This window comes from Lactuca virosa, chromosome 1 (assembly GCF_052849685.1).
Source record: "Lactuca virosa cultivar CGN04683 chromosome 1, Lactuca_virosa_CGN04683_v6, whole genome shotgun sequence".
Lineage (NCBI taxonomy): Eukaryota > Viridiplantae > Streptophyta > Magnoliopsida > Asterales > Asteraceae > Lactuca > Lactuca virosa.
The window spans coordinates 10,725,538-10,797,626 of NC_136426.1; the positions used below are offsets into that span (position 1 = coordinate 10,725,538).

The following is a 72,089-nucleotide window of genomic DNA, read 5'->3' on the forward strand; positions in this document are numbered from 1 at the left end:
TAAGTGTTTGATGTAGATGTTTGTAAGTGTTTGATGTACATGTTTGTAAGTGTTTGATGTAAATGTTTGTATACTTCCTAGAAAATCCTATATTTTCTACTAAAATGGAAAGTAGTCTTCTACCAAGACTCGACGGTTCTGCATGTTTGTTCTTTTGTAAAAGTGAGTGTTTTCCCAAGTATATGACTATCATTACCAGAAAATAGTTTACATTACCTTTTATGTGAGAAGATCACTATATGAATGTAATGGGAAAATGAAGATGTACAGTAATATTGTATAAAGTAACTACTGAAGTACTAACTACCTTAAAACAACCTTGTTTAATTAAGGTAAAATGTGATGAGGTTATAACCATGCTTGATTGACTAGTATAAAACACGACGTTCCAAAGACATCGAAATGGTATGACATTTGTCACCTGTAGACTAGCAGGTCCCACTGTAGCTAGCAGCAAGTTGTATGATTTTCAATCTCGTATAGATCTATACAAAAACTCACGCTCTCCCTCCAGGAAACTCTGGTTACAAAACGTGACACAACAGTATATTGCCATGCCATGAAGTAGTGGCTCACATTAATGTTATCTTGTTCTTGTGTTAGTATGTATGTTCCTTCTTGTTCTAGTGTATAGTATGTTCCTTCTGTTCTTGTTATAGTATGTTCCTTCTTGTTCTAGTAATAGTATGTTTGAACTGACTCATGTATGAACTGACTCTTGTAAGTTTCATTGTTCTAGAAATAGTAAATAGTAATCCACTAAAATATACCTATTATAGTTTACTAGTATGATTGTTTGACTGTTACTGATGTATAGAAAGGACTAAATTACTTACCAAGCAACTAAGTTAAGTATAATCCTTAAAATGGGTTTAATATTCACATATCTATTTAATAAGTATAACTATGATTTGACCGACATTCGGACTAGTTATCCTACCCCGAGCCCACAACCAAACAAGGAACAGGAGTCAAGGTATCTAGCAATAGTCCTAAGTCTTTTAAAGCATACTTATACGTAAATAGATAGACGAATATGAATTGATATAAAAGAAGTTTATAAAAGCTTTAAAAGAGTTTTTCAACAAGTTTGAGTATAAGAAATCCTTTTGGGGCGTGTTTCATACACATTTTACTACAATTTGTATCGGAGCTTCCGAGTTTTTCGTATTAGCTTGTGGGGATCAATTTATCAAGTGATTGGTTATGCTTTGATGAAGTATGATAATCTGTTTTTGGATCGAAACATCGGGTTTCCCCTGTGGAAAGTAAATATGAGAGATGTTCTCATTCAGATGGATTTACATAAGGCACTTTAGAGTTGCGTGAAAATGCACGCTTCGTGAACCAAAGAAGAAAAGGAGATGAAAGATTTAAAATTCCTATCCAAGATTCGTTTGCACTTGTGAAATGATGTTTTGCAGGATGTTTTGAAAGAAACTTCAGCGGCTTCTTTATGACTAAAGTTAGAAAAATTATTGATGACGAAGAGCCTACCAAACAAGTTGCATTTAAATAGTGGCTTTTCAATCTTAAAATGATTGAAAGACGTTCTTTAAATGAATATATATCCACATTTAAAGAGTTAATTAATAACTTAGAGAATATGGATGTTCATTATGAAGATGAAGACTTGGCTTTATTCTTGTTGTCATCATTGTCCGACTCCTACAACCGTTTTTGTGAAATTATCATCTATAGGCGTGAGACTTTTGTCTTAAATGAAGTTTTTACATATTTGGATTCAAAAGAGAAGATGAAGCAGATTGTTGGTGGTGGTTCAAGTGATACGAAAGTCGAAGGTTTAAATGCCCAGGGAAGAACATCATACATAGGTAAAAATCCTCAATCTTCCAACATATAGAGATCCAAGTCTAAAGGAAATCAAAAGGTTGCAATTATTGTCATGAGAAGGGATATACGGTTGATGAATGCTTCAAGTTGAAGAATAAAGAGAAATTAGCAGCAAATGGTAAACAAACTAGAACTTCGAGTGAAGCCGATATAGCATAGGACGGTTGTATTGGAGAACTTTTCACATGTATCACAACACAAGTTGCTTTTACACATTTGAAAAGTTTAACCGGGCTATGTTCTAATGGGTAACAATTCTACATGTCCCGTTCTTGGACGTAACATCTGGATCCTTGAGGTATTATTTCTTATTAATTTATATATTACTTTTTGTTTGCTTTGGGAGGCCACAACATAGTGGAGGGACCACCACGACGTGCAGTGTATAGGTTGGACGTGGGTTTCATTTAAGCCGCCACGACGTGTCATTTTATGAACCACGACATGGCAGCAGCCTGGTGACTAAAACCATATTTTTTCGGGTACTAAGCCATATTTATAGGAAAAAGTGGGCTAAGGTTTTCTCATCCTCAACCTCCATTACCCTCAAACCTCAGAAACTATAACCCTGACCTCTCTTGGTGATTTTAGCTCATTTTGGTGCATCTGGTGGTAAGAAGAAGAAGAAGAAGAAGAAGAAGTTACTCTAGTGTGTTGATCCTTCAAGCAAGCCTCATTATCCTTCTCTTGTGTATTCTCTGGACCTTTGTAAGTGTCCAAGATCCTAGATTTTTGATGTGTTTCTTTTACATCTAGGATTCTTGTCCCTTTCTTTATGATTTTGGGTGATGGAAGGAAATGATTCCATAAAGTTGGCAACTTTATGGATCCTCATGATCCCTTTGAGGTTATTTGGTTCAGATATGAAGTTTCTAGGCACATTTTGAATATGCACAATTTTGAGCTTATTTTCTCAAGGTTATGACCTAAATTAGAAAGGACATGCATTGGACATACATGTCCATAAAGCTATGATTTTTATGGTCCATTAGGTGTAGGAAACCCTTCTGTAAACTTTGGGGAAATGGATTTTATGATTAAGTACTTAATAGTTGAGTCATACCTTATATTGACATTAAGACCTAGGTTTGGAGATCTTGATGTATAGGGCTGTCCAAAAGAATAAAGTTGGAAACTTTATCCATCAACACCTTAGGAAGAAGTAGATCAGAGCTTTGGAGCCCTTGGTGTGGTTGGAAGCATCTTAATGCATTAAGCTGCTGAAGATTCAGTTCCCACGACGTAGCACCTTGCCGCCAGGAGGTGGTGACTGGAGTGAGTCCCGGCTTTTTGTCATTTTCCTGCCACGACGTGGACAATGGGAAGCCATGAAGTGACAACTCGCTGAAGTGTTTTTGGCTGCTTGACTTTCGACCGTTGACTTTGACTTTTGACATGGGTTGACTTTTGGTTAAAATGCTAATTCTAGGGTATAGACTAAGGTTGGACCTTGTTTGATTGTTAGGAGTGTTGTAGCACCAATTTCATGGGAGTTAGCTATGGTTTATCCGACTTCGAGAGACAGGTGAGTCTTCTCACTATACTGTGTAGGATGCTAGCTGTCTTTGTGACTCTTGCATGTGTATGTTGGGCTGGGCCCATTTACTTGTATGATGGGTTAGGCCCATTAATATATGTTGGATTGGGCCCATTTGCATGCTGAGTTGGGGCCATTTATTGATGGGTTTTAGGTAAAACAAATAAACTAGAAAACAATTCCTAAGTTCACATGCAACCTACTTTGGATCTATGTTTTAACTATTAAACATATAACTTTGAATTGCAAAACAAGAACCCTAGAGGAGAGAGGCTATACTCGAAAATAACTAACTAGGGTTTAAGAGTTACATACCTTTCAATTGTTATAGCAAACAATTGACAATCCTCTTGATCTTGATCTTGATCTTCTTGGAAGCTTAGCACCACAAATGTAATGCCTCTAATGGAATCACACCCAAGAGCTAGCAAGAAGGAAACTTATAAGGAGAGAGAGGCTGGGGTATGCAAAATTCGGCCTAGGGTTTCTTCCAAGGTAGGAGTGGCCGAATTTAGGAGATGGGAGGCTCCTTATATAGCTGAGGGATCTAGGGTTTAGGGAAAACCCTAATACTCTTATGCTTGAGGCCTAAGCTAATCCAAAGGCCTTATCCAAAGCCCCTTGGACGAAATCCTTAGGGTTTCCCCTATAGATTTCGTCCACCTCCTTCCAAGGAGGTTCTGGAGCCTTCCACTAAACTATCTGATAATTGCAAACTAGTCCCTGCACTTTATAATTAATACTTTTAACCCCAAAATTAATTCTGATTAATTTCTGGCTAACTATTAATTAAACATAATGATTTCTAATTAATATATTAATCTTTTAACATATTAATAAATCATTTATATTAATTTATTAATCTTATAAATTAATATCTCTCCTTTCATAATTTCATTGTCCAGTTGCTAGGTTTGAGGGCAACCCAAAAGGACTGTGCTGCTATCAATTCAAGTACATACCAATTATAGTTATGGGCTTAGACACCTAATCCAACAGTCTCCCACTTGGATAAGTCTGTAACTATAACTGTTAGTATGTCTTCTAAATTTGACCAGCAAATTGTAGCTTCCAAAAGCTGCTGTTGAACTCTGACCCAGTCAGTTACGTGTCCTAAGATAAGTGATCATATAATCCTTCATTCTGCTAGATATCCCTAGACATAAGACATGGAATGTAATCAATCTCTTTGTCCAAAATCTATGTTTCCCGATTTCTGATTTGTGATGATGTAGGACTTCTAATTGAACACATCAATTTAGTCCTGGCTGGGCCCAACACATAAGTCAACACCAAATCATCGGGGGGCCCACAGATATCGCTTTTCCGGTTAGGGCAAAAGGAACGAATAAACGTTGACTCATATGCTTGTATCTTTTACTCATCAAATTATACATGACAATACGTTTTATAACACCAAGTTACTGATGCGTTTTCGTATCACCAATGTATAACCGACTTTGTAAATTACAACTCATATATCTTCGTTTCAAGATTATAAGATATTATTGTCTTAGTATTACTCGTGATGAATTCCATGAAGTGATACTCTGAGCGAGGGTTTATCCAATACTCAAATCTCAATTTCTGAGTACTCATGAACATTACAACAATTCTATTGCCATGTCTATCCTCAGACAATCTGTAATCCAATTCACGACAGTCTTAATTCACTACTTACTTCCAAAAGTACGAGCGACCGTGGAGTTTGAATAATCTTATTATTCGGGAAGTAAAACATGCAAAATATGAAACATAATAATAAACAATCGACAAAAGGCAATAACCAAACTTATAAATAATACTTTATTATTTAATCACCAAAAGTCAATTACTTTACTTTGTTACAAGTTTTAGAACAAAACTAATCTAACTACTAAAACTAATATCATCTTTCAGTCCTATGCTCCGAGCATGCTGAATATGCTTAGCCCTACTCAGACCCTTTGTGATGGGGTCTGCTGGGTTATCTTCAGATGACACCCTCTTTACTACAAGATGGCCTTCTTCTACTCTATGTCTGATAAAATGGTACTTTCTGTCGATATGTCTGGTTTTACCATGATCTCTCGGTTCCTTTGTTAAGGCAACCGCTCCCTCATTATCGCAGAACAGTTCCATAGGCTCCTGGATGGTTGGAACAACTCCGAGATCTCCGATGAAGTTCCTCAACCAAGATGCTTCTTTCGACGCTTCACTCGATGCTATGTACTCTAATTCACAAGTAGAATCAGCCACCGTATCTTGCTTGGAACTTTTCCAAGTAACCGCTCCTCCATTCAGTAAAAATACCCAGCCAGATTGAGAACAGAAGTTATCTCTATCCGTTTGAAAACTGGCATCACTGTAACCATCTACTCTCAAAGTATCATTGCCACCAAGCACAAGGACCCAGTCCTTTGTCCTTCGCAAATACTTGAGTATATTCTTAACCGCTATCCAATGAGCTCTACCCGGGTTTCCCTGATAGCGACTGACCATGCTCAAAGCAAATGCCACATCAGGGCGAGTACATGTCAAAGCGTACATGATCGATCCGACAGCGGAAGCATAAGGTACACGACTCGTGTCTGCTATTTCCTCATCTGTACTCGGGCATTGAGTCTTACTCAATTTGGTATTACTTTGGATAGGTAGCTCTCCCTTCTTGGAATTTTCCATACTAAACCTCTTTGGTACCTTATCCAAGTATGTGCTCTGACTAAGTCCAATTAGTCTCTTCTTTCTGTCTCTCAATATTCTAATCCCAAGAATATAGGCAGCTTCTCCAAGGTCTTTCATGGCAAAACACTTTCCAAGCCAAGACTTAACATCTTTCAAGGTTGGAACGTCGTTACCAATGAGTAATATGTCATCGACATATAACACCAGAAAAGTTACTATACTCCCACTATCCTTGATATACACACAAAACTCATCTTCATTTCTAGAGAAACCAAACTCTTTAACTTTCTCATGGAAGCAAAGATTCCAGCTGCGAGATGCTTGTTTTAATCAATAAATGGATTTCTCAAGCTTGCACACTCTATTGGGAAACTTTGCATCAACAAAACCCTCTGGCTGATTCATGTAAACATCCTCAGCCAACTTCCCGTTAAGGAAAGCAGTCTTGACATCCATCTGCCAGATTTCATAGTCATGAAAGGCAGCTATGGCGAGCAATATCCTAATAGATTTAATCTTAGCTACTGGCGAGAAGGTCTCATCATAGTCAACCCCTGGGGTTTGAGTGAAACATTTTGCAACCAGTCGAGCCTTGAATGTGTGCACATTTCCATCCATGTCTATCTTCTTCTTGAAGATCCATTTGCACCCAACTGTCCTACGACCTGGTGCACTATCAACCAAATTCCAAACTTGGTTGTCATACATGGACTTAATCTCGCTGTCCATTGCCTCTTTCCACTTGGAAGCCTCTGGGCCTGCCATTGCTTCCTTATAAGCGACTGGTTCATCTAAATTTACCAGTGTCCTATCACTGATGAATGTGTCACCGTCTGAAGTAATATGAAAACCATACAACTCAGGTGGCACACTCACCCTAGTGGATCTTCGAAGAGGTAATGAGTTATCAACTGGTTCAACAGGAACTGTTTCCTCTGGTTGAGTGCTAGTGTCATCTAAGGTTCCTTCATTGGCTAACTCTTGAATTTCTTCAAGGTCAATGGTGCTCCCACTGTCCTCTTTGAATATGAGCTCTCTTTCTAGAAAGACTCCTCTTCGTGCTACAAAGACCACGTTTTCACTAGGTCTGTAGAACAAATATCCAAAAGACTGTTTTGGGTAACCAATAAAAACACATTTCTCACTTCTAGCTGCTAGCTTATCGTGAGTCTCCCGTCTTACGAAAGCTTTACAACCCCAGACTTTAATATGTGCTAACGAGGGAACTTTCCCCGTCCACATTTCGTGAGGTGTTTTGGCAACCTTCTTTGTAGGGACAAGATTGAGGATGTGGGCGGCTGTCTCTAAGGCATACCCCCAGAAGTGAATAGGAAGCGAAGCACGACTCATCATAGAACGAACCATGTCTAACAAGGTTCGATTACGCCTCTCAGTTACACCATTTAATTGTGGTGTCCTAGGAGGAGTTAATTGTGAGACTATCCCACATTCTTTCAGATAGTCGTTGAACTCGATACTAAGATACTCCCCGCCTCTATCGGATCTAAGTTCCTTTATCTTCCTGCCCAATTGATTTTCGACCTCATGCTTAAACTCTTTGAACTTTTCAAAGGTTTCTGACTTATGTTTGATTAAGTAGATATAGCCATATCTGCTATAATCATCAGTGAAAGTCACATAGAATCGATTAGCATCCCTTGTAGTTGATCTGAAGGGCCCACACACATCTGTGTGTATGAGATCCAACATACCTTCACCTCTTTCACAAGACCCTGTGAATGGTGATTTTGTCATCTTTCCCAAAAGACAAGATTCACACATATCATTTGATTTTAGGTCAAATGATTCCAACACTCCATCCTTTTGGAGTTGGGCTATGCGTTTCTTTTTAATGTGTCCAAGACGACAATGCCACAAGCATGCCTTGTCTACACTATTAGACAAGTCAATATTAAATACACTATTTCCTAAGCTATCAACACAAGTCACTGTTTCATACACACCATCACAAGGCAAAGCTTCAAATACAAAAACACCATTCTTATAAACAGAAATTGAACCATTCAAATCATTAAAAGAATATTTAAAACCTTGTCTGAATAATGCATGAAATGAAATAATGTTTCTCGTCATCTCAGACGAATAGCAACAATTTAATAAATCTAATCTAACATCGTTACTAAGCAAAAGTTGATAAACTCCGATCTTGGTCACTGGTGAAGACTTCTTGTTTCCCATGATCAAGTTTATCCTTCCTCGCTCTATCTCCTCACTTTCTTTTAGCCCCTGTAAATCAGAACAGATGTGAAAATTAGAACAGATGTGAAAACCACATCCTGTATCAAGGACCCATGAACGAGAAGATAATGAGTTATTAGAAGAAATAGTGTAAATACCTGCTGAATATGGCTTCACTTTGCCATCTTTGATATCCTGCAGATATTTTGGGAAGCTTCTCTTCCAGTGCCCTTTGTCATTGCAATAAAAGCAATCTGCATCTTTTGGATCAGAAACATGGGGAATGGTAGCATTGGGCTTAGCCTTTGGGCCATTACTAGATGACCCAGCTTGAGCCTTGTTCTTCCAGTTTTGTTTAGGAGGACCTTTCCTCTTTTTCCCCTTTCCCTGTCTAATAGCCAAGACAGGGGAACTTGCAGGAGTGGAGGCTATACTTTTACCCTTCATCCCTGCTTCAGCTGTCTGCAACAAGTTGTGCAATTGGGCCAGTGTCTGCTCAGTGTTGTTCAAATGGTAAGTTAGAATAAACTGACCATAACAATCAGGTAATGAGTTCAAGACCATGTCAATGGCCAATTCCTCATCAAAGTGAATGTTGAGCTTGACCAAACGCTCTATGTAGCGTTGCATTCTTTGCACATGAGACACAACCGACTCCCCTTCTTTCATCTTGCAAGCCATGAGTGACTTGACTACTTCAAACTTTTCTTGACGAGCTCGCTTATGGTACTTTTCCATAAGGTCCTTGTTCATCTCAAAGGGCCAGTAGTCCTCATAGTACCTCTGTAGTTCTGGGGACATGGTTGCGACCATGATGCATGCCACTTTGGTAGCATCATCATAATGTTTCTTGTAGGCAGCATATTCTTCAGGAGTAGCTTTAGACTCATCAAGCTCTTTGAGCTCCTTTTCAAGGACATATTCTTTGTCCTCAAATCGAAGCGCCATCTTGATGTTACGTATCCAATAGTTATAGTTAGAGCCATCCATAACGACTTTGGAGCAAATGTTGAGCAAAGAGAAGTTGTGGTTGGAGGATGATGAAGCAGAAGTGTTTCCAGGAGTAGACATCTGAAAGGAAAGAAAGTTTTAGTTAGATTTCAAGATATCTCAATATAATAACCCAAAGATATAATATTAAGGTTAGGATCCAACTATGAAGATTCACAACTTAGAAATGGGATGCCAAGATCCAAGTGTAAATTTCATAAAGGTAGGTGAATGACGATTCACCAATTCCACCATTAGACGAAATAAACGAAGTGAAATTCCTAATTCTTTTGAGATACATTGAAACTATTCAATGGCATGTTTTAATCTCAGATTATGCTCTTCTATTTGTGACTGGGATGCCGAGGATCACAAACAAGATGTGAATAACCATGCAAATGTGCTTGGTAACCTCATTGTCTTTATCATTAACTATTGATGTACTGGTAAACCACACACGCTCCATCAAAATGACAATTATGAGATACCCATTACTACTCTTTATTAGTGCCTTTTAGTGTGCTGGTTAACCACACACGCTCCACTAACGACCAATAAAGCATAATGTGCAATTTCATGGATTAACATACTTTTCACATTTTTCCTAAAGTAACTAGAGTTGGGATTTTGTAAAATAATGTTCTAGTACTTTCTTTAATAACATTATACTTTTAATGAGATGTAGTTGTCCTATCAAACCCGTTCTGCTAACGACCCTCCACTAATCAAGGAAGCGGTGGGTGAGAGTGGACACCCATTCAACTACCATTTTATAGGCAGTTTCCTTATACCCCCCTTATAGACTAGCTTTGTGAATGAGGCATACTAGCGATTTGACTGACCATATTCTTATACATATATAATATTTAACTTTTAATTATAATATATATAAGATGTGTTTTAAACTTTTTAAAACTTTAGGGTTTATATATAAATTTCGAAAATTAAGACATTAATTTTAAATTTAAATAAACCAAATAACTAGATTTAATATTTATCTATTAATTAACTTTTAACTAATTTATTAAATCTTGTAAGGATTATCTAATTAAATTAAACAATTAATTTAATCCTAATCCATATCCCTTCTAGATTTCGAAAATATGGGGATAGGATAATTTCCTTATTTTTCTCAATTATCCAATAAGGCAAATATTATCCAAAACAAAGAAACCCTAAAAGGGACTAGCAAATTTCGAAATTCAAGGGAGGAGGCTAGGGTTTTCCAAAACCCTAACCCTAATTTCGATTAGGGTTCATGGAGGCTAGGGTTTTTCGAAAAACCCTTTGAACCAAAAACCCTAAAAACGAAAATTTTGGCCTTTAGGGTTTAATGGCTATAAACCCTAATTTGCAATTCAACTATTATAGCAATTCAATTTAAAACAAACAATGTCTCTGATACCACTGATGGGTTTTAGGTAAAACAAATAAACTAGAAAACAATTCCTAAGTTCACATGCAACCTACTTTGGATCTATGTTTTAACTATTAAACATATAACTTTGAATTGCAAAACAAGAACCCTAGAGGAGAGAGGCTATTCTCGAAAATAACTAACTAGGGTTTAAGAGTTACATACCTTTCAATTGTTATAGCAAACAATTGACAATCCTCTTGATCTTGATCTTCTTGGAAGCTTAGCACCACAAATGTAATGCCTCTAATGGAATCACACCCAAGAGCTAGCAAGAAGGAAACTTATAAGGAGAGAGAGGCTAGGGTATGAAAAATTCGGCCTAGGGTTTCTTCCAAGGTAGGAGTGGCCGAATTTAGGAGCTGGGAGGCTCCTTATATAGCTGAGGGATCTAGGGTTTAGGGAAAACCCTAATACTCCTTTGCTTGAGGCCTAAGCTAATCCAAAGGCCTTATCCAAAGCCCCTTGGACGAAATCCTTAGGGTTTCCCCTATAGATTTCGTCCACCTCCTTCCAAGGAGGTTCTGGAGCCTTCCACTCAACTATCTGATAATTGCAAACTAGTCCCTGCACTTTATAATTAATACTTTTAACCCCAAAATTAATTCTGATTAATTTCTGGCTAACTATTAATTAAACATAATGATTTCTAATTAATATATTAATCTTTTAACATATTAATAAATCATTTATATTAATTTATTAATCTTATAAATTAATATCTCTCCTTTCATAATTTCATTGTCCAGTTGCTAGGTTTGAGGGCAACCCAAAAGGACTGTGCTGCTATCAATTCAAGTACATACCAATTATAGTTATGGGCTTAGACACCTAATCCAACATTTATATGTATGTTGGGTTGTGCCCATTAATATGTATGTTGGGTTGGGCCTATTTGCATATTGGGTCAGGCCCTTTTGTATGTATGTTGGGTTGGGCCCATTTATATGTATGTGGTATTTTGGGGAACTCAATAAGTTTTGTGCTTACGATTTGTGGTTTAAACATGTTTCAGGTACTTCTAGTTCCAAACGGAAGGGACCGACTTGACTGCTCAGCATCCCCCTTTATGATTTTCCACATCGGTGAATGTTATCTCACTCTGATGGGTTGATGTATTTTTACTATGATTGGTTTTGAAACACATGATGTATGGGTTTGACGATTTTAAAAATGAAAATTTTTACCAGTATTTTTGGGATGTTACATTGGACATGGCTCAGTCAGAATCCGTTTGTTTGACGGATTAATCCGAACCATTGGGGATGTTATATATGTTCCCGAACTCAAAAGAAACTTGTTATCTCTCAACTCCATTGATAAAAAAGGATACGAGTTTGCTGGTAAATGTGGAGTTCTCAGGGTATTCAAAGATGTTTTCGACAAACTAAGAGCCAAGAGAAAAACCTCAGACCTTTAAACGATTTCGAGTGATGTTGTTTTTGTTTCAAAGTCACTTTCTGATCTAGATCAGTCTCATCTTTTGCACCTTTGTCTCGTCCGTATGAGTTTTCAAGGAATGTCTCAATTAAGTTGAAGAGGATTACTTGTTGAACAAAAGATTGTTAATTTAGAGTTCTGTGAAAACTATGTATATGGAAAGGAAAAATGAGTGAGATTTATGAGTGGTATTCATACAAAGAAAGGACCACTTGACTATGTTCACTTGACATTGAGATGGACATGTTGTCTTCATGCTCAAATTTGGTGGAGATGATTAAGTTTGTGTTTGGCGCGCCATAGCTAGCTGATAACCTAGCTTATTTTTCGATCTTTAAAAAATGTCATGTTTGGCGAACCGAAAAGTAGCTGATAAGCTAGCTTATAAGCTAACTTTCTAAAAAACTACTTAGAGTGGCTTTTCAGGAGCTTTTTTAACCGAAAAACCAAACCAAAATCAAATTAACTGAAATAGCCAAACCATTTTCACCTAACCATTACAAAAAAGGTGGTGCGGTTTCTATTTTTGATTAACCAAATACATATGGTTCGGTTATGGTTTTCATCCAAAACCGAACAACTAAAAACCAAACCGAACCAATTGTAACGCTAATGTTCCAGGTATTTTCATTTTTTGCATTGATTCCTTAAAAGATTGCAAAATTGGTCCCTCTGTTGGGTGTATGAGATGGGTACGCCGGGCATAGGTCCTTAAAGTTGGACGCGTATTCCCTCGCGTACGCTGGGTGTACTCATGCATAGGGAAAACTCTAATTTTTAGGGTTTGGACCCTATTTAAAGAACTTTATGGCCTTAAACCCTTTCTTACCTCCAACTTCCATCTCTCTTAGCCTCCATCTCAAACCCCTAATTCTTGTGTGTGAGTTTTGAAGCTTTAGAGTGACATTTTGGTGTTCTTGGTGGTTTAGAAAGACCTTTGGAGTTGTGGTGTTGCTCCTAAGCCTTTGGATCCATAATCTTCTCATCTTTGTGCATCTTCTGGAGGTATAAAGTTCAAATCTTGATGCTTGCCTTGCTAGATCTTGTTAAGTTGCAAGTTATGACCTTTTTGTACCAAAACCTTGGTTTCTTGAGTATTGTCTACTTCAGACCATTTGAGTTGTCCTTTCGAGCATTTTAGAGTATTTAGTGTCATAAAATGCAAGCCTGGTCCTTGCTATTCATCCATGCACGAGTTATGGAGTTTTAGATGGTTATATGAGTTGGGGTTTTGGTGGTGGGCTCCTTATAGCCATGCAAAAGCATAAAGGTTACAAATTTATGACTTCAAACGTTTATTAGGCTTAGATCTAAAGTTTAGACGTTATGTCTTAATGCATTAAGACCATAGTTTAGAGTTTGGACTTCAGGGCATAATTCTCTATACGGTGAGCATAGTGGGTTGAAGCCCCGTAACCCCTTCGAGATTGAGTTATATGTTGGGCGTAGCAGGGAGTATGATGGGCGTACTCTCAGAAAACCTTTTGGGCCATTTTTGGGCCTTAGGGGTTTTAGGGCCTTGGCTAGTTGGGTCATGAATGGGAAGGGAAAAATGGTCTTTATCCCTTAGATAGATAATGGATGAACTAGACCTTCGTTTATGGATTAAATCCTGATTATTAATTAGGGTTGTTATTGGGTTATGATTAATGTGAGGAGCTGTGTTAGCAGCAGCTCGAGTGTGCGGTTCAGTTATCTTCGGTTAGAGGTGACACTTCTTACCACACTAGTAGGTCGAAGGCACCAAGGTCGGCCCACTGATTCGTATGTGTAGAATATATGCAATTATGTGACTCTTACTGATGTGATCCTATGATATATGCATGGTGCCAATCTGGGCTTGCAGTTATTATGGACTCGGGGTTGATACGGACCCGAGGGTTGATACGGACCCGACACAACTATTTGTTGTTTCATGGGGTTGATATGGACCCAGGGGTTGTTACGGACCTGACGCAGCCGCGTCCTGTTATATTTATGTGTATGGAATATGTGGTATTTTGGGGAAGCTCACTAAGCTTTGTGCTTACAGATATGTTTTTGGTTTCAGGGACTTTCGGTACAAAATGGAAGGGCCCGACGTGATGGCACAACATTCTCCCCCTCATGATTTCCACATTTATGATCTCTTTTACTCTGATATTTTGTGATAGTTTATATTTTGGATGATTTCGAGACATGTGATGTTTGGGATTGATGAACTTAAAAATGAAATTTTTACTTATAAATTTTGGGTCATTACACCAATAGTATTAACAAATGTTTTCAATATATTATAATATAGAACATATGGTATATAATTGTATTTTGAATTAAAAATTTAAAAGATAATTATTTGGAATTAAATGTGATGCCTAATCTTTTATCATATTAATAAGGTTATAAATATCAGAGATAAACCTTAATTATAGATAAGATTTATCTCTTCTCATTTAAACGTGTATAGTTTGCTATTAATTTGTATTCCTCATGTATTATATATAGTAATGAAATACACATAATCATTTAAGTTGAATATTAATTTTGTATATGGTATAAGACTAGGTTTTCCCCTCTTATCTTCTCCTTATGGCTGGCGGCTCCTCATCCTCCGATTCTTCTCTTTCCCTAAACACAATCCTTCACATGATTTCTGTTAAACTCTCCCCTACTAATTATCTACTCTGGCGCAATCAATTGCTCACTCTACTCGCCTATCAAAAGTTATCGGGCCATATAGATGGCACAATCGCTGCACCCTCTAAAACTTTAGCCCCTGATGCTAATGGTGTCTCTGCTCCCAGTCCCGAATACTCTTCTTGGCATGAAGCAGATTAGAAGGCTTTTCTAATTATTCAAGCCTCTTTAACTGAAGTTGCTATGGATGAGACACTCGGCCTCACCACCGCTCAACAGGTATGGAATTCTCTTCAATGCGCCTATCAACAAGATTCCCACGAACGCATTCATGTCTTCAAAGACAATCTTCGTCTCCTTCAAAAGGATTCTACTACTGTTTATGAATTTGGTGCCAAATTTAAAAGTTTGTGTGATCAACTTTCAGCCATAGGTCATCTCGTGGATGAAACTGATAAGAACCACTAGTTTCTATGTGGTCTTGGTGCATCATTTGAAAATTTTTCCACTACTTATTGGGTACTCAAACCTCCTCCATCTTTTCGTGACTTAGTATCACAGGCAGAATCTCATGAATTGTTTCTAAATTCGATCCATGGTTCCATTGTTCCTGCTGTTGCCTTCACTGCAAATCGATCCAGTTCTGGTTCGACTTCCCGTGGTGGTTCCTCTACTGGTCGATCCTCAGGTCATGGTCGCAGTTCTTAAAATGGAGGCCGAGGTAGAGGTCGTTGTCCACCTCACTGCCAATTGTGTAGGACAAATGGACACTATGCCAGTTCATGTCCAGATTTACACTCTTTTACTCGCCAAGGTTCCCCTGCAAATGCAAACTTGCCCCAGGCATTTCAAGCTCAGTGTCATGTTACTAATGATTCTCCTGATTTGTATGTAGACTCAGGTGCAACCACCCACATGACATCATCTTCAGCTCATCTGGACTTAACTACACGTTATAATGGTCCTGATCATGTGATGTTTGGTAATGGTAATTCTTCTCATATCTCACATATTGGTACTAAGTCTCTCTCTAACGACATCAAATTATCAGATGTTCTTGTAGTTCCTAACATCACCAAAAATCTACTTTCAATTAGCAAATTGACAAGTGACTCTCCACTTGATGTTTTCTTTTCTAATCCGTTCTTTTCCATTTAGAATCGAGAAACAAAGGAAATCATAGCAAGGGGAAAATGTGAGAATGGCTTATACGTACTCAAGCAAGGCCATCAATTTTTTCTTTCAAGTTTGAAGTCATCTAAGTTGCAAGCATCTCATGAATTATGGCATAATAGACTAGGACATGTTTCATTTGACATTATTTCTTTTTTACATAAATTAGGTGTCTTATATGTTACTTCTTTATTACCGAAACCACGTGTGTCCATCGTGTCAATTATCTAAAAGCAAGTTATTACCTTTTCAACTTAATAATAAAAGGTCTTTGCAAGTTCTTGACTTGGTTCATTGTGATCTTTGGGCTCCAACACCCATAACTTCTACAGATGGATATAAATATTACTACATCTTTATTGATGATTTTTCAATATTCACATGGTTTTACCCGATGAAGCACAAATCTGATTTTATTACCATTCTCACTGCCTTTTTAGCATTTGTTCAGACTCAATTTTCTTGCAAGATGAAAGTTTTTCAAAGTGATGGTGGAGGTGAGTTTGTAAATCATCGTGTGAGCACTCTTTTCACCAACAATGGTACACATCATCGTCTCTCATGTGCTCACACACCACAACAGAATGGTCGAGCCAAACGAAAACATCGACATGTTACTGAGACTGGTCTTGCCATGATGTTTAAAGCACTCTTTTCACCAACAAAAAGATAAGTATTCGCCTCTGCCTCCATCTTGTGATCTTCCTCCACCTGCAGCTCAGCTATATGCTCAGTCAAATTCTTCTATTCATCCAATGGTTACCCGATCAAAAGACGGAATTTTCAAACCAAAGCATATTGTTGACCTTTCCTATCTTCACCAGTCTTCACTCCATCAAGCTCTTTTTGCCTCTAAAGAATCACATGGTTTCAAATCAGCTGCAAAGAATCCACGTTGGTTATCAGCTATGGAAGATGAAATGACTGCTTTACGGGCCAATAATACTTGGGACTTGGTGCCTCGTCCAACTACCTCCAATGTAGTTGGATCTACGTGGGTGTATCGAATTAAATATAACTCGGATGGCACGGTTCAACGCTTCAAAGCCCGATTAGTTGCACAAGGCTTCAGTCAAATTTCGGGCCTCGATTACACATACACCTTTAGTCCTGTCGTACAAGCAGCTATGGTTCAGATTGTTCTTGCTTTGGTCGTCATGCACAAATGGCCATTACATCAGTTGGATGTAAATAATGCCTTTCTAAATGGCAGTCTCACTGACACTTTTTTATGAATCAACCCCCATGGTTTATTGATTCTCGCTTTCCCAATCATGTTTTCCGACTAAAGAAAGCTCTTTATGGCTTCAAAAAGCACCTCGTTCATGGTTTCAACGCCTGGTTTCCTTTCTTGTTAGTCTTGGTTTTATTAACAGTAGGGCGGATACTTCTCTTTTTGTTTTCAAATGTGATGTACATATCTTGTACCTACTAGTATATGTGGATGGCATTATTTTGACAGGAAATCACTCTTCGTTGATTTGCAAATTCATCACTAAACTTCATTCAGAATTTGTTGTCAAAGATCTTGGGAACTTAAGTTATTTTTTGGGACTCGAGGTGTCATATACTGATGATGGTCTGTTTCTCACTCAAGAAAAATATGCACATGATCTCCTTATACGTGCAAGTCTTCTCGAGTCCAAACTCGTTTCTACTCCTCTCTCTACCTCAGAGTCTCTTATCTCTACTGGTTCTCTGTGCTCTGACTCTACTGCATATAGATCCTTAGTAGGTGCTTTGAAATATCTCACCATCACTCGTCCTGACTTGTCATATGCTGTCAACCAAGTCAGTCAATTCCTTCATGCTCCTACTGTTGATCATTTTCGAGCAGTTAAACGAATTCTCAGATATGTGAAGGGCACTTTATCTTATGGCTTACACTTTACTCGTCCCCAATCTTCTTCGCTCATTGGTTATTCTGATGCGGATTGGGCTCGTTGCTTGAGACCCGGCGGTCCACATATGGTTACTCGATTTTTCTTGGTGGAAATTTGGTCTCTTGGAGTGCTAAAAAGCAGCCTACTGTTTCACGGTCTAGCTGTGAATCTGAATATCGAGTCATGGCGAATACAGCTGCTGCGATTGTTTGGATCATGCATCTCTTACGAGAACTCTTTGCACTACCACCAGATCGTCCAACCTTTCTATGTGACAACAAGAGTGCATTATTCTTAAGTCAAAATCCTATTTCTCATAAAAGAGCAAAACATATCGACATCGACTACCATTTTGTTCGTGAGTTAGTCGCTTCAGGACGGTTATACACACGGTTTGTTCCTACTTCTCTACAGCTAGCTGACATTTTCACCAAAAGTCTTCCTAGACCTTTGTTTGAGCAGTTTCGTGCCAAGCTTCGTGTTGGTCCACCACCTCTGTGCTTGAAGGGGGTATTAGAGATAAACCTTAATTATAGATAAGATTTATCTCTTCTCATTTAAACGTGTATAGATTGTTATTAATTTGTATTCCTCATGTATTATATATAGTAATGAAATAGACATAATCATTTAAGTTGAATATTAATTTCGTATAATAAACACTGAATCATTCACCTTTTTATAACTATGTACTTTATGTTTTTTTAGTTTTTATAGCAAAGTATTTTTTATTTTTTATCACATTTTCAACCAATATGATTAAGCAATACTAACCATTAACCATAACCATTAACCAACAAAAATCATTAACCAAAGCCAATATTAACAAATACTCGATAACTATCAAAATGCATTAACCACTTATAATGGCTATGGTTCGGTTTTAGTTAAGAACCGAATCAAACCGCCTCATACATACCCCTATTTTCTTTTATGTCTTTTAGTTAGTTTATCAATTAGTTTTTACCAAACGTAATTTTTCGTCAACTAGCTTATAAACTAGCAGCTAGCTTTTCAGTTAATCTGCCACACATAGCCCAACTTGCTCAAAGTTGGAAAAAGATTAATGAAGTTGGTCTTTTTTCTTATGTACTCAACACTGTGGATGATTTGGAAGACAAGAAACGCACGTGTGTTCAAAAATGAAAGGCGAGTTGTTTTAAATGTGTCAAATGATATTAGCATTAGTACTTTTTCTTGTATTAACAGTAGATCCTAATTTTAAAAATTGATTGTAGATCCTAATTTTCAAAAATTGATTGGTTTGTCTGGAGTATGGCTCATGTATCAAATTTGTCTTTGTAATTCGACTTAAGCCTCTCGCTTAAGTATTTTGTTTTTTTAATGCTAATGTTTTGTTAGCCCTTCAAAAAAATGAAATCCTTTTTTCACATAAGGTAACCACTTTATTTAGAAAAGAATCTCAAAGTGGTCATTTAAGTAATACAGAGTACTAAACTCAATAATTTATCGTGTTCATTTTTCTAAAAGCACTCCTAATTCCTTTTGCTTATCCTCAATATTAAATAAACAAAAAAATTACACTCAATTTCATTTCTCTCCCTTCAATTCTTTCTACAAAACACACCCTTAAGATCTTGACTCAATATCTTATAAGACTTTGTTTAACATACTAGCTGAAAAACTACCTTTTAACCTACAAATTAACATATCAATAAACTATCTCAAATAACTTATTAGAAAACTACTTTAGAAGTTATTATAAACTATTTTTGTGGTCTCACCAAACACTTAATGTCCAATTAGCGATGAGTTTTGACCCTATGATCTTGTGTCTTATATTAAAATCGATTATTTGATTTTGGTATAAGGAATTGAGGGCTTGTTGCTTTATTTACTCTGGCTTATTGTGAAATTTGATTGTGAGTTTGTTGGTTCAAAGTCTTACAGACTCAATTGGCACCAGTGGTATCTTTTCATTTGGGTATAAAAAGCAGGGTATTGGTCCTTTTGGTTGTTAATTATTATCATTGTTGAGTCTAGACGTCCAGTCTTTTGTCGCTGGCTCAATACCTATGCTATAGTGGGTTCATATACTTAATTGATGTTCTTAGCTTATTGCTTGTGTTATCAAGATCTTCAAGTATGTTGCTTTTATATATTCTTATTATTTCTCCTCGTTATAACATGTTTTAGGATATTTTTTTTCATTGTTTCAACTCTTAAAATGGTAAAGTATAACTTGTTTGTACAACCAGATGTTAGCGGAAGAATCCCTATTTGATGTCCATGAATTTACAAATTGTAATCATCTGGCCAAGTTCAAATGAGTGTCAGTCATTTACAACACTCTTTGGAGTTCACAGAGCCATTGTTTTGACAAAGTGTTCAACAATTACAGGCCTATTTCATCTGTGTAACCCCATTTCATTAATATTGCATTCTTTACATTAGATATGTAATTGAGGCATAAAAAATTAAAAATCAAATTTGCTTGGACATGTATCATTTATGTAATCCTTTGTTCTTGTTTTGTTAACTTATTGCTATTATGTTTATTGATAAATTATAAAAAAAAATGTTGCTTAAAAAATAAACATAGTAAAAAATTCATTTCCATTTATTATTTACTATACAACTGAACAAAAGAATTGATCATCATGTATATTTTTCTGGTGAATGTGACGTTGTACCAAATGATGGAAACAATTCTTTTTTCCCAACTTAATTCTCCTTTTTTTGCTTTTTATTCTTTGTTACAATTCTATTTATTTGTACCAAACATGCCCTAAACTTAATATTGTGAGGTAGTGAGGTGTCATGCGTTATTCCTCTTTGTAGATCATATCTACACACACAAAAAAAGTGTATACAAAACCCATATCCTATTATATTAATATAATATCTCTTAACATACTTGACTTGATTGTAAAAGTATAGAAATCAAAAAGTGAGATTTCAAGATTAAAGATGTAAATCGTGCTCTTTGTGATATACAGATGTTGTGTTTACATTATTCTACTGGTCGATGTGCCATTTATTGTTTTTTGTACTAATACAAACATACAATGCAGATTATACAAACATACAATGCATATTATAGTTTTAAAAAAAAAATGAGACATAAGGAATATTTGCAATAGTCATAAAATTCGGAGTTTATGACCTTGGGCACAACTTTTGAGCCAAAATTGTAAAAGATAAAAGTAAAGTTAAAAGGTATAATCAAAACAAAACCAATGCATACTAAAGTCCAAATAGAAGAGTTATATATATATATATATATATATATATATATATATATATATATATATATATATATATATATATATATCCGGTAAGAAATTTTTTTATGGTAGGAAGATAATAAGTTTTTTTTTTCTACATATTTTTTTGATGAACAAAATAAATGAATCACTGGATGAATCAAAAATAACATGATTCACAAAAAAAATTCTCAAAAAAACATCTCGATGATTCATTTATACAATGATTTTGTTGTTATTCACTAAAATTGTCATAAAAGTGAATTTTTTTTAATTTACGTAAAATTGTTATAAAAGTGAATTTTGTTGTTATATATATATATATATATATATATATATATATATATATATATATATATATATATATATATATATATATATATATATATATATATATATATATATCAAAGTTTTTTTTTTTTTTTTATCATATGAGTGTTTTGTTTCTTTTAGTTAATAAATTTCAAATTAACTTGTTCACTTTGCAATAGTGGAGCGATAGTTGGTTTAGAAATCCACCTTAAGTCCTTAATGAAGCTATTAATGTGTGTATGTGTGATTAGGAGTGTTATATTCAACGTTTTTTTGTGATCGTATGAGTGTTTTGTTTCTTTTAGTTAATAAATTTCTTATTAACTTGTTGTTCACTTTGCAATAGTGGACATGTTCATAGTTGGTTTAGAAATCTACCTTAAGTCCTTAATGAAGCTATTAATGAGAGAGAGAGAGAGAGAGAGAGAGAGAGAGAGAGAGAGAGAGAGAGAGAGAGAGAGAGAGAGTGAGTAGTGTTTCAACAACTTAATTATCTTTAATTTTAGCATATTACATTGCTTTTGTAGGCATATGTGAATCTTAGATCACAAAATATCATGAAGATTCTTAATTCTTTATGGGGATTAGGCCTATAGAAGTATAGATTAGTCAGAGTGAAGTCTAAGGTTCAAATTAGCCTTTCGCTTTGAGGATTCATCGATTGGGGCCATACATTGTTGGTGATCGCTTAGAACAAAAGCTCATTCAATCTTATGGCAAGTTGGCATGTGAGATCAAATTAATATTATTGTATTGTTATTTTTATATTATCACATCGACATTATTTCAAGGAATGATGGATATTTGAAATTGAAAGCGGAAAAAAGGGAAGCATGATGTGGATGAGATCAAAAGGCAAAAACTTTAATAGAAATGACAAATTTAACTCCATTGCAATTATTATTATGATTATAGTGTTGATTTTAGTTGGTAAATACTTACGTTAAAATTGATTAAAAACAGTATCAAACCAAATAATACCGTTTCTACATGCTAGAGCCTAGAAGCATTCATGTATTTGCAGTAGAGTACACAAGACCTAGTTTAGCATAAGAAGGTTAAACTTAAAAAAGATGTAGTTACAATGAAACGTTCACCACATTTCACACAGAAGAGAATATACCTTTCTAACTATGGTCCCTATGGTATAGTGAAAATCACAATTTGAGTCCATGTTTTTTTAATCGGGCACTACCAATCCTCATGGTTTCATTTTCTTGTACTTTTGGTCACTCGGGCTAACTCTATTAACAAAATGCCATCAAAGATATTTGTAATTATAATTTAACTAATGTCCATCCCCCACAGGCTCACACACATCCCTTCCTTCCATTTTTTACATGATGTGTGATCATTGACCACTACGTAACCTACATCAATCACCACCTCCATCCGCAGCCACCATGGGTCAATGTATTGATGGAATTGTTTGAATTTGAGAAAAGTGTATGATTTGGATTTTAGCGGATGAATCCAAACAAGGACTAATATTATAAAAGTCCTAAATTTTTAACGTGTAATTGGAAAAAACCCTAATATTTTTATTATTATTGTTATAGCCACAACTTTCTCGCAGAATTATTGCTCTAGCCCACTTAACGAGTTTCATGGTTAACTTGCTTAACTTCTTTGCAAAATCAGTCCTAAAAAGTTCAAATTTGGTCCCTGAAGTTTGCAAAAAATTACATCACATGATTTTTTAACTTTATTTTTCATTTTTTGTAAACTTTATTTATTTTCGGGTTTTTTTATAAATATATATACATTTTTTATTTTCTTTTTTTATATATACTTTATTTCTTTTTATTTTTTTTAACTTTTCAACAATTTGATTTTTTTTACCTTTTGTTTTCTATTTTTTTAGTGTATATATAGAGTATATTAGAGTTTTTTTTGTTCATTTTTCTTTTCGTATTATATTTTTAATTTTTTTAATTTTTAATTTTTTGTTTTCCAATTATTTGTTTTTATTTTTATTTTTTTGTATTTTTAATTTTTTATTGACCTTTTTCAAAAAATTTAAAATGTATTAATATATTAGAGTATATTAAAATTTTGATAATTTATAGTTTTTGTAATTTTTTTATTTTTATTCAAGTAAATAAAATAGTTATGTTTATATTTGTAATTTCGGTCCAACTTATTTTTTTTTATTTTTTTTATTTAGAGCTATTATATTTATGTTACGAAAAAATAAAAATTAAAAAAAAATAGCTTGTTTATTGAGAATTAGTGTTTCAATGTGTTATATAACTTGCAAATTAAATCATATTTCTATATGTGATATCAATAGTTAAAATTCAAGATAATATTTTTAAATTTGATAATAGACTAAAAGAAAGAAAAAAATATATAATAATAGTCGGTCTCTATAAAAAAAACTTGTTATAGTAATTTAAATTGAATTAAAGTTTGTTTACTTAAATCAAAATAAATAAAAAAACATTAGAAAAACAATAAATAACTAAAATAGAAAACAAATAGAAAACAAAAGGTAAAAAGGTAAAAAAAACAAATTGTTGAAAAATAAAGTTAAAAAATGAAAATAAATAAAGTATATAAAAAAAAGAAAATAAAAAATGTATATATATTTATAAAAAAACCGAAATAAATAAAGTACACAAAAAACGAAAAATAAAGTTAAAAAACCATGTGGTGTAATTTTTTGCAAACCCCATGGACCAAATTTGAACTTTTTATGACTGATTTTGCAAAAAAATTAACCAAGTTAACCATGAAACTCGTTAAGTGGTCTAGAATAATAATTCTGCAAGAAGGTTGTGGCCATAGCAATAGTAAAAAAAATATTATGGCTTTTTCCAATTACACTTTAAAAATTTAGGGCTTTTATAATATTAGTCCATCCAAACAAATTCCATAAAGTTTTAACGCAGTAACAGGTAGCATTTATAGTGTGTTCTATTGTGTATGGATGGTATTTAAAGATCATTGTGAATTATATCAAATGGTGATATTGTTTTAGAAGAATCAACAAAAGGTAATCAAATATGTTTATTTATATAACTACGAATAAAAAAAGAATCTTTCACACCAGCTTTGGTAAGATGATATTGATTAATAAGACCCATATAATTATTCTCATTGAAATTCAACTTTCAACATCTATAAGGCCTGCCTTGGATAATAATATGGTTACTGAAAAGAGCTTCGCAAGACTTTTTTAAGTATGTTGTGAACTCATTTATGAGAAACATCTCTGTAGCATTGGGTAAGATGAATATATTCCAAATAAATGACTTGTGTTCGAGCCTCACATTTTGTATTTCTTTTTAATATTTTGATGAGGTATCCTTTTAGCTACGTGTCATTTCAACGTGGTTAATGTTAAAATGTGACAATTTTTTCTTTTAAATGTTGTTATTCGTTTACCTTAACCCTAAACTAAAGAACCTCAAATCGCCAGATGAATATTTCATAACACGTTTCAAATGTTGTAAATACATATAAAATAAAAACATGTTAAAATTGTTCATTAAAATGCCACCACCTACAAGAAAGGTACACATGGTTAACTAACAAATATATCTATAGAGGAAATGATTAAATTAATTAGTTACCTTCAGTAGTTTAATTCTTGAAACAACACTTACTTAACTCGCACGAGTTAGGGTCTTAGGAAAATAGGATCCATGCAATCTTTCTTTAATAGGCCCAATGCTTGATGCAAAAGTGATAAGTCCACTAATACAAAAATCCAACATTGATGGGCCAGTAGCTTTAATAAAATGCTTTTTATTTTTAATTAAAAGGCCACCTGTTTGGTAATGGAGTAATGAGAAATCGTTCGCTTTTTATTGCAAAAATTACTTTTTAGATGGTATTCGGTCTTCAATATAAAAAATCTTAGATTTGTTTTCTAAAACATAAAAATATCAAATATTGTACGAAATACTTCTTCATTTATTGCAAAATTGTTTATATTATTGTAAAATTCATAATTTTCCATTGATAATTTCTAATCTGAAGTTTAGTCCCCGTGGTTTAGAAACGTCATAGCTGGTCCCTGTGCTTTCAAAACTTTTGACGATTGGTCCTTATTGCTAATTCCGTTAAGTTATGTCCGTTAACAGAAGGGCATTTTCGTCATTTCACTACCACAGGGGCCATTTATGATGTTTTCTCTTATTTTATAAAAAAATAATAAAATAATAAAATAATATACAAACAAAGGGTCTCTCTCCTCTCTCTTCTCCTCCACCTCTTTGTTCGACTCATGTATTTATCTCACAAATATACCACAACTGATACAAACAATTTTAGTCAAAGCAACCATTTTGCCATAAACAATCGAGTAAGCACTTCTAGAGCCACACCCAATTCCCTACTTTGGATCAGAATCACACAATTCATCACCGACTCCGACCAATTTTGGAATCCATCACCTCTATGGTTCTGTTATCAGCAGCCGCCACCTCCGATCTCCGATCTTTTTTGCTGCCTCCAATCTCCAACCTCCAATATCTGATCTTCGTTGCTGCCTCCAACATCTGAGTTCTTATCTTCTTCTAAAGTCCTTATTTTTTAGTTCCTGAAAATCTGATTCAGGTACTCGAACCAGTTAAACCCCCAATTGTATTTGCTGAAAAAAAATTGAAAATCACTTGAGTTATTTCCATATTTCCCGAAACACTAACAAGCATTACGTGTGTTCATCTTCACCTGATTGTTCATCTTAATCTGGTGTATAACTTTGGGGTTGATTTTTGAATGTAGAGAACTTCATGACTGGGTACAAATCGTATTTGATAGAGAAGAACTTATTCTTGGGTGGAGAAAGTCCGATTGTAAGTTTTGATTTTTAAAAGTCAAATCAAGAATTGAAATCAATTTTTTATACTGGTTGTTGTTTCTTGTTCATGAAGGTTACGATATTGAGAATTAAACTGATTCAAGTTCAAAACCATTGAACCTTAACAATGTTCCGTCGGTGGTGGCGGCAGGGCTGGAAGGTCACCATGAGTGGAGTGTAAGCACAGGTTGGAGCTCTGGTGAACACTGTAAGCGATTTTGTTATTCGATTCAAACGTGGATTTTTTCCTTTCCCTGTTGGTTCTATTGGATCTTTTGTTGTAGATTCGTTTACTTTTTGTATTGAAAAATGTCAATATGAAATCATATAGCAACTTTGATGAATTTTTGAATAGAAATAATTGTAAATACGTTACAGATGAACGTTTTCATAAATATAGTCCAGTTGTTCCGATTAGGGTTCTTCAGTTGAAGCTTTCACTTAATTCTGTGATTCTATCTACACATTTTAACTGGTTCGAGCTTTAGTTTGTTAATGGCGTCAAGATCTCACAGTGGGCAATCTAGGGTTTCAGGAAACATTAAGTTTGGGGTATCAGATGTGGCGAATTGGAGGCATGGTAGGAAATTTTCATTCGATACATTAGTAAATTCATTCAAGGAACAAAAATCGGTTGATATTAAAAGAATAATGGGTTCAATTGATGATTCCTAAGAAATGAATTCCATGTTGGTGTGCGTTCATATGTTGAGAGAGAGAGAGAGAGAGAGACCCTTTGTATATTATTATTATTATTTATAAAATAAGAGAAAACATCATAAATGGTCTCTGTGGTAGTGAAATGACGAAAATGCCCTTATGTTAACGGACATAACTTAACGGAGTTAGCAATAAGGACCAATCGTCAAAAGTTTTGAAAGCACAGGGACCAGCTATGACGTTTCTAAACCACGGGGACTAAACTTCAGATTTGAGGAAACCACAGGGACCATTTATGATGTTTTTTCTAATTTCTTGCTGGTGGGAACAATTCAAAAAGTGAATTCGCAGCACAAAATGATTTTCCAATGCTATCAGATACGAAACAGGTATTCGTTGGTAATAATAGATCAAATGACCATTTTATTTATGCATTCCTTCATTTTAGTTGTGTTTTCATTTTCTCTAAAATTTACAGATTTTCGCTTAATAAAAAACTGTTAGATATATCAACAATACACATTTTTATTTAGTTATTTACAACAGCAACATGTTTGTAAATACCGACTTCATATTGATTTATGGTATGTCATCCATATTAAGTCGACATATCAACATATGAGTCTCAAACATGTATAATGCCAATTATGCCATATAACAACCAAAAAAACGATGCATGATTGTGGTTGTGGGTAGCTAAAGGTTTACACCTACAGAAAACTTCATTTTGGCATTTTATCAAACACTTATCTAGCATGCACGTTAAACTACCAAATGGAGACTATTCAAATCAATCAATTATATAAAGAAAACAAACCGAGGAAAGAAAGAAAATACATACCTTTGAATTCAGATTAGCTTGATTTTGACAATGAAGATTTGAACAATCACAATGTTTATGTTTAGCTCTGCTGCATATATAATTGTAGCAAACTGAGAATTAAATTACATTTCAACTCCAAACCACAATAACCTCTTTATGGATTCTAAACAATCTAATTCAGGATTCAATTAGAGACTATAAAAGTGCTTCAGCTCCAGCAACAATCTCCAGTATTTCATTGGTAATCTTAGTCTGCCTTTGACGATTATAAGCATTTGAAAGATCCTTCTGCAACTCAAGTGCATTATCAGTAGCATTACTCATTGCATTCATCCTGGAAGCAAGCTCACTTGCTAATGACTCCTGTAACGCCCTCAATATCTGATTGTTCAAATAAAGAGGCATCAATGCATCAAGAATCTGAACAGGGTCTTGTTCAAACTCCATATTCGGTAAAAACCCCTCCTTTTTCCTCATCAATTTATCCCTCTCCACTGCTAATTTCCCCTCTTTTGTAGTTAATCTAAACAACTCATCTTCACTTGCGTCAACACAGTTACCATTTCCATCTACAACTTCCCCTTTAGCAGACAAAGGAAGCAATGTTTGAATCACAGGATTAGATTTCACCAAAGAAACGAATTTTGTATACAGAAGTTCCACTTTATCAACCTCTTCACTTACAAACAAGGAAAACACATCATCTGCAATCACCTGAGAGTCTTTTACACTCGGAAAACCCTCTCCTTCAATGAACCTATCAACCGAAACACTAGGTCTTCTTAAGAAATACGAATTACCCTTCTTCCCAACACTAATAATAGTGTAATCAAGTCCGAGATTCTTCAATTCAGCAATTCGGGTTTCAGCTTTTCGAAGAATAATATTGTTAAAACCCCCACAGAGACCTCTTTCTCCTGTTATTACAACAAGGGCGACTTTTTTTACAGGTCTAATGTCTGTTAAAGGTATGTCAACATCTTCCAATTGGCACTGTTGGTTGATGCTATAGATAACATCGATAAGTGCTTCGGAGAATGGTCGGCCATTAACAACTGCTTCTTGGGCTCTTCGGACCTTTGCTGCTGCTACGAGTTTCATTGCTTCTGTTATTTTCTGTGCGTTTTTCACAGTGGCGATACGTTGACGGATGTCCCGAAGATTGCAGTTGATTGAAGGGAAATGTGATAATCTTGAAGGGTGAGAGATATTGGATTGAAATAGCTTCCAATGATGTTGAAGAAATACATGAGAGGAATTGTGAATCTGGTAATTGGAAGATATACATGACGATGAGGGCTTAAGTTGGGACATTGGTTTTGAATCTATCTTGCTAAGGTTTAAGAGGAATTGCGTTTGATAGGGTTAGGAGATACAGTGTTGTTTGGTAACCTTTTAAAAGAAACAACTTCAACAAATATACAAAATCAAGATAAAGCAAAAATCGTCTGATTGAAAAGCGAAAATTCGATTACCACATCTCGGAAGAATCCCTTCCCTATAATTCCTCCATGCCCATCTCTGAAGAATCCCATCTCCTTCGTGTGGTTCTTTTCCAGTTACCGGTTCCAGCAGCACCACACCGAAGCTGATACATCTAACCTCTCATTTACACTTATAGTTTACTCTGCTTTTAGATCTAACCTCTGAAGTCGAAGTGTGAAGATGGCAAGGGTGGCGGCTTTGGGGAGGACAGCGACGATGAAGACGGTGGCTTCCGGTAAGGACGACGGCGACAGTGCGAGGTGGCTGATGATGAGATGAAGGTTAACTGGGAGGAAGACGGAGGCGACAAGAAATAAGAAAAGATAAAGATGAGGGTAATAAGGGAATTCTTTCCATAATATGAGTTTCTTCCATCTTAATGGTTCTTGGCAATGTTTTAAAACCCGGGTAGACCCGGCCGGTTGAACCGGTTGGACCGTGACCCGGGATACAAGACGGGTCAATTGAGATCGGGTTTTTGTAAAAATACCGACCGGATCGAACCGGCCGGGTTTACCCTAAACTGCGGTTGAACCGGGTATTTTGAACCGGTAAAAACTGGATTGGCCCGTTTATTAGGGCTTGGATAATTAAGTGAGTATCGCTCCAGGCCGCAAAACAAACTCAGTTCTTCTCTTCTCTAGGAAACGAAAGCAACGACTAAAGAAAGAAAGCAACAGCGACTGCAAAGCAGCGACCTCAGCAGCGAGCCAGCTACTTCCGTTCTTCTCCAACGACTTCCGTTCTTCTCCAGGTGAGTTTTTTTCTAAAAAACAGCGACTTCCTTTTTTTTTCTTGCTACAGCGACTGATGTTCCTGTTGGCTGTTTATTCTCCACCGAAACCCCAATTCCCCCTCTATTACTAATTCACTTACAACTTGCGTCCAATCATCCAATTTTGATTAGCTGTTGTTATGAAATCAGTTTTCTTTTGACTGTGAAATCAGGTGATAGATTTGTTTTATTTTCTTCTCCAATTTTCTTTTCTTCTCCAATTGACTTTGAAATCAGGTTATTTTCTTCTATGGCTTCTGATTAGCTTTTCTTATGAAACATGTTTTCTTTTGCAACAGGTGATAGATTTGGTTAGTTTACAGTTCATTTATTGTTAATTATCATTGTTTCAAGGTTTTGATTGTGACAGATTTGGTTAGTTTACAGTTCATTTATTGTTAATTGATCATTGTTTCAAGGTTTTGATTGTGACAGATTTGGTTAGTTTACAGTTCATTTATTGTTAATTGATCATTGTTTCAAGGTTTTGATTGTGTAGATTATGTAATTAGGATCCAATTGACATATGTTTATTGATTAATACTCTATGTGGTTATTTGTTGTGTTTAGATTAAACTTTGTTGACATCAAATTATTAGTATTATATGTCTATGTAGTATGCAGGAAAACAAAAATATATGAAAATAGAAAAAGGCCATAAACCGGGTTGACCCAGCGGTTCAACCGGTTGACCCGTGAACTGGTCATCACACCGGGTCAAACCCGGGTTTTAAAACATTGGTTCTTGGTCGGTTTATGTTATATTTTTGGGAAATTGTCAAAAAAATCCTAATATTTTCGGAAAATTTTTATTTTAGTCCCAAAATAAAATATCTAAACAGAAATCCAATTATTTGATTTTATACTATAATATGTGATTATCCCTTTAGTTTTTTTTTTATGTGTATATAAAGAGGTTGGTCAATAACTAAATGGGCTATTCTTTAAGATATGTAAGTCATCCATGTTTTTATTTCATAATATAGTTAATTAGTATTTATGTTATTATAAAATTACCGATACCAATAAATTTATTTGAGCTCGAAAATTAGAATGATGTATATATATTACAAGGCATGGTTGTCATATATAAAGCCTTTATTTGTATTATTAATATTTATAGAATAGATTAATCCATTCATTAACATAGAAATGATAAGTCTAGTTTGCTACTTACCCATTCCTATTTAACTTTTTTTAATCAAGTGTCTCTACACGGGTCTCATACAACCTAGTGGTAAGAATATTAAGTTCTAAATGACAATAATAGAACTATAGAAGAACTAGTTCCGACCTTAATTCTTAATATTAGTTAAAAACATGAAAATTTTACATAATTAATAGTTTTACACAAACAAGTTATTAGTTTTTTAAGAAAAATGTGTGAAGGGTTGTTTGGTCTTCCTGATCCAACTTTTTTTTCTCTCTCTCTCTCTCTCTCCTCCTTCTTATATCCTCCCGTGTCTAATGTCTTCCAACAAATCTGTTGTATTCCAAAAACACGATGAGACTCGGCAATATACAGCTACTCTTATTATGTCTCACACTCACAGCAGTACTCCTACTCACCGAGTCAACTCAGCCACCGTTCGCCTGCGACTCATCCAAACCCGCCACCAAATCATTCCCATTCTGCAAAACCACACTACCCATCTCGGCCCGTGTCAAAGACCTCGTCTCCCGCCTCACCCTCGACGAGAAGATCTTGCAGCTCGTGAACACCGCGCCGGCGATCCCACGACTCGGTATACCTGCCTATGAGTGGTGGTCGGAGGCATTGCACGGCGTTTCAAACTCGGGATATGGCATTCGCTTCAATGGCACTATCAAGTCCGCCACCAGTTTCCCTCAAGTTATCCTCACCGCCGCTTCTTTTGATGCCAGATTGTGGTATCGAATCGGTCAGGTGAATAGGCTTAACTCAGTACCGATTTAATATTCATTTATGGACTCTGGTTACAACGCTTTGCTTTATTAATTATTATTATGCCTTTTCTTCTTTAAATACTTCCAAATAACTGAATAAAATCTTTTTGGCGCATAGCCATGATATGAAATAAACAATGATAAATTATGCTCACGGAATGTATTTTAGATCGTTCTTGTAGTATAAAACGTATCATATTAGTTGGTAATATACTAATATATGTTTTAAAGTAACATTTTACCATTGCATTTTGCTCTCAGTATATTTTAATGTATATATTTGTCTTTATTGTATTATTTTTTACCTTGAAATATATTTATCTTTCAATGATTGTTGATTAGGCAATTGGATTGGAGGCAAGGGCTGTTTATAATCAAGGCCAAGCCAATGGAATGACATTTTGGGCCCCAAACATTAACGTGTTTAGGGACCCAAGGTGGGGTAGAGGTCAAGAGACACCTGGCGAAGACCCATTGGTCAGTGGCAAATATGCAATTTCTTATGTTAGAGGGGTCCAAGGTGACAATTTTGAAGGTGGAGGTCTTAAAGATGGACATCTTCAAGCTTCTGCTTGTTGCAAACACTTCACTGCCTATGATTTGGATCATTGGAATGGTGTTAGCAGATTTGGTTATGATGCTAAGGTTAGTATATTTCCAATTTTCCACCTTATAATATAAAAATTAAAATACACTTTAAATGCAAAAAAATGTTATATTATAACTCGCAAAAACAAATCGTAGAATATTTTTATAACTATACAATGTATGTGGAAGTAAATATCATAACTAGCAAAAAACAAATCGTAGAATATTTTTAATTTTTTTAACATCATAAAAAATGTTACTCTCAAGAAATTATTCTTTTTTCTTGAGACTTGTGCTAGAAATTTATGTTTTTTGTATTATAAGTATTTGATGACTGATGCTTCTTTCCGGATTTTGTGTTTGCAACGTTTATGGGTTGGTTTTTTCTTTTTTCTTTTTTCTTTTGGAGTTTTTTATATTATATTATTAGAAAAAAGAACCACCTTTTGGACTATTCCATTTTTGGACTTTTCCCAAAAAAGAGGAGCACGACCCATGACTAGAATTACAATAATTTTAGATATAAATAGCATTATCTGAATCATTTACAAATATATATACATATCCAAATAGAAAAGCAAAGTAATAAAATATCATCAATGGAGTTTGATGTTTGTGATCGTTTATTTTTGGCAGTAGATATTAATACCCAATCACATAACAAATCCGAAATACGTGAAATAACTCTTCTTTTATGTTATTTTGATTTTATTATTATTTAAGGATATCTTATATTGTGAAAATGTAAAAAATAGGTGACAAAACAAGATCTTGCTGACACTTATCAACCACCATTTCAAAGTTGCATACAACGTGCTGGAGCTAGCGGAATCATGTGTGCTTATAACCGTGTCAATGGAGTCCCAAATTGTGCCGATGAAAATCTTTTATCCAACATTGCCCGGAAGCAATGGGGTTTTAAAGGGTAAAATATCCCAATCCCAAATACAAAAAAAAAAAAAAAAAAAAAAAAAAAAAAAAAAAGGACTAGATATTTCTTTGTTAGAGAGTTTTTGTAAATTAATGGTATTATTTACGATTTACAAGATTCTTTATTAAATAATATCTCTCTCAATATATTGAGTAAATTACAAGATTGGGGGCATATTGGTAATTCCACATCTTTTTGTTCAGGTACATCACTTCAGACTGTGATGCAGTATCCATCATATATGATGTTCATAAATATGCCAAAACACCAGAAGATGCAGTTGCTGATGTACTTAAAGCAGGTATCCCTTTTTCTTACTACTTTTACTTTCAATCCTTTAACTATTTATATTCAACAAAAGGTCCCCCCTTTGGAGTACTCTCTTCTTCATCCGTCCTTTTACACATATACAAGTGTCTAGCACTCTTGAGTCTTTTTTAGAGTTTTTTTTACAGTAGAATTTAACTGTGATCCCTTGTTAATATTATCAATTGATAATATTATTGGTTTACGTACACGAGATTCCGTTTTTTTGTTTGATTGAATACACTCTTTGTTAGGTCACGAAATGGGACCCATTAAATAAAGTATACTTAATGAATGGCCCTTCTAGCTTTTATGCTTCGATTTATGAGTTTTTGAACACCGACATTCATGAGTATTCATCAAGCTATTAGAGTATATGATCATAACAGTTTGTTTGTTGAAGGAGACAAATTATCAAATTTGTAGTTCAAAGGGAGAAAGTGTCACATAATAACAATATAAACCTTTTTCTTATGACTTTATTTTTTTTCTACGGAACATCCAGCCATCAGCCATTTTACTTATATATGATAATTTTATTTTAAATATCTCAAATTAATCATATTGTTTTTCAAAATATCTAAACTTAGATTACATATTTATCCTTGTAATATTGAAATATAATTTTATAATTTTCTATCATTATTCTACATGAAGCTCACAGGCATAGGGATAGGGTTGGTTAAGTAGTTAACACTAGTTCATGATCACCTAAAATCAAAATCTGATTCTTATATAGTCATATTTATATATATTGCCAACGAATTATAAAGTTATAATCTGATTCTTATATTTATATATATTGCAATCAATTATTGCTTTCTGAGTCTCGTGGAAATATATATATATATATATATATATATATATATATATATATATATATATATATATATATATATATATAGTAATTGTTATTTTTGTGGTATATGATTGGGAGTCATTGGACCAATTTGGTTGTTTGGTCCAACTATTGCGCATGGCTCAACTAAAGTCCATATAATAGACATTTGGTCCATACACGTGACTCTTAAAATAATTAGTCTGTTTTCTTTTTGACTTTTTGACTTTTTGAATTTACCACCCCACATATCTTATTAACACTGTCAATGTTTTCTTTTTTTTTTTTTTTTTTTTTAAATTTATATATCCATAGTAGGAATACATTCATATTTTTTTTATCTATAATCGTAACTTAATCATATTATTTTACCGATAACCTATACTAGCAAGTAGCAACACCTTTATACTTCTTTATACACAATAGGAACATACTCACAAGTTTTTACCGATAATAGCAATGTAAACAGTTCTTTAATTGATAATATCAATACATAACAAATATATTGGTAGCAAAATGTAAGTACTTTGTTATTATGAGTAAGTATGTTATTATGAGTAAAAATAAAAGTGTATTTCTATTATTGATAAAAGAATGTAAGAACGTTGCTAAGATTAGTATAAGATAAAATACATTGCTCAATCTTATATTAACGCATTCACTTGTCACACCTCTTATATTTCACTAAGTAGTAAGTAAATATAAACTACAATCACATGACTCAAAGTATGTTAAAATCGGCTAAGTAAAATTCTTGTTTTGTTGAAAATAATAACAGGAATGGATGTAGACTGTGGTTTCTACTTGAAGAACCACACCAAATCAGCAGTCCAAAAGAAGAAAGTCCTTGAATCGGACATAGACAGAGCCCTTACCAACCTCTTCACCATGAGAATGCGACTAGGCTTGTTCAATGGCAACCCAGCCACACTCCCATACGGCTCAATCGGTCCGAACCAAGTCTGCACCAAAGCGCACCAGGACCTAGCCCTAGACGCTGCAAGAAACGGGATTGTACTTCTAAAGAACTCCGCTAAACTCCTCCCATTGAAAAAGACCATTTCGTCCTTGGCCGTGATTGGTCCTAATGCCAATTCCGCATATACCCTCATCGGAAACTACGCGGGCCCACCTTGTAAATCCATCGAGCCTCTCAAAGCCCTTCAGAGCTATGTGAAAAACACGCAGTATCATAAAGGGTGTAACTTTGTTAATTGCACATCGGCTTCGATCAATGAGGCTGTTGAGGTGGCTAAAAAGGCGGATTATGTGGTTTTGTTTATGGGGTTGGATCAGGGGGAGGAAAGGGAGGATTTTGATCGGGTTGATTTGGTGCTTCCGGGGAAGCAACGGGATCTGATTAGTAGTGTGGCTAAAGCGGCTAAAAAACCGGTGATTTTGGTGATGATTTGTGGTGGTCCGGTGGATATTTCGTTTGCTAAACGTGATCCCAAGATTGGTGGAATCTTGTGGGCCGGTTATCCTGGTGAATCCGGTGGTATTGCACTTGCGGAAATCATCTTTGGTGATCATAATCCAGGTAGATTCGAGCAATTTATTCAAAATCGTAACTTATGATAGTTTTAATCTATAAACATTTTTATTCGTGTGCCCTGTTTTTGCAGGAGGGAAGCTACCAATGACATGGTACCCAAAAGAGTTCGTGAAGATACCAATGACAGACATGAGAATGAGACCACAACCATCCTCTGGTTATCCAGGGCGTACGTATAGATTCTACACAGGCCGAAAAGTTTTCCTGTTTGGTTATGGGCTCAGCTACTCAAAGTACACATACGAATTTGTATCTGTCACACAAAACAAACTCTCCTTAACCCAAATTTCAAGCACCGGTTCCACCCTTCAGAATTCTGATTCCGTTCATTACACACCAATCACCGACACCGAAACCGAATCATGTGAAAAGTCCAAGTTTTCAGCCACCATCGGAATCCAGAATCACGGGGAAATGGAAGGGAAACATGCGGTTTTGCTGTTTGTGAAGCAAGACGGAATTGGAAACGGAAAGGCGAGGAAGCAGTTGGCGGCATTCGAGAGTGTGAAAACGAAAGGGGGAGAAGGGGTTGAAGTTGAATTTGTGATCAATCCGTGTGAGCATTTTAGAACAGCTAATGAAGATGGGTTGATGGTGATTGAGGAGGGGTCTCGTTATCTTGCTGTTGGTGATCAGCAATATGAGATTAGTGTTTCAGCTTGATGTTTAATGGATCTTCAAATGGTCTGATTCAAGCTATTGTGCATTGCGGTTTTTATGTGGAGTTTTGTGGTTTGTTTTTAGAGCAATGTACTTTGTGGAGGGAAACACGAATACACGGTTGTTTATTTAACAATTCTATTTTAGTAATATTTAAACCTATGACGTTCTGTTATTGACACATTAAATCGAAGAGTTCTTATTATTAATGAAAATTAATGATGTGATCAAATGATTTTTTATTATTAGGCTATGTGGTATGGTCACAAGATGTTAACTAGAAAAGTGACGTCACCTATGCGCTACACCTTCATTACATGTTCACTAGTGCTTTGAAATGGTTATCATTCCATATTATTTATCCTTTTTTTTTTAAAAAAAAAATTTTGACGTTATATTAAATAAAAACACAATTATTAAACCTGCATAAATATTTTATATATAAAAAAACATTAACTTAAATAAAAATAATATTTTTAAAATTCAACATACATTTTACCAAAACCAATATCAACCCACAAAAAAATAGCCCACTAAGACTTCCTTAAATTTATCTAAGCCCAACCTGTCCTACTTTCATTCAAGTTGCAGCCATCCAAACATTGCAGCCTCCTCTTTTCTTCTTCTTTCTCGTTTGCACGCTGCAATTTCTATTTCCGGCGAGCACATAGAAGATTTTTGGCAGCTTCCTTCAAGAACAACGGCCATTTTTGTGACCGTTTGGAAGAAACAAATCTCATTGGTTGTGATAACCCGTAGAGTTGTCCACTCCACACCACGACTACAAGCCAATGGGACGGTGTTCACGTGCGGAAATGTCTGCCAGCTCAGCTCTTCACGCGTGAGCATCCCTCCATACCCAAAGGCCTTAATGAAACATTCACAAAGCAGTCAGGAACATGATAAACAACATCAACCAACCGAATTCTTGTAAGCTAAGGGGATGTTCGGTATAAGCCTTCTTGTCTTCGTCTAAGAGCCGTAGAGAAATTGTTTCTAAAGAAGGCATGCAACTAGAAAAAGGCCACAATACGTGAATTACAATACTAGACACTAAATTTTAATTCAAAATAAATTAATTAGTAGATAAGTACCCAGTTTCTATATATAGAAGTAACATCTACACATGAATAACATAGATAAGTACTATATATATGAAATAATAAGTAGACAAAACATAAAAATAATATAAATACACCCTGGGTTTTAAATGTCGGAAGTGGTGGCATGACGGTAATGTTAAGCATCAAGAGTTTTTACGAGTTATAGCAAGTCATGATGTTTTTTTAAACAAAATGTAACATGACAATTTTGTATATATTAAAAGAAATCAAAAAACAATCAATGATTTTATGTATGATAAAAGAATGTGCATTGAAAAAAAAAACTCACGTGATATGGGGCATCTAGACGAGCAATGAAATGGGTCATGCCTAACAACGCTGCAAGCATTTCGAGATGAAAAAATCATGTCTTCACGCAACACACGCTTTTTATACCCCTACGCTGAAGGACACCACATCCAAAGTTTTCAAACTCTCAAGATAAAAATTAATAGTATCAAGTAAATAGAGAATATTCACAAATAACTTTCAATATTAGAAATATTTGATTCTTAGACCATCCACATTTATACAATTATAATACATTTTTAAACATATCAAGTTAGCTCATATATTTACTGACTATACCGGTACAAAACCAACATATTTTGAAAAATAAACCCCTGTCAACACATCAACACATACCTTATATATATTTGTAATCACTAAAATCATATTTTAAAAAAAACAACTAATTCAAATGTTACTATTACGTGTTAATTTGTTATGCTATTAAATGTATAACTAATGAAATATATAAGGTAATCATAAAATGTTTTTAAGTTTTAACTTAAATACATAAAAATTCGTTAGTTGTGTAACCTACTCATATAACATTTTAGACAACATTTTATTTACTATTTTGATATTATCAAAAAAATTCGATATGTCGTTATCTTTCCCAATAATATATAGTTTAGTAATAAGATAATTGTTTGTATAGAATGTGAGACCTAGAAAGAGATAAAATTGCCTTCTTCTTGAAGGATTTGCAACATTTGAAAGATCAAGGCTCACGTGAGTGTTTTGCAATGTATATGATACACCGATATGAATGGTCTATATTTAGAGATTATTGAATGATATGTGATTTTTAAAAGTTTTATATTCAAATTTACTTTGTTTTAGTTTTTTCATCTACTAACTTACTCGTTTTTAAATGAAGTTTTGCTCGTTTCTAGGTCTGGCAATTGGGTTGGGTTCGGGTTGGCGGGTCACGGGTTCGCGGGTTAGAATACATTGACCCAACCCAACTCATATAATATATGGGTTGGCGGGTTGAAAACATCTACCCAACCCAACCCATATAACTCGTATAAGTATATGGGTTCGTGTGTTCGTGGGTCAAACCCAACCTGTATAAGCAATTTAATAAGCAACACATTTTAAAATGAAATTGAAAAATACAAATAAAATGAAGTTATAAAGTCTTAAACATTCAACATAAAGTCATAAACATAAAGTTATAAAATTGAAAATCAACACATCCATGCAAAGTGTAATTGTTCAAACATATCCAAAAATCAAATGCGATAGTTTGTTCATGCTACAATTTCCATTTCTTCCTCCAACATCGACTTCTTCAAGATAACCTTCAAATAGAAACAATATGCAAAAGTAAATTTATGATCTTTTAAAAGCTACATAAATAATTATAAATAAAAAAAATTAAAAAACTCACCAAATGACAGCCTAAAGTACGTTGGAATTTGTAGCCTCCGTATTGTCTTCGTTGATGTTCAAATTCATTACATTTTGGGTTAGGTTGTCAACAGCCACATTCAAATCATCTACACAAGGAATAGGAAAAAAAGAAAAATTAATACAAAAATTTAGTTAATATGAACAAATTATGAAATATTACCTTTTTCTCCAAACAACCAATCCCTAGTACAAACCAAAGCTTCAACCACATCAGGCTTCATGGAACTTCGATATTCATTTAGAATTCTTCATATTCAACGAAGGAGAATGGCAAGTCATGTCTAACAATAGCTTCAATCAACAATTCCCTAAGTCTTTCCTGACTAAACTTTGGAGTTCTCATATTCATTACACCTTTGCTAGCAGAAATCATATATTGACCAATTTCTCTAGTATTATTATTTTCACATTTGGTTCGATGGCGTATTAGATTACCGGTACCGCAAGCACTTCCTGCTTGATATTTTTTACCACATTTGTTGCAAACACAATATAGGATTTCATCTGGTGTTTTTCTAGGTAATTTAGTAAAACTTTTCCAAACATTAGAACTTGCTGTCCTCATTTTCCTTTTTTTTGTAGAAGTACTTTCAACTCCTTGAGAGTCATTTGGTGCTGCAACTTCTTTAACTGAATCATCACTTTCACTTTCTTCATTGTCACCCTCCACATTATTGTCAACAGTGATATCTTCATTATCCATAACTCACTAGAAAACCACAAAAGAAATCAATAATTATCTAACAGGTTAGAAGCAAAGCAAATAAAAAAACACAAAAACACAGTGGGTAACAGGTTAACAGGTTCTGCTCATGGTTATCAACAAGACAATAATCAAACAAAAAACAGAACTGAAGCAATTAGTCATAATAGATACATGATTTATGCTAGCAACAGGTCAAACAGTCAATCGTTCTTATTCATTGGAAGAAGACAATAATCAACAGGTCATAAGCTTCTAAACTAAGAAACTACAGTGATTTCATCTGGTGTTAACTGTTTATTCAACAAGACAACATCACAACAATCCCGATTATTGTCTCAATCAGTCAATCATTCTTATTCATTAGAAGAAGAGAAGAACACCAGGTTCTTAGGTTTGGACTTGCTGTGTTCGAGTCTTAGAGATTTAGGCTGTCACAATGTCACTTACTGGAGGAATCGAGGATGGAGGTGGGTTAGCGTCGGACCGCAGGAGCACCGGAGGACGAGAGTAGACGACGGCCCTGTCTGCGATTGTAGATGAGTCAATGCCAATCAAGTGATCGACGGAGACGGGACATGGGAGACACGAATTCGTGAGCGGTGCCGGTGAGTTTGGAATTTGCCAATTTGGAGTCTGATGTCTGATTAGGGGCTAGGGCACGCACACGCTAAGTCGACTAGAAGTCTTGAATATTCAAAAGTGATAAATAATTAAATATATTTTTTAAACCTAATATATATATAATCGGGTTGGCGGGTTGACCCGCGAACCCAAACAGGCAACCCAACCCAACCCATGAAATAAGCGGGTTGGCGGGTCAAAAATCTCAACTCAAACCCGTTTATTTTCGTGTTGGGTCAGTGTCGGGTTACGGGTTGGGTCGAGGATTGCCACCCCTACTCGTTTCAGCTTCAAACCTATACGACAAAGACTCTCATGCAAAAACTTTTGTTAAATGAGAAATCTCCGTTAAACTCATAATATTTTGGGTTAGTTTACGGTTTAATCATAATTTTTAGAGTAAATTACACGAATGGTCTCTATGGTTTAGGGTAATTTGCGCATTTGGTCCTTAACTTATTTTTTTAACTCGGAAGGTCTCTAATGTTTGTTTTTGTTACGCGTTTAGTCCCTGTCATACCTAAAAAGACTATTTTGCCCTTAATTTTTTAACTTATTTAAATAAACACACCCCAACCCCATCCTTCTCACCTTATCTTACCCATCCGAACATTTTTCTCTATTTAAATAATAGTCTTTTTAGGTAAGACAGGGACCAATCACGTAACAAAAACAAACAATAGGGACCAAGCGCATAATAAAAACAAACAGTAGGGACCTTCCAAGTTAAAAAAATAAGTTAGGGACCAAACGCGCAAATTATACCAAACCATAGGGACCATTCGTGTAATTTACTCTAAATTTATTTTTTGGATAGAAAAGTCTTGATTATTTTATATTTTGCTTAGATTTACGAAATAATCATTATTTTTTTTCAATAAAAAATGATAGATTATCGTATAAAATTAGATAATTAAGAATTTTCTGTTCGAAAAATAAATGTTTGTATTAAACCGTAAATAAATCCAAAATATTGAGACTTTATCAAAGATTTTCCAAACAAAATTGTTGAAACTTTAGGGAATGAAATGATAGGGTATGCAAAATATTTGGTTAAAATGGAATTGATGAAACCATTGGGGCTGAAGTGATAAGCTTACGAAAATGCTAAGCTTTAATGTAATCTTTTTGATTCTCTTTCTATTTTCATGGTATAAATAAAGCGTAGACTCACGGCACTCTTGGATTCGATTCCGCATTCTTCGAATTGTGATTTTGGTTGACGATCGATCTTTTCGTGAAGGCTTCGCTTCGATCTCGTGCAACTCCGACTTTTCTTGAAATATCTAGTAAGTATTTGATCAGATTGATTGATGATTCAATTTAGGGTTCATCAGATTCTTTTTTTTAGTTTAATGGTAATTGTTTGATTTCTTCTCAAATTAGTTTTGTACATTTGTTTATCAAGGTTTTAGTTTTGTTAAGAGATGGGGAAAAGCAGCCATGATGCAGACATAGGGGCGAATTGTAAAAAGTACGGTGTTCCTTTCTATGGTGCTTCCTTCGTCCCACGCAACGCGCTCAGATCCTCGGAAACAGAATCCAAGCGCGAAGACGAGATTGTTGGTGATGGATCTAACTATGTGGTTTTTGCCGGAGGCGGTGGCGAAGGTCGAAGTGGAATCCCTAATGCGCTCGTCATCTCCCTCTTTGATTCCTCTTCCAATTCCCTTTCGGACCAACCCGTGAGTCCTATTTTTTCTTATATATATTTTTTCATAGATACATTTTATGAGGATTGAGCAAACAAATCAAAAATTAACTAAATTGGATCAGTTGAAGTCATGCCTAATTGTTCATTAAGATATGATTAGTTAAGATCTGAGAGTAGTCTGTTTCACGTTGGTTCATCCGTAGAAAAATATATTGCTCTAAATGAACGCATAAGCTTCAATGTTTGAAGATGATTTTACTTTTCCTGTAACAAAGCGCATAAGTTTATGAACTAGACACTCCTTATTACAGGTGAACAAGTTTGGGCTTGATGATGAGCTTCCATATAGAATGGCTGTTCACCCAGGTGGTGAAGGTGTTATATGTTCATTACCAAAGAGTTGCAGGTAATTTTGAAAGCACTTCACATGATTCCTAATTGTTAGTCCACATATTTAATAAAATTGGAATCATGTTAGAGGTTAATAGCATATAGTTACACTATGTAGATGGTTTGAATGGGAAGCAACCAAGAAAGATGATGAGTTTACATTGAATCTAAAGCAGTCTGAGAAAGTCCTTTATGAATTGGAACATATTGGACAACAACTTGCAGTTACTTTTAGTCATGATGGTTCTTTACTTGCTGTAGGTGGTGAGGTAGGGCTCATCTTTCACATACCCTGAATTGTAGATTTTTGTTTTTTGAATATGAATCATCATATGGTTTTTAACTATCCAGTTATGGTGCAGTACAGGATGGTAAGCTGAGGGCATTCAAGTGGCCCAGCATGGAAGCAACTATTGATATCCCTGATGCTCATGGCTCTGTGAAAAATTTGGATTTCAGGTTCTATAGCTAGTTATAATTGCTTAATCATGCTGATGTCATGCTCTTATACTACAAATTTACCGATTTTGTTGGGTGTTAATCTGTCTTGCAGCCCTGATGGAAAGTTTTTGGTCTCTGTGGGAAGTGGTGGCCCTGGTAGAGTTTGGGACACCTCATCATCAACCAATAAAGCTTCTTTACCAAAAGAGAATGTATGAAATATCTCCTAACTATATTTTATGAGAAATGTAAGAAATTAGAAATGCTTACTTGTCACTAACTACATTTACTTGTCTTTTACAGGATGAAGTTTTTGGGTTTTGCAAGTTTTCACATGATAGCTTGAATAACGAAGTTCTGTATGTCACTGCAATGCGAGGTGTGTGTGTCTACTGTTTGTCATTCTCGAATTTATGCTATTTTTCTAATCTTTCTTTGTTGCTTTAATTATGTAAACATTGATGAATGTTTTTAATGAAATACTGAACTAATTTCTTTGGACATTTTTGATCTTGGGTAGATCGAGGAGGAAGTATTGTTAAGTGGAATACAACAACATGGAAGCGAATAAGCTCAAAGTATGTTGTGAGAGACCCGATTTCTGCCTTCAATGTGTCGGATGATGGGAGATTTCTTGCCATGTAAGACTTATTTTATCAGCATGTGTGTATAAATCTGCTTCTGCTTCTGCTTCTAAATAGAACATCTCAAATGATAAATATTGATGCATTCTTTGCAGAGGTACGATTCAAGGGGACATATTTATATTGAATGCTAGTAATTTGAGGGTGCAGAGTGTAGTGAAGAAAGCACATCTTGGCCTTGTTACAGCCCTAGCCTTCTCACAGGATTCAAGGTTCCCTTTCTTTCTTTCATTCAGATTTCAGACCTTTTCATACCCATTTTTTTTTCTTTTTAAAATAAAAAGACTTCTTGTTGTTTTTTTTGTAATATAGAGCCCTGGCGTCTGCATCTCTTGATTCAAGTGCAAGGGTCACACAAATCAAAGAAACAAAAAACAATGGTACATCTCTCCTCTCCCACATTTGATGTTTGATTCACACATAATGCGATGTACTTCCTAAAGTTGTTTTTTTTTTTTTTTTTTGCAGGATTTAACATATGGATCATACTGCTATTCATTTTACTTGCAGCAGCTTTATATTATGCAAAAACAGAAGGCTATCTTCTTCTCTAAACAAACAAAGATTCTCACTTGTATTGTAATCCCAACACCAGAACAAAAACTTGGCTCAACAATTCAAAAATGTTTTGTGGGTAACTGTACCCATGCAATGTATGTGACTTAAATTATATCAGGAAGAATTAATACCATTTTCATTCTACTTGCATATATTGTCATTGTGTATGTGTATAGTATACTTTTTCCATGCATGTGATTTCGAACATTTTCTTATCCTTACATGAATGTGAGAATCTGTAAGTGAGGTTTTTTTTTTTATGATCAAAATAATTTTACTTATTGTTAAGTTTGAAATGCTTAATATTTGGACCCAGAAAGCAAATATATCTAGATTTCATCAAGTCTGCAAGGGCGCCATAAATATATAAATCCTAGTTTGGGTTAATAGTTGCTAAATGTTTTGCAGTCGTATTATGGAATTTTTTTAAACATTTGTCTATGTAATAAATTGTGATAATATTAAAAACGGAGTATAATGTATGTTCCTCTCGTTTCATACAAGCTTTCACGTTTGGTTTTTTGATGCTAATAAGTCATTTGTTATCTTATGAATGCTTACATATAATAATATTACATGGACAATCACGAAAATAGTACTTTTTCATAGCACTTTCAAGAAATTGACCACATTTTGGGCTAAAACTCCCAATTTGGCTAAATCTCCCAATTTTGTAACCAATCGGTTGTGAAATACCTAACTCGTGAAGCTATTTTTTCTGACTTGAAGAGTTTACAGCTTGACTTGTGAGGTTTTTTGCACTCTAAGCCACCTTTTCAGGCAAATCTTACCATTATATTCGCGTTTAATGAGAAAACAGTTCTCTTAATCCTGGTTTTGAAATTTTCTTTTTGTGGTGATTTCTTTTTTCTCTTATTATATATTGAAGAGTTTTGTAGATTTAATCTCCATCTTCAATAGGTTTAAATCTGCAAACACATATTGTTTCATTCAAGATGAATTCATTCGAGAAGGAATTATGGTATTGGTTTCCCTTCGCGTTTAAACATTCCTAGGTTGGTTAATCTGATGGCAATCAAGATACGTTTAGCAGATAAACTTACTCGTTTGATCTTTTCAATATTTTGAAATGAAGAATATAATCGAGCCAGTTAACAACGATGATGTCAAATATTTTATAGATGTTCTTTCTTTATTACCAAATACGATAACTATATTACTTGTTGATAGTCGTGTCAATTGTGGAAATGATTTCCCTATAAATCAAATGGTATGTAGAAACCACTCGGGTAAAATAGATCAAGTGTTGGAAGCAATTAAGTAAGTAATTACTTCCATGCTTTTGATGATTCATGATGTTTGTACGAAACACCAATAACATGTGGTTTGAGTATGTTTCACCACAAAAGGATAAACATGTTGGTGAAATGGTGATGATGAGCTTGCATACAAGGTTGATGAATCATCAATTGGTTATTGAGATTTGTTGATGTTATTTTCTAATTCGAATCTAAATTCACAAGAGAAGTTGCTTGAAAACTGTAAGTGTATACCTATCATTGTCCTCGATACTGAGTATTTCAGTTGTGAGGATGAAGGAGGAGGTGACAGAAGAATAAGTTCTTTCTAGGATATGCATCCTTAATACCAACGCTATATCGTTTTCACATCCATACCATGGCACAAGTCGAAATTAAATGTAAAAAATCTACAAATATTCAGAAGCAAAAGGATTGAAACATGGGATTGAAATGTTTTGAAAATGATTTTGTGATTAAAACCAATATATATATATATATATATATATATATATATATATATATATATATATATATATATATATATATATATATACACACACACAAAAGACAGGTGTCGGACAATATGTTGTTGTGAATACTATAAACCGCATACCAAGACTGCTCTAGCACTTAAAATTAAACTTTTTTCGGGCTCAAAATTTTATGGACGAACATATTTTTCAACAACCTAGCTTCATTTCAATTAGCGCCGAGTTAACAAAAAATGCATGATCATATATCAAAGGAGATAATGCTTAATAACATAGTATATCAAGGAAAACGAATCGTCTAACAATGTCGATACCCGATTCAAAGTTGACATTTCACACTCTTCTACTCTTCTGGTTGGCAGGGAAAGTGTCACAGGCTAGACCAATAGACTTTTTGAGGAGGATCGTGGAGAATCATTATTTAAACTTCCAATGTTGTCACAATTTGAAAAAGACAAATTTGGACATTACGACCCACATTAAGCCGGATGAAGATAAGCAATCTGAATGATTCTTTGAGGTCATTGGTTGTGCGGTAAGATTAATTTTTCTTTGAAACATCGGAGTTGTTATTTTCACAACAAGTCTTGTGTAACATCCTCATTTTAAGACTAAATTAAGACTTTTATTAAAATAAATAAATAAATAAAATGGTGAAATAATAAGAAAATAATTTATTTATCAGCTTGAAAGGAGAAAATTCATAGGTTAATAAGATTAAATAATTTATTTAGTCAAATATATAAAACTATGGTTAATTTGGTAAATTAGGAAAATGCCTAGTATTTGATCAAGATTTAACAAATTAACATCTTGTAGACCAAAAGGTTAAAAACATTGTGAGATATAGGAGAGACGAGGTGCTTATGCTCATTAGTGGTCAAAGTATGAAAATATAAAGTTAAAGGAATTATTAAAAGCTAATAATCTTTCTTCATTCCCCATTTTAGTCCAAATCAAGAATTAGAAAGGGAAGAAGAAACCAAGGGTGATTTTGAACATTTGAGAATGTTTTTGGGTGGAGATTGAAGCATTGATGTTAGAGTTAAGCAAGGAGCATTGGAAATGTACAATGCATCTTCTTCATTCTCTAAATTTCGAGTTAGTGTTTGGAGTAATCTCCAAATCCAAAAATCAAACACACTATATGTATTTGATTGGAGTTGTAAGTTAGTCTTGATTAATAGATAACTAGAATTCCTAACTTGATTTTGAACATATAGGGATTTTGAAGCTTCAATATCATAACAACAGATTTTTTCCCAAAATTTGAGCTTGCACTCATGAAATTGATGTTTTCTCTAAAGTTACTTTGATGTTTCTAAACTCTCTTATGTATTTTTGTTGATGAAAAACAATTCCATTGGAATTATGATTGAATTCCATTCCAAGCAAAAAAATTAATGATTCCTAGATCTTTGATTTGAAACAATCATCTAGGAACAATTTCATTTGAAATATTTCTTGATCATCATCCTCTGTAATGAGTATATCATCAACATATACTTCAATTATGATGATTATGCCCTTTTACCTTTTTATGAACAATGAGTGATCATTAAGAGAATGAGGGTAACCCTTCAATTGTAGAGAATGTGAAAGTTTTGCATACAATTGCCTCAAGGCTTGTTTCAAGCCATATAAGGACTTTCAGAGTTTACAAACAAGTGAAGGAGAACCAACATCACAACCAGGGGGAAGTTTCATGTAAACCTCTTCATGGAGATCACCGTGAAGAAAAGCATTATTTACATCAAGTTGTTGAATTGGTCACCCCCCCCCTTTTATCTGCAACAACTACTATGCATTTGACAGTACCAAACTTGATAACTGGGGAAAATGTCTCATCATAATCAACACTGGCTTTTTGAGTAAACTCCTTTGCAACCAATCTTGCCTTGTATCTTTCAATACTTCTTTCAACTTTGTACTTTATTTTGTATACCCATCGACAAGATATAGGCTTTTTGCCTTTGGGTAATTTGACAATGTCCCATGTTCCATTAGCTGATAAAGCTTCCAACTCCTTTTGTATAGCTTCTTCCCCAAAAGGATTGTCTTTAGCTTCAAGAAAGAATACAGGCTCAACAACAATAACTTGAGCATTAAAAGCAATAGAAGTGAAATCTTGAGACTGAACAGAAGGAATGCACCAATCCGTGATAGTATGATTGCAAAAATGTAATTGGTCATGAGAATTTGCAACATTGCAAACATAATCATGTAAATGAGATGGTGGATGAGAAACTCTGGTACTTCTTCGTAATATATGTGCATCAGGAGAAGGACTTGGGGACAAAATCTCAGGTGAATCATGAATAGGGGTATTATTGTGTAACATCCCGAAATTCAGGTACAACTATTTAACCCTTCTCTTTTGTCAAGTTGTCAAGAGTAGCCCTTGAGTGGAAATTGTAGCAAATGAGTACGCTGGGCGTACTCAAGAGTACGCTGCGCGTACTCATGCGCTTATTTTGGACGCGGACTCGCCTAGGTACGCTGGGCGTACCCAGGGTTACGCTGGGCGTAGTTGGCCCAGGTGCAAAACCCTAATTGTGGCTTGAGGGCTATAAAAGGAATGAGATGGTCTTGTCCCCAGCCACCATCCCTCAGAGAGAAACCCTAGAAGAGCAACTTTATCGTTCTAAAGCTAGTGTGTGTGTTCTTGAGTAAGAAAGTGCCTTTGTGTGTTAGTAAAGAAGAAGAGGAGGTTCTTGTGGAGGCTAGAAGTTGGAGTACAAGCTTGGATCTGAGTTCTACAGAGGGAGGAGCTTCACTTGGAGGTATAAAGCTCAAAGCTTTCCTTGTTATTTTTGGTTTGTGCTTTATGGACCATTTCTAGGGTTAAAGTCCCAAAGGTGGAGACTTTATGAGCATAAAGGACTCCATGGACCTAGATCTGTCCCATTTCAGTGATATTTGTGTTATAGATCCATAAAGTTTCCATCTTGGTCGTTGATATGAGGTCATGCTTGTATTATGAGCTTTCTAGAATTGGGTAATGGAATGTTATGGGTGTTAGTGATTTGTCCAGCCATGCAAAGGCTTAAAGTCACCAACTTTATGGATTAAGAGGCTTAGAAATGGTCAGATCTAAAAGTTGGACGTGGGTCTTAACTGTTTAAGACCTCAAGAGCTAAGGAGTCTGAAACTGGGAGTTACGCTGGGCGTAATCCCAGTAAATGCGGCGTAGGGGGTCGCGTTCCCCGTTTCTGTGAGGTCGCCGGGTTCGCCCAGCGTACAGGCTTGGTACGCGCAGCGTAACCCGGAGAGTTGACTTTTGTTGACTTTTAGGGTTTGGTCAACAATTGGACTTTTGGGACCATTGAGGGGTAAAATGGTCTTTTAACCTTCTGAGAGGACATAGGAAGGGATTAGTCTAGCCTTGAGAGCCGTTAATGATTTGAAATAATTGCTTTATGTGATTAGGCGGGGCTAGGTCGTTGTTTCGAGATTCAGGGATATCGAGCACGTGAGTTACTAGACATCATACTAGGTGAGTCTTCTCACTATATTGTACCTGGAAGGGTACTTATGTGTGACCGGAAGGTCTTGTATGCTATGGTGTATGTGCTATATGCGGTTATGTGATATGTATGATTATGTATGATATGGACCGGAAGGTCAAGAGGTTACGGACCGGAAGGTCGATAGGGGTAGGACCGGAAGGTCTACCGGGATTTGGGACGGGAGTCCCCTGAGACACATGGATCGGAAGATCCTACAGAGTTGTGGCCTGGAAAGGCGTATGTGTGGCATATGGTATTTTGGGGAACTCACTAAGCATTTATGCTTACAGTTGTTATGATATGTGTTTCAGGTACTAGCGAGGACCGTGGGAAGGCGCCGGTATGATCCGTACACACTTATGGAGTTTATGTTATTGAGATTCTGGGACATGTTTTTGGTTATGACAGAGTGACACATTATGTTTTGTGATTATCATGTGAATGAAAGTATGATTAAAAAATGAAATTTTTTTTTGAAAATTTACGTTGTTACATATTGTCATTAGACTCTCTATTATCAGGTGAAACAAAAGAGTAACCTTCATTTTGATTGATAAATGTAGGAATATAGGATGAAGAAGATGGTTGTGATGTAGACATCAGTGAATGTGTAACATCCAGATTTTCAAAGGTATTATGGTGTAGGTTAATCTTGTGATTAAAGGAGGGACTCGACGAGTTGAGGGTCCAACTCGCCGAGTCGAGTCGGGTTTCTCCCGTGGATTTAATGAGTGGACTCGACGAGTCCGAGGAGGGGGACTCGCCGAGTAGGCGCTGATTAGAGAAACCCTAATTTCCAGGGTTTGGGACCTATTTAAAGGCACTTATAGCCTCATTTGCGGCCACCCTTTCCCTGGAAGCAAACCCTAAAGGTCATTTGAGCTAGAAAGCGAGAGAGAAGCTATCTTGGGATTTTTAGTGCATCATTTGAGAAGAAGAGAAGGAGATCAAGCAATGATCAAAAAGGGGAAAGTTGGACCCAGTGATAGATTGTCCAGAGCTTCTGAGGAAGGTAAAAGTCTGCACCTTTCTCATTAATTTGGTTAGATCTCATGTGTTTGGAGTTCTAGGGCTTTTACCACCTCTGGTTTGGGACTTTGAGTAAAATGGATTAGCTAGAAGCCTAGTCCTCAGATCTGGACCTTGTGAGGTCCCTAGAGTCCAAATGTCCCAACTTTATTCATCCAAATGAGGGTTGTTGTGCTTAACACCTTATGAAGGGCTTGTTTTGGCATTTTGAGGCATTTGTGCCATGCATGAACGTAAAGGTCGAGACTTTATGTGCCTCTGGTGTCTTAAAGGGCTAGATCTAGGGTTTGGAATGAGAGATCTGACTTTGGACGTCTGAATGAGGAATCAGACCGAGGGGACTCGTCGAGTCCATGAGTTGACTCGACGAGTCAGTGTGGGTTTGTCCCGATGAGCTTGAGCATGCGATAGCTCGACGAGTTGGGGGTCAACTCGACGAGCTGAGCTGGACTGTCACGAGATTTCTGAGGAAAGTAAGTGGACTCGACGAGTCGCAAGGGTGCACTCGGCGAGTCGGGTCAAACATGGACTGTTGACTCGAGTTTGACTTCTGTTGACTTTGGGGCTTTGATCAACATAAGTAGTAGAGACCATGGAGGGGTAAAATGGTCTTTTATCCACTTCAAAGAGTTAAAGAGAGGAAGAATAGCCTTCGGTCATTAGAGTTGTGATTAGAGTATCACTTAGAGATATTCATCCCTTGTGTTAGGTGGAGGCTAGTTCGAGATCTGGGAGCGGGGTCTTTACTTGCTGCTGGCCAGGTGAGTCTTCTCACTATACATTACCTAGAATGGTATCTATGTGTAGACCGGAGGGTCTTGTGTGCTATGTGTATGTATGAGATTATGTGCATTGTGATATATGTATGCTATGTGTTGTATAGACCGGACCGGAGGGTCCAACGATATAGACCGGACCGAAGGGTCCAACGATATAGACTGGACCGAAGGGTCCAACGATACAGACCGGACCGAAGGGTCCAACGAGCTATGACCAGACCAGAGGGTCGAACGAGCTACGGGACTGGAGGGTTTCGCTGAGACACATCGACCGGAGGGTCGCACTGTAGCCTCGAGCGGCGTATGTGTTGTATGTGGTATTTTGGGGAACTCACTAAGCTTCGTGCTTACCGTGTTATGTGTTATGTGTTTCAGGTTGTTCTCAGGAATCACAGGAAGGCACCGGCTTGATTGTACACACTAGAGAAAGAGTTATGTTTTGAGGATCCTGGATTTTTAATGGAGTTGTGTTTTGTAATTTGAATAAACGAGATTTCCATACAATTTGTTATGAAAAGTATGCGCTTTTAAAATGAAAAATCTGTTTGAAAAATTACGGTGTTACAAGTTGGTATCAGAGCCTTGGTTTGAGGGGTTCGGATGTGCCTTCGGGTAAATCTGGACTTAAACTGAGGATTTGAGAAAAAAATTTCAAAGAAATGATTTTTCTAAAGCAAACAAGAGTTTCTAAGAGAAAACGAGAAGGAGCAGTGTGTACAATCAGCCAGAGCCCGAACGGTGATTTCCCAAAATACCCTTATTTTGTGTTATGAGATATTCTATGAGATATTATGCATGCCAGAGATAGGCTAGGTATTTCATATTTTAGGACTAGAGTGGCCTGATTTGTGATGCCTTAGCCTAGGAGTTGCGGTTATCTGTGATATGCTTTCGAGTATGTGCTGAGTAAGAGTATCCAGAGGGAATCCTTTTGAGAGAGGGATTGAGTAGAAGAGTAATCTAGGAGAGATACATGGATGAGCATTCGTAGAATCCTTTGAGAGGGTAGTCATAGGCCCGCGTGGGGTGAAGTTGCTTGAGTTCGATGATATCCTACGAGTATGAGGAGGGCAAGTAGGATAATAGCCTAGAGAGGTTTTATGAGGTTATTCGATGCCCGAATGTTGCTTGCTTCGTGCTTTGTGGAACTCTCGATGATGGGAGTTAGCTACCAAGTGAATATGACGATATTCAGGAGGTAGATGGCTGGCATCATTAGGAGTTCTTCAGCAGCTGATGGCGGAGAGGTGTGAGAACCTAGGAAGAGCCTAGGAAAGGGTGACCCTAGTCAGATGAGTACACTGACAGAGTTGGATAATCCACAGAGGAGCGAACACGCATGACGGAGTTGGTGATTGAGAAGGTCGAGCAGCTACTTAGGAACTCGGGGGTGGTACGTGTGGAAAGTATGGGTAGATGTGGCAGGTAGTATGGGCCCGTACTACTGAAAGCAGAGGACCCATACTCGATACAGGGAACATTTCGGAGGTTTTAAGTAGCAGATCGAGAGGTGATTTCATGGTTCGTGTACCATGATTTGTAGCAGATCGAGAGGTGATTTCATGGTTCGTGTACCATGATTTGCAGCAGATCGATAGGTGATTTCATGGTTCGTGTACCATGATTTGTAGCAGATCGAGAGGTGATGTCATGGTTCGAATACCATGATTCGTAGCGGATTGAGAAGAGATAACATGGTTCGAGTACCATGATTCGTAGCGGATGGAGAAGAGATAACATGGTTCGGGTACCATGATTCATAGCAGATCGAGAGGTGGCCACATGGTTCGAGTACCATGACCCGTGGCAGTAAGTGTTATTGGTTCTACCAGTTATTCCGTGGTGATTGGTTAGACCGAGATCAGAGGTGAAAGAGTATGGGGCTAGAGGGCCATGATGAACGAGTTCTAGTGAAGCATCCCTTAAAAGGGAAATCGAGTTAGCTCCGAGGGATTGTTGGTGAGATGCCAATTGGAGTCGCAAGACTCAAGAATGAGTAGAGATGGCGGTTATGGAGGATTACGGCATGAGTTGAGCAATCAGCCGATGGTGGAGATGTTATTCTCTGTGACCTGAGCGGTGTTATTTCTGTTCCTGTGGGAAACAGGAGAGGTATTGAGATTTTCGGTTTCCAAGGTTGGGGGTGAGCCCTGTGGGGTAGCTTTGGTTACGATCTTTCATCAGAGTATTTGGGCAGTATGTCTGCCGAGAGGTAATGTTAGAGTATGAGCAGGTTGTCAGCGGGGACTGAGATGAATAAGGACAAGGATACACCCTATTTGAGCATAGTAGGGCATGTATTAGCTGCAGCGGCAGGCGATCAAGAAGAAGATATTGGGGCGGTGGCTCTTATTGTTTATGACGAGTATCGAGTGTGGCAATGAGGACTCCACTCTTATTACAACCCACGTGATGGAATGTTGGTTGAAGAGTCGAGGATGAGGAATATGATAGTTCGTTATTTTCAGACTGAGAGTCAGGGCTACGACTGGACAGTTGAGATGTCCGGTAGTGGGATGGTACGAGATTCTGAAGGACTAGAGGTAGTCATGATGAGAAGTTTCTGAGGATTTCATCGGAGATTCGGGGTATCTGGAATTGCTTGACCTCCATCGGGGGGATCATCAAGCATTGTGTATCACCTTCCAAGAGTAGGTGCAATGGGATTGGTACAAACAGTCTGTGGGTTAGATTGTTGGCGAACCAATTGATGATGGTTTGAACCCTGAGTGGGGGAGAACCGGGTACTTTTGAGGAGATAAGAGATTGGTTCAAGAATCGTTATAGAAATGGATGAAGAGGCTTGCGGTATGGATTCCTGAGACCAGGGTTATTGGTGGTCAATGAGAGGTGTAGAGTGAGATAGTGCATGTGGTACGTGCTTGAGAAAGGATGAGTGTCTCCACAACAAGTGGCCGTTGGTCGGAGACCTTATGGGGTTAGGAATCCTTCAAGGTTAAAATGGTGAATTCGAGGTGGTTGGCTTGTGAGGTTAGTTCGGCGGTTGAGAATTTCTGGTTCAGAGTATGGGCTATTATATGCAGTATGGGAAGGGAAGATGTTGATTGGGCAACCAACTTCAGGGTCGTTATGAGTATTCTTGCATAAGTTTTGAGCAATAGAGAAGGAAGTTTCGGATTGTCAACTTCGTGTTCTGAGTCGTTGGCAATTTCTCCGTGTTTTAAATTGGGGGATGGAGTATTCCGGGGTTACAAGTGGCACGAGAGAAAGACCGGCTGTGAGGTTCTGAGGAAGCAATGCGGTATCTGAGTATGATGCCATAAGTATGAGATCAGTGGTAGAGTCGAGACACTGCGAGGCGTTGTGATGGTATTCCGGAGTATCCGAGTTTAATGTCCTAAAATCTCGGATTGTTTTGAGTTTGAGTTTGAGATGTCGAGTGGTGTATCAAGTGTCTATGGTTCCGGTGGTGGCTCTTCAGCTAATTGACATCAAATGGATTTATTTGAGAATGTGAATTGCAGCGAGAAAAAGAGGTTTTGTCACGACGGTGGTCGTCCGAAGTAGTGATGCTAAGCCCGGATGGGTGTGTGTGTACCTATCTATGCTGGGCTGCAGAGCATGAGTTAATGGTCGCAGTATGGTGTCAACCTGAGGATGAGATTGTGAAGTGGTAAGAGTAAGTGCGGTAAGACTACGGGGAGCCGTAGTACTCACTAATCAGTGAGAGGTTGTGGTGATGCTACGGGGAGCCATAGTACTCACTATTCAGTGAGAGGTTGTGGTGATGCTACGGGGAGCCGTAGTACTCACTATTTAGTGAGAGGTTGTGGTGATGCTACAGGGAGCCGTAGTACTCACTATTCAGTGAGAGGTTGTGGTGATGCTACAGGGAGCTGTAGTACTCACTATTCAGTGAGAGGTTGTGGTGATGCTACGGGGAGCCGTAGTACTCACTATTCAGCGAGAGGTTGTGGTGATGCTACGGGGAGCCGTAGTACTCACTATTCAGTGAAGGGTGTGGTGATGCTACGGGGAGCCGTAGTACTCACTATTCAGTGAGAGGTCATTGTGATACTACGTGGAGCTGTAGTACCCACTAGTCAGCGAGAGAATGTTGTGATGAAGTGCTCTCTGATCAGAGCTTGACGCAAAAGAGTTTTAGGCTTGGGTAGCCCTAATATTTGACTTGTGGAAGCCTGGGGTCGAACCAGGGGCGAGACTGGGGTCTCCATGTTTGTCGGAAGTTGTTATATTCCGAATGGAGTAGTGGTTTTCGTGGCCAAGGGAAGTGAATCAGTGAGGTACTCATGGGTTGCGGGTCATGAGTCATGAGTTGAGTGGTTCATTGGAACGAGTGGTTCCAATTCTGGATCGGACCAGACTCTCGATATTGAGTTTGACTCTAGTGGTGCATTGAGTAGGCGAAATGAGACTCCGGATTCTGAGATGGGTTCCATTTTGAGGAATATTGTTTGTCACCAGATGTTTTGGACCGGAGTGGGTCAGTTCGTTGGTGCGGGAGGTACCGTGAGGCGCTCGTATCTAGGGAGTAGCGTTCGGCGGGGGTCGAGGGTGAAACAATTTTGTAGGATTGTGGAATCTGTTGGGGTAAAGAGAACTTCGTGACTTGGGTGTCACTGGGCCGAGATAGTTGTTATGAGAAGGAAGTCAGTAAGACATTTCGGGATATGTTATGGGTGACCTTTGGAGGTTCAACTGTGGAGTCAGAAGTTGACCTAGTGCTCAGTATTAAAAAGGGGTATGAGGAACGAAGTTGGGACTTGTGATTGTGATGTCTGAGGACACTTCTGAGCGAGCCTGGTTATTCTTTTGTGTCTGAAGGACAGAGTGTTGAGGATTCTTTGTTCGGATGGGTTCTGATAGCAGTTTAGTGTATGATCCCTGGTGGGGTGTGGACCCTTCCATTCCTTGGGGCGTGATTTGGATCATTAGCATGTTGATATGAGTGAGCGGTAGCCGATTGTTGGATTTGGTCGTGTGAGAATCAGAGGATCAGTGAGTTATCAGGGTTTGATGTTCGAGGAGCGAATATCATGGTGATTGCTTGAGTAGGCGGTCTGGCGGCGGGTCAGGCCACTAGAGCTTCCGGTTAGTAGGGAGTAGTATATTAGCGACGAAAAAGTTGGTTCAGTTCTGGTCTTGGGAGTTTTGTGTGGTTTCAGGTGTCCATAGAGAAAGATATCGGGGTAGTATGAGATCCTTTCGGTGGTGCCTTTTGGGTTGATGATTTCATTATGTGAGTGGTTAAGGAGTGATTTCGAGGGCGAAATCTAATTCGAGTGGGGGAGAATTGTAACATCCGGATTTTCAAAGGTATTATGGTGTAGGTTAATCTTGTGATTAAAGGAGTGACTCGACGAGTTGAGGGTCCAACTCGCCGAGTCGAGTCGGGTTTCTCCCGTGGATTTAATGAGTGGACTCGACGAGTCCGAGGAGGGGGACTCGCCGAGTAGGCGCTGATTAGAGAAACCCTAATTTCCGGGGTTGGGGACCTATTTAAAGGCACTTATAGCCTCATTTGCGGCCACCCTCTCCCTGGAAGCAAACCCTAAAGGTCATTTGAGCTAGAAAGCGAGAGAGAAGCTATCTTGGGATTTTTAGTGCATCATTTGAGAAGAAGAGAAGGAGATCAAGCAAGGATCAAGAGGGGGAAAGTTGGACCCAGTGATAGATTGTCCAGAGCTTCTGAGGAAGGTAAAAGTCTGCACCTTTCTCATTAATTTGGTTAGATCTCATGTGTTTGGAGTTCTAGGGCTTTTACCACCTCTGGTTTGGGACTTTGAGTAAAATGGATTAGCTAGAAGCCTAGTCCTCAGATCTAGACCTTGTGAGGTCCCTAGAGTCCAAATGTCCCAACTTTATTCATCCAAATGAGGGTTGTTGTGCTTAACACCTTATGAAGGGCTTGTTTTGGCATTTTGAGGCATTTGTGCCATGCATGAACGTAAAGGTCGAGACTTTATGTGCCTCTGGTGTCTTAAAGGGCTAGATCTAGGGTTTGGAATGAGAGATCTGACTTTGGACGTCTGAATGAGGAATCAGACCGAGGGAACTCGTCGAGTCCATGAGTTGACTCGACGAGTCAGTGTGGGTTTGTCCCGATGAGCTTGAGCATGCGATAACTCGACGAGTTGGGGGTCAACTCGACGAGCTGAGCTGGACTGTCACGAGATTTCTGAGGAAAGTAAGGGGACTCGACGAGTCGCAAGGGTGCACTCGGCGAACCGGGTCAAACATGGACTGTTGACTCGAGTTTGACTTATGTTGACTTTGGGGCTTTGATCAACATAAGTAGTAGAGACCATGGAGGGGTAAAATGGTCTTTTATCCACTTCAAAGAGTTAAAGAGAGGAAGAATAGCCTTCGGTCATTAGAGTTGTGATTAGAGTATCACTTAGAGATATTCATCCCTTGTGTTAGGTGGAGGCTAGTTCGAGATCCGGGAGCGGGGTCTTTACTTGCTGCTAGCCAGGTGAGTCTTCTCACTATACATTACCTAGAATGGTATCTATGTGTAGACCGGAGGGTCTTGTGTGCTATGTGTATGTATGAGATTATGTGCATTGTGATATATGTATGCTATGTGTTGTATAGATCGGACCGGAGGGTCCAACGATATAGACCGGACCGAAGGGTCCAACGATATAGACCGGACCGAAGGGTCCAATGATACAGACCGGACCGAAGGGTCCAACGAGTTATTACCGGACCAGAGGGTCCAACGAGCTACGGGACTGGAGAGTTCCGCTGAGACACATCGACCGGAGGGTCGCACTGTAGCCTCGAGTGGCGTATGTGTTGTATGTGGTATTTTGGGGAACTCACTAAGCTTCGTGCTTACGTGATATGTGTTATGTGTTTCAGGTTGTTCTCAGGAATCGCGGGAAGACACCAGCTTGATTGTACACACCAGAGAAAGAGTTATGTTTTGAGGATCCTGGATTTTTAATGGAGTTGTGTTTTGTAATTTGAATAAACGAGATTTCCATACAATTTGTTATGAAAAGTATGCAATTTTAAAATGAAAAATCTGTTTGAAAAATTACGGTGTTACAGAATGAAGATGAAAGATTTCTTAAAAAAATTTCACATCTCTAGATACTAAAATCTTGTTGGTTTGAAGATTTAGGAGTTTGTATGCTTTATGATCATAGGGATGCCCAATAAAAATGCATGATTGAGCTTTCTCCATAAATTTTTCCCTTCCAATAGGATTAGTTTTTACAAAACATAAGCAACCAAATGATTTTATGAAGGACAAATCAACTTTAGTCCCATATAGTAACTCATAAGGGATCTTGTCTTGAAGAACCGAAGATGGCGTTATGTTAATAAGATGTACTATAGTCTTAACACATTCACCCCAATACATGTTTCGTAATCCAAATTGAAAATACAAGGCTCTTGCGACTTCAAGGATATGTTTGTGTTTTCTTTCTACAATCTCATTCTGTTGGGGTGTGTAAACAACATATTTTTGGTGTATAATGCCTTGAGACATAAAGAATTGAATGCCTTCATTGCTAGACCCCAACTTATGAGCATGATCACTTCTAACAATTTTGATAGTTTTGCCAAATTGAGTTTGAATGAATTTTATAAAAGCTTTAAGAAGTGAAAAAGCACAATTTTTGTTTGATATCAAATGAATCTAGGTGAATTTACTGAAATCATCCACAATGGTAAGAAAGTACTTATATCCATCATGTGTAACATGTTTGTATGGTCTCCAAACATCTACATAAATAAGATCAAAAATACTTTTAGAAACAGATTTGCTTGTTGGAAATGGTAATCTATGTTGTTTTGATTGAGCACACACTAAACAAGGATCAAAAGTAATTGAAGAATTACAAGGAACAAGTGAAAGAGATTTGAGTTTTTGCAAGGAAACATGTACAAATCTCTTATGCCACAAAAGGGCATTTGAATTTGTTACAGAGACGAATGAATGTTCACTTATTAAGGGTATAGAAGCAGAAAAACTGAAAGCTAAATTGGCTTTGACAAATCTATGATCAAGAACAAAGAGATTGTTGACTCTTGTTCCAAAATCACCAAGTGCCAACTTAGTCTTTTATGGAGGGTCCTGCATCATGCATTTGTTATCAGTAAAAATAACAAAATTTTGGAGTTGAGATGTAAGTTTGGAGACAGAAATCAAGTTATACTTGAAAGCAAGAACAAATAAAACTCCATGACACTACTAGAAAATAAGCCTTTTACAACGCGCAATGTGTGTCGTAAAACGCTCAGACGACGCGCAAATGCGTGTCAAGGCAGGCCCTGTCATAACGAGAGACGACACGCTTTTGCGCGTCGTCTATTTACGACGCGCAATTACGACACGCATTTACGACGCGCATTTACGACACACAATGCGTGTCAAGGAAGGCCATGTCATAAAAGAAAATGACACGCATTTGCGTGTCGTAACCTTACGACGCGCATTTACGACTCGCATTGCGTATCATTAAAGCCCTTGTCATAAAGAAAGACGACACACATTTTTGTGTGTCATAAAGTTAAATGTTTTAAAAATTATATATTTTGATAGATTTAGTAATTTTCAAATTAAATAACACATTAAAAATCTCATAACACAAAATAAAATACCATAAATAACAAAGATAATTTATTTCACTAATATGTTAAATAAAAATAATTATTCCAATAGTGAGTAAATGTAATGACAAAAATGGACTCAAGAGAAGCAAAATTTATATACAGTTGCATTATCTAGCTTACTATGTGCCAACAACTCTCTGTGTGTTTGCTTTTGCTTGAGTCTCGTTTCCTCCAAAGCTTCTAGCCATGCCAAAGTATTATATCTTAGGGTTCATGTCCAAATCAAGTAAAACATTGCTAGCTTAAATTCATCAAGTCCTTGGAGTGAAGTCTTAGATAGACGCTTAACTGCAATCTCCAATCCTTCTAGAAGACGCTAGAGATCATTATTGGCCATGTAGCAGGATCAACCTGCCAAAATAATACACCAAATTAATCAGAAGCTGAGTTTCAAAGATGACATGGCATCACAAATGGCATATAAACCGAAAACTATATATGACATGAGTTATTCATAAAACAATAAAATTTTATATCTACAACCTTGGCCAGCTGTTGAGTATGGATAATGTCTAAGCATCTCTGGAAAACAGGTTGTGAAAACCATGCACATCCATTACCCGATGCCTGAAAGACAATGAAACATGTTATTTTTCTAACGGTTATGGTTTTATATATAATATAAACTATGTAGATATAGTGCAACTGTGTTGTTTATTACTGTGTTTGATATTGAAAGTTGGGTTAAACACAAGAAAAAAAGTCCCTTGCAATGATCAATGTTATTCAAATACAATGTAATTTTCAGTACTAATTATATTGAGTATTCAACATACCATGTCTTAATTAAAATGTTTCATTTGTTTGAAATTTCTATTCAACACACTAACCTTTTATGAACAATCCTTTGTAATTCTTGGTATCTCAAGACTCTTCTATTACTAAGTCCTTGGTAATGAATGCAGAGGATAAACTGGTGCAACCTGATATTATTAAAGAAAAGATATTTATTTGCTATCATTTGATAAATGGAAGGTATAAATGATCTAAATGAGATGTTCTTTTGTCCTAATAATTCTCAGGATGCTGCAATCAGCTATTCAAGGGATAATCTGATAATATGGTGATCCAAAGAATGTATAATGTTGAGCTGGATGTGGATATAGTTGTGCATCACCATTAATGGAAGGGAGAGGTGTGGTCACTGGAGAATATGGACCATATGGCATTTGGGAATTGTAGCCATAACCCGTGTTGAACACAACAGAATTGTCTGTATACATTTCCTAAAATGTAAATTGGTCTAATAAATTTGTACCTTTTGCACACGTTGAGTCAATACAAGAAGGTGGCCTTTGAATCTACAAACACGTTCAAGATTGAGGGTACTTATTGATTTTGCTAATTCATCAAGAACAGGATGAATTTCCATTTCCAACTCTTTCACCTATTAAATTAAACCAATAACATTCATTTCATATATATTATTACATAAATATATAAAGCTTGTGTACGTATATACCTGAGTATCAAGAGTGAGGCAGGTAAACTCCAAAGCTAGTTCAAGTACCCTAAACTCGAATGGTAGGTCATCTGACAGCAAGGACAAAAAATTACAAAAATGGTCCCTGTGCTTTCATATTTTTACCAAGTTCAATGAAGAACTAAAACCTTTTCAATTTTGGTCCTTATAATAAGTTTTCGGATTGATTTTGGTCCTTGTTTCAAAGTTCAAGGGACCAAAATCGATTTAAAACTTGAAATGAGGACCAAAACTGAAAAAAGATTCCAATTTTGGACGGAACATGGTAAGAATCAGAACTCAGAAGTGGAACCTCTTTTCAATTTTGGTCCTCATTTCAAGGTTTAATATTGAGTTTGGTTGATCCCTGCAACTTCCTGATTGTGGTGCTTATTTCATATAAATTTTGATCCTTGTTTCAAGGTCTCATGGACCAATATCGATATGAAACCTCAAAATAAGGACCAAAACTGTAAAAGGTTTCAATTTGGACTAAACATTGGTAAAAATCCGAAAGCATAGGGACCAGTTTTGTAATTTACTCTAAAATTTAGACTGAATTTAGTTGATAAAGTAAACAACAACATCGGTCCCTATGCTTTCTGATATGTACTAAGTTTAGTCCAAAACTAAAACCCTTTTTAGTTTTAGTCCTTATTTCAAGGTTTCGTATCAACTTTGGTCCCTGAGATTTTCTGATTTTGGTCCTTGTTTCAAAGTTCCAAGGACCAAAACCAACATTAAATCTTTCAACCAAAACTGAAATAGGCAAATAGGTTTCAACTTTGGGGTAAAAATAGAAAGCAGACGAACCATGTTTGTAATTTACAGTTAAACATAAGTGTTAAAAGATTTTAGAATATATCAACTTACCCGAATGATATTTCTCTTCCTGAAGGCGTTTACACAATTCAGACTTATACTGAACCACAGAGCCATCAAGTGAATTCATAAGAAACACCTCATCAGCTGTAATTATCCATCTAATCTGCTCAAGAATAATATTATCAAAAAGCATAAATGTATGTATGTATATATGTGTGTGTTAAAAGAGTTATACCTGTGTTTCAGCAGAAATTGTTGCTTTTTGACAACCTATAACGAGTTTTTCTCCTGGATCCAATTGACTAAATATAACTGCAGAAAGATAGAAAAGTTAAGAAAATTATAAATATAGAAGATGAGAAATGAGTATAAGAATATAAGGATACTCCCCAGGGACAAGGGTATAAATGGAAACAGCATGACTGCAAGCCAAAATCAGAAGATCCTGAAATCAAAAGGAGAAGTAAATATACAAAATAGAATTGAACTCAAAAGAACCAACAGAAGTTGTGAGTGCTCAAAGCGATGTTGTGAGTCATAGAAGTTTAGTCCCTCATCTGTTGTGGATGCATTTAGCTGGTACAAAAAGATATTCTTTTTTTAGTTTTTTACAAGATTTAAAAACCAGATGTCAATATAAAAAGCCAACCCTGAGTTCAAATTAATTGCTAGCATTTGTTGTAGGACAACAATATCCTAAATAGCATGCATAATAATTTAATAAAGGTCTTATATAAGATAACATTTTAAACAAACATACACTTCTATCTGTTGACCACCAAGATCATAAACAACAATCCTATCTTTTAAAACAAGATTTACATCAAATTAATAACAATACAGGTTAAAAACAATGAAAAAGTAATCTTTTTTTGACATTTTTATTTATTATATATACCTCCTAGAATGGTAATTCCCTGTCCACGAATTTTTTGAAACCCTATGCACCACAGTGAAGCGCCACCCTATAGAAAAGAGATCATTAGTTTGCTACTTTTCAAGATTATAATCGTTCACGTAATCCCAATTTCTGTATAATTTAAAGTGTTAGATATGAATCTATAAATTACCACCGAGTTCTGTTGAAGAAGATAGTCTTGGGGTCTTAAAATCATCGAAGCATTGTTAATGTTTTATGATAAGAGATAAGCGAAAGAGAACTTACTGTGACTGGATTAATGGAGTATATTGTAACGCCCGTAGATCCGGGCTAGTCAATTTAGGGATAATAGGGGTCGAAAACGACTTTTCAACAAAAGATTATTTAGAAAAAATAATCTTAACCAAGTTGTAGAATATGTCTCAAGGGTTCCGTAAATATAAAGAACGCCGAAATCCGAGTTACAACGAATAAGTTATGGTCCGTCGAAGTTTTACGGCAAAACCGGCACGGCACCGGGAGACGTAAATAGTGAATTTACGGTAGAAGACTTTTTAGCCTTAGTTATCTAAACAAAAGTTGTAGTATATGTTAAACCGAGAACATACAAAAAAAAGAACGCCCAAATCTGACTTCGTATGAGGAAGTTATGAATTTTCTAAGATTTGGCATAGCAGTGCACGGCCCGAAACTCGAATTTTAGTTCGAGCGGTTTTTGGCTTACGCGACCTAAATGAGAGTTAAAGATCTCATTAATAGGAACTCAACGGTAAAAAGACAGACGAAAACGGAGTCCGTATGAAGAAGTTACGATTTTTTCGCGGTCATTTAACAGTCTAATCTCCTCCTACTGTTAAATTTAAGATCGGTCGAGAACTAACCGACAGAGTCTAAATGAAAGTTGTAGATCTTGTTTTTACCTACGCGTGGATATAAAGAACGTCGAAAACGGAGCTCGTATGCGAAAGTTACAGGCTTTAGAAGTCGGCAGGGTGTTGTGCGAAATCGGGTGACGTGGCTGATTATGGGCCAAGGCTTTCTCCCCAAGGCAAGCCACCAGAAGGTGACATGTGGCATGGACTCGACGAGTAGAGCTGTTTTCCAGCCTATAAATAGAGGTGTCGGGTTCCCTCATTCTTCACATCATTCCAACCTCTTCCTTCTCTCTCTAAACTCTCTCTCTAGCCCTCAAACCCCCCCCCCCTAAGCCTAGGTAAACCCCCTAGCACCCGAAGGAAGCCCCGAGGCTCCCGAAGCCTCGAGAAAAGAGCTTTTCGGCTCGGAAACGCTGCTCCAGCGAAGCCCGGTTTTCGAGAAAACCCGTTGTAAGTGAGCTATGTCTACCCTATCTTTAGTATAGCTTATGTTTCAATATAGTAATGTTATTAGGACCTTATAAGGAGTATTTGGGCTATTATTATGGGTTATATAAGTATTGTTTAACACTTATATAATAGTAATAATAGTCAGACTATTAATTAGTCTCGACGAATATTAGACTAAACTCTAGTGGTAATGATACTAGGTTTTGTCCGAGGAAAATTGTGTTGAGAGTAACGAAGTGCTGTTCGAGTACCGAGTCACCACCTTCTCAAGTGAGTGCATAGTTACTTTCATCTTACACATAGCTATGAAGTATTTTATATAAATTACGTGCTATGTGTGCATATTATCTGAATACTTGCTGTCTATGCTGGATGAATGATTTTATACATGTTTTAAATGATTTAAACTGTATATTTATTTTATATCTATAAATATTTTGGGATAAAACATGGGTAGATGAAATAGTTGGTGTGTGATGAAATAAAATGATGAGAGATAGGTGATGATAGGAAGGTGATGATAATTAGGTGAGGATAGATAGGTGATGATGAATCGGTGATGTAGGATGAAGGATACTATAACCTTGTCCGGCAATTTGGAGATGTAGTCATCTACCAGAGAATAGATGGCGACCACGGACTATTATAGACAAGCCCGTGGAAACACCAGCAGGCTCATAACCTGTAGGTGATGAATTACGAGTTCAGGCGATGTTGTAACTACGTATTCATGTGATGATACTCTAACCCTTACTATGAATTACGAGTTCAGGCGATGTTGTAACTACGTATTCATGCGATGATACTCCAATCCTTACTAGGAGCGTATTGAGGGAGTAATCCCCGAACCATTATTGCCTGTGTGATGTAGGAAATGATCCTTAGGAAAAGTCCTTAGGAACGAACATATAAGGAAATGCGATGTAAAGAGATGAGAGGTAAATACGATATAGGAGATGAACCTTAAGGTAATACTTTAGGGAATATCAAATGAAGATAATGGGGATGGCTAATCGGGTTAATTGTTTGACATGTATTATGTGAAGAAACAAGTTAACTATATTATTGTGGGTTGAAAACCCTATGCACTCACCAGGTTTCCCAACCTGACCTACTCAGTTTATTTATATCACAGGTGTCGATATGAAGTCACATTGCACTGAGAGATTAAGGAAATATAAATCACTAGTGATAATAAATGTAAGTTCTCTTTATGCTTATGTTTCTGTATTGACGATGACATCCCAAACGTTTTAAAATGAATAAGAATACTTTTCTTCGGAAATGCTTTGATAACGTATTTATCATGTTTTACTGGGAACAAATTCCGCAACATTTTTATTAAAAGAGGTACTCTGATTTTTATAAAGCATAAACAAAATCGGTCTTTTCTGGCCGTGAAAATGGGGATGTCACATATACACCATGGTTGGCTCGATTATCTGACCTAGAACCAAAATCCCACCACCACCACCGTTTCCGACGAGACAATGAGAGAAAGCATCTGCAGCGATCCCTTGTGAAGAAAGCTGCGCGATTACAGAGAGTCCTTGTTGACCAAATCCAAAGATTCCGTCAATGGCTCTATCGGGTTTGGTTAAATCCCCAGTTTGGGATGTGCTACATCTGGTTCATGAACTTGCCAAGTCAATTAGGGTTTTTTTAATGAAAAATGAAAGGGGTTAATGGATTGGGATGAACTAACTGAATACGATAGATGCTGAAGCGTTTGATGGTTTTGAATCGCCGATGATTGTATCAAGTAGAAAAGTATCAGAATGGGATGCACAAGTAGAAAAGTAGGGGAGAATGATGTCGTACCTGAGAAAACAAAGAAAAATAAGGAGAAAAAGGGAGAAAGAACGGATCCTACCTGAGATGTGTAGAGAGTAGAAGTAAGGATCGAGTATGGAGGAGGAAATCATAATTGAAACCCGTATGATTTTTCCGGTTAGGGTTTTATAGAGGAGAAGATGAGAAGTTTCAAAATCAAAATTAGAGGTAAGAATAGAGGAGAAAGAGGAACCTGGATCATGTATTTGACATTCTTGATGGAATCGTTGCACTCGACCTAGAGAATGATGGCTTTTACGGTTAGGGTTTTATCATACGAACGTGAAGCATGTGCACCTGTGACATGAATAATTTGATCTCGATTGACAGAAATATAAACATTAGCATATCATGATGGGGGGTTTTGTTATCGGTGTAGTGCGACAGGAAAGAATGATTGGAGAAGATGGTCGGAGACACTTGGCGGTGCGAGATCGGAGGTTGGGTGGTGGTGCGACGCTGCTATGAAGACGAAGGCCCTAGGGCTTTTTCTTGCTAATTGGAAGAGGCGGGGGGTTTATTTTTGGGATCCAACAGGCGGGTGAAATCCCGCCTTAAAAAACGCGTGTTTCATTAAAAAATTATAAAATGACACACTTAGACGACACACATTTTATGAAAGGCGCCCTCCGCATTTCCTTTTTTTTCTTTTTCTGACACTAATTTTAAGGCACGCACAAATGCGTGTCCTCTATCCTTCAAATTTTGCAAAACTAACATTATTTTTTAGGGCACACACAAATACGCGTCCTCTATCAGCGAGTGTCACTGTTTGCGCGTCATTAAAGGGCTGTTTTCTAGTAGTGTGAAGAGTAACAAGATCATGAAGTTGAACATCACCATAGAAAGAAACAGTAGTGTTATGGCCATCAGGAAGCCCAATCAGATGAAGATTGAGTTTAGTTAAAGAAGAAAATAAGGATTTGTTAGAACACATACGATAAGTAGCTCCTGTGTCTATAATCCAAGAATAATATTCTTCAAGCAAATGAGGAGATTTATAAACATTGCAGGCAAAACTCTTAAAACAAAAAGGTTTAGCTTCACTGTCCATTGCTCCATCAGCAATAGAAACATTGGCTTGACTTAATGATCCAGATGAATTGATGATGTATTGACTAAGGAGTTGCATCAAAATCTAATGTTGTTCTTCAAAAATCCCAGAATTACCGGTAATAGGGGTAAAATTGGTAGATGCTGCATTCTGAGAATTAGGTATAGAAAGAACATTATGTGCATTATGATTGTTGTGAGCATTATGTAACATCTGAAGCAGGTACTCGATCTCCCAATGTTTTGAATTAAATAAGAATGAAAGGCCTGAATTTAGGAGGGTCACGACGTGAGAGCTAATGTATCACGACGTGACTTTATTCTGGGACGTGTAGCCATTTTTAAGGCTCACAATGTGGCACATATGTGTTCACGTCGTGAGATCAAGCTAACCCTAATCCCGTGTTTTTCTCCCTATTTAAGAAAAGTGGGAGGTGAGGATTTGCATACCCTCAACCTCCATCACATCCTTCATGCCCAAATCGTTCTTGGTGACCTTGAAGAGCTCATTTGGTGGTTTTTGGCTCTTTGAAGAAGAAAAATACTCCTTGGGTGAATTCTTTTGGCAATCAAGCTCCTACCTCATCATATTGTAGTGCTTTTGGACCTTTGTAAGTCCTAAAGCTCTTGCCTTTATCTCTTATATATGCTAGATCTAAGATTCATGCTTCTCTTTTCATGGTTGGGGTGGGTAGCATGCATGAGATCCATAAAGTTAGCAACTTTATGGATCATTGATACAGTTTATGTAGTATAAGTTCTAGATCTGAGGTTTGGTGTTGGTTTTAGACTCCAAGCATGAGCCTTGATCCCATTTCCTTCTTGTTGGCCTAATTAGTGTCCAAGTCATGCATTGGACATGCATGACTGAAAAGCTACGATTTTTATGGTCCTTAGGGTTGGGGAAGACCCTCTGGAAAGTTTCAAGGAGTCTCTTAAGGGATTAAGAGCTTAATGTTCAAAGTTGTCCATAACGGATCTCACGACGTGAGGGATAACATGTCATGTCGTGAGATGTGGTGTTCGTGACTATTTTGTCTTTTTCAAGTCATGAGGTGACCTATGGGCGGTCACGAAGTAACCGATAGCTGAAGTTGACCAGGGTTGATTTTTTACCATGGTTGACTTTGGGGTAAAGTTAGGGTTTTAAGGATGTAGGATGAAAGAGTATGTCTTTTCTAATGTTAGGTGTCTTGTTGCTCCTGTCTACTGTATGTGTGAGAGCTGATGTAGTTCTAGCTGTTATTCACAAGGCGAGTCCTCTCACTTTATTTACCTGTGTGGTAATTTTGTTTGTGAGCAGTTGGGTCTTAACTGCTGATTATTGTTATGTATGCATTGAATTGTATTGCTGATAATTTGGGATTGCTGAGAATCCTCAGGGTTGCTGATAACCTCTGGAACATGCTGTTAGACCACAGGGCATGCGGTTAGCCCATTGGGATTGCTGATAATCCCTAAGGTTGTTGATAACCCATAGTTGTTTATTATGTTGTGATATATGGATATTTTGGAAATGACTCACTAAGCTTTATGATTACAGTTGTGGATTTATGTGTTTCAGGTACTTCGGATGATCGCATGAAGGCAAAGGCTTGACTGTACACTCTAGCTCACAGTTTTTATGATTTTCACCTTTTTGATACGCTAATTTGGGTGACTGTATTGACGTACTTGGGATTTTTCATGACTTTGATATTTATGACACTTGTGGTTTTGCTGAATTAACAATGAAAATTTTTGTGGAAAACATCAATCTGTTACACATTCGATCTTGAGTCTTCTTTCTTATTCTCAGTGAACTTAAAGTCAGCAGGAAACCATGGAGTCTATAACACTGAGATTTGACATGTCTGGGTTTCTTGCAATGATTGCAGGTAATAGCCTTCTTTGAGCCAACATTTTCAGAAGTAACATTCATGGCAATTGCATTAGGATAAAGAGGAGAAGATGTGTGAATACCTCTTTGTCTTTCTTCTTGAAGAATAAAAGAAGGAGTAGTAGCAATGGAAGGAACATGCATTATCATAAGATTTTGTCCACGAATAACCTTGTAGGATTCACTAACCCCATCAATAACTGGATTGATTTTTGATTCTCAAGGAATTTAGTAATTCCTATTCCGACATCACAAGTACATGCAAGAAAATTTTGCACCATTTGTAATTCATCCCAGACTTTAGTCAATTTTGTGAAGTATGTAGAAAAATTATGCGATCCTTGAATGATTGAATAAAGCTTCTGTTGAATATGGTAAATAAGAGTTCCATCAGATTGTTCATACCTCTGGTTCAACTCTTTCCAAATCTTAGCAACAGTTTGAAGGAACAAGACACTTTCCACAATACTTTTATCAAGTGAATTCAAGATCCAGCTGATCACCATCGAATTAGCATGATTCGAATTCGAATATGTGATTGAGGTACTTACATGTCGAGGAATCGATCCATCAACAAGACCAATTTTGTTTTTTGCTGAAAGAGCTATGATCATAGATCGCTTCCATGAAGTGAATCCAAAACCATTGAAGATATTCGAAACGAGAGTTGTACTCGGATCATCATAAGATCCGATGAACAGAGGATTAGAGACATTCAAATTGGAAGATGAACTTGATGGATTTACCACTTCTAACAAACTCGACTAACAAATTAATTAACAATATTTACAGTTTAAACCATGATCTTCAGAAAAGTTATAAAATATATCATTTGATAGAAATAAACTCTCACAAAGTTTTTAATTTAACTTGTGGCTTTAATAGTAGTTTTCAAGCTTACTTTCATGTTTTGATCTAATTATCAAACCATTAGAACTCATTGGAATGTTGTGATCTTAATTAAACAAAATTGAAACACAAATGTTGATTTCAATAAGAGCATTGTGTTACTTTGGAACTTATGGTAAGTTCTTAATACAAATATACTCATTTACTTTTCTTTCAAAACTAGTCTTTATACTAGGTTTCATTGTTTTGTCAACATCTCTAGTTATCATATTGTCCCTTCGGTTCGATTATGTGTTTCAAAGTGACTATTTTTCTTTTAACAACCGAATGATTTATATTAACAAGTTTGCAAAATACTAACAACAAAAACAGATTACAATGAAATGTGTTTCAAATCAACTAATATCAGTCGAGGTTTATTTTGATAAATTTCTTATAGTTTGATTTTTTTTTTTGGATAAGATTATTGTTTAATCTATTAGTAAAAACAAAAAAAATGTATATAATATTAAATGAGCTCAATTTTTTTCTTCATGTTATATAAAATACTAATCAAATTGCTTTTTAATATTTTACTAAATTGCATGCGTAATCAAATGTCATTTTTTTTTCAAACTAATTTTGCACGTATTTCATTTATGCACTACATCGTGTTGATGAGCTTTATTTTTAAGATAAATAGATAATGTTTATTACACAGTTTTTATTATTATATTTGCACAAATTATATTTATTAATATGTAACATAAACTAAATATTCTAAAGTAAGTGACTCAAATAGGAACATTATCTCCACATCCACTACCTTGAACTCAAACAGTAGCCATCAATACCGAACAACAAACCATCACCTTCAAAATGCAAAAGTAGAAGTTGATGTATGTAATGATCGCTGAAAGTAAGATTTGGTTCGTACCATGTTTTTCTTCTGAAAAGACAATTTTATCTATTAATTTATTTCTTAATATCTTTTTATGTCGAATGTCATTGTCGAAAACATACATTCCTACTGTTGAGCTGCCTATTTCCTACCTCCCTTACCTTATTTTCATGGGATTGATGTATTTTTAGTGTTAGTATAGTGTATGTTTTTCTCCTGATAGGCAATGGCGAACTGCTAGGGATAGTGGGGGTGCTGTAGCATCTCAAAAACAATAAAAAATTGTTCATTTCATGGATTAATTTTTTTCAAGTCTCTGTCTCCGTCGTTGCCTATAGGTAATCAAAGATGGCATTGGTTTCGTGAAAAGAATTATTTATTATTTTATTTTATGTTGTTAATTCAATATTTTCCCTTAATGAATATTTGCATTCCACTAATAATAATACATATACAATACAAGGAAGAAGGGCGACGTTAGTGGGCTAAATACATTGGGTCACACTATAATAAAAGCATACAACAAAATAAATGGTACACTAGAATGATCGACTAACATCCCCGTAGTCGAAATGGTAGATCTAGAATGAACGTTTAGACTGAATCTGAAATCGAGAAATAAAGAAGACGGTAACCCTTTGGTGAAAATATCATCATACTGAGACGATGAGGAAACATGGAGAACACAAATCTGTCCCATGACAACTTTGCCACACACAAAATGAATGTCAATCTCTATGTGTGTGGTACGTTGACGCTGAACTGGATTGGTGGACAAATATACAACACTAACATTGTTGCAGTAAACAATAGTATCGGGGGGGGGGGGGGGAACAATTTTTATGTTTCGCAGTTACGGAAGTACGTGTTAGACGATGAGACAACAGTTCCTTTGGATGATATCCAGGCCGATGAGCGTCTGAATTATAT

The 72,089-nt window shown here is 36.3% G+C and overlaps 4 protein-coding genes and 1 long non-coding RNA gene across 5 annotated transcripts; 2 read left to right on the plus strand and 3 right to left on the minus strand.

The window, feature by feature from the left end:
* Window positions 1-27,603: 27,603 nt before the first annotated feature.
* LOC145132341 (ATP synthase gamma chain, chloroplastic-like) lies at window positions 27,604-29,444 on the minus strand. The gene has a single exon (XM_079067096.1). It carries the CDS (start codon window positions 28,917-28,919, stop codon window positions 27,801-27,803), a length of 1,119 nt encoding a protein of 372 aa, XP_078923222.1. The 5' UTR covers window positions 28,920-29,444; the 3' UTR covers window positions 27,604-27,800.
* A 1,840-nt stretch (window positions 29,445-31,284) lies between these two features.
* On the plus strand, window positions 31,285-36,901 carry LOC145132349 (Glycosyl hydrolase family protein). The gene is made up of 6 exons (XM_079067104.1): window positions 31,285-31,771; window positions 32,134-32,436; window positions 33,135-33,304; window positions 33,514-33,611; window positions 35,233-35,994; window positions 36,080-36,901. Exons 1-6 carry the CDS (start codon window positions 31,370-31,372, stop codon window positions 36,670-36,672), a joined length of 2,328 nt encoding a protein of 775 aa, XP_078923230.1. The 5' UTR covers window positions 31,285-31,369; the 3' UTR covers window positions 36,673-36,901.
* Window positions 36,902-39,182: 2,281 nt separating this feature from the next.
* Window positions 39,183-40,860, minus strand: LOC145103715 (uncharacterized). Its single transcript, XR_013706812.1, has 4 exons — window positions 40,630-40,860; window positions 39,637-40,185; window positions 39,454-39,562; window positions 39,183-39,364 (listed from the first exon to the last, which is right to left on the minus strand). It is a non-coding gene; the product is annotated as an uncharacterized LOC145103715 (long non-coding RNA).
* A 1,078-nt stretch (window positions 40,861-41,938) lies between these two features.
* On the plus strand, window positions 41,939-44,640 carry LOC145132352 (SEC12-like protein 2). The gene is made up of 11 exons (XM_079067105.1): window positions 41,939-42,092; window positions 42,212-42,488; window positions 42,769-42,863; window positions 42,966-43,116; window positions 43,215-43,306; window positions 43,401-43,500; window positions 43,592-43,667; window positions 43,809-43,929; window positions 44,028-44,144; window positions 44,245-44,312; window positions 44,401-44,640. Exons 2-11 carry the CDS (start codon window positions 42,231-42,233, stop codon window positions 44,484-44,486), a joined length of 1,164 nt encoding a protein of 387 aa, XP_078923231.1. The 5' UTR covers window positions 41,939-42,092; window positions 42,212-42,230; the 3' UTR covers window positions 44,487-44,640.
* Window positions 44,641-61,213: 16,573 nt separating this feature from the next.
* LOC145111277 (magnesium transporter MRS2-5-like) lies at window positions 61,214-62,653 on the minus strand. Its single transcript, XM_079047575.1, has 4 exons — window positions 62,509-62,653; window positions 61,636-61,706; window positions 61,443-61,560; window positions 61,214-61,386 (listed from the first exon to the last, which is right to left on the minus strand). The coding sequence occupies exons 1-4, from the start codon at window positions 62,651-62,653 to the stop codon at window positions 61,214-61,216; spliced, it is 507 nt and encodes a 168-aa protein (XP_078903701.1).
* Window positions 62,654-72,089: the final 9,436 nt, after the last annotated feature.

Excerpts from the sequence above, each read along its gene's own strand:
- LOC145132341 (XM_079067096.1), bottom strand. The coding sequence starts at position 28,919 with ATGTCCCAACTTAAGCCCTCATCGTCATGTATATCTTCCAATTACCAG.
- LOC145132349 (XM_079067104.1), top strand. The coding sequence starts at position 31,370 with ATGAGACTCGGCAATATACAGCTACTCTTATTATGTCTCACACTCACA. Across the intron at positions 33,305-33,513 it reads AAGCAATGGGGTTTTAAAGG|GTACATCACTTCAGACTGTG; the intron begins GTAAAATATCCC and ends CTTTTTGTTCAG. Across the intron at positions 35,995-36,079 it reads CTTTGGTGATCATAATCCAG|GAGGGAAGCTACCAATGACA; the intron begins GTAGATTCGAGC and ends CTGTTTTTGCAG.
- LOC145111277 (XM_079047575.1), bottom strand. The coding sequence starts at position 62,653 with ATGCTTTTTGATAATATTATTCTTGAGCAGATTAGATGGATAATTACA. Across the intron at positions 61,707-62,508 it reads GGAAGAGAAATATCATTCGG|ATGACCTACCATTCGAGTTT; the intron begins GTAAGTTGATAT and ends CCTTGCTGTCAG. Across the intron at positions 61,387-61,442 it reads CCTTCTTGTATTGACTCAAC|ACAATTCTGTTGTGTTCAAC; the intron begins GTGTGCAAAAGG and ends AAATGTATACAG.
- LOC145132352 (XM_079067105.1), top strand. The coding sequence starts at position 42,231 with ATGGGGAAAAGCAGCCATGATGCAGACATAGGGGCGAATTGTAAAAAG. Across the intron at positions 43,501-43,591 it reads CTTCTTTACCAAAAGAGAAT|GATGAAGTTTTTGGGTTTTG; the intron begins GTATGAAATATC and ends TGTCTTTTACAG. Across the intron at positions 44,145-44,244 it reads GCCTTCTCACAGGATTCAAG|AGCCCTGGCGTCTGCATCTC; the intron begins GTTCCCTTTCTT and ends TTTGTAATATAG.